The following is a 72089-nucleotide window of genomic DNA, read 5'->3' as shown; positions in this document are numbered from 1 at the left end:
GTAGGAAATGGCAACCCACTCCAGTATTCTTGCCTGGAAAATTCCAGAAGGACAGAAGGAACAGAAGGAGCCTGGTGGGCTACAGTCCATTGGGTTGCAAAGAGTCAGCCACTGAGCACGCACACACTACTACCCCTAACCCCTGTCAAATGGCATGGTTTTGTATTACTCCTGGTAATAGCTTGTGCCTACATTTTAAGGAAATGAACCAAGAGTTTCTTGGGCAATGAGCTTAGGAGCATACACCCATAAAATAAGGACAACAAACACATACATGACTGTTTTTACAGGGCTGACTGAAGGCCTCTAGAGAGCCTAGACTCTTTGAAAGACTATGCTGTCCCCCATCTCTTTGTGATTCAAAACACAATAAAAAACAATAATAAACTGCACTTACTGCTATTATTATTGAGGCAGATTGTTTGCATTGCCTGGGCTTTCTTGGGATTAAATGGCACACTTTGGAAGCCCAAGTCATGGCTTTGGCCACCCAGGTGCTAAACCGAGGCCCCTCCAACACAGCATGTACACGGGTCTGTGGTTTCTGCCGCCAAGAAGCCTCCTCGGATGGAGCAATTGATCCAGTGTTTCAATCATCTCACGTGACTAATTGGATCGACCATTTTAATGGAATTGTCTCATCCATCCAAACAGTCAGTCAATTAAATCTAGCATCAGTTTAACTGATCTCCCCACCTCCCCGGCCCCTTCCTCCATGGAACAGACCCAATATCTGAACACAGGGAATTCACAGGTTGTTTTCACGTCATGTACACACGGCCTTAATGACGGAACTGGACCCGTGCCACTGCTGAGTTCATCGACTACACAACAATCACTTCCTGATATGTGGCCCCTCCCTGCCACCTTCTTTCAAACAAAATAACATCAGCTCAGTATCTATTGGTACAGCGGTCAAAGAGCTCTTGGCTTGAGCCTTCCAGGTTCTGAAATGTCTTCATACAAGTTCTGCCAAGATATACTTTAGAGGGTAGACACCTACCTACTCCGTGAATTATAGCTCCTACAAGCACTTACATGCATATCTGAGTTTGGCAATGTGACGATACCGTCCAGAAAATTCACAGCACTTTCAAGTAGAAATATGCCAGCCTGTTTTTCCCATAAACATATTTGCCCAAGTCCTCATTTTTTATTCCCAAACTGTGGTCACCTAGGTACAGACAGCATCCAAGTCTTTGGTGCTTTAATTGTCCCTTCCTGGGCACATATGAGGTCCCAAATGCCCATTAAAGGGGATTATAGAGCTGTCATAAAGGGTTGGAGTGTGTAAATTGATACAACTTCTACAGTGGGCAGTAGAGCAAAATCTTTCAGAATCGCAAACACATACATGCTTTGTTCACGAAGTTCACTTCTCAGAATTTGTCCTACAGACACACACACTCTCCGATTTATGGCATCACCTAGTCACTGTAGCTTTGTTCAACCAGCAGAAGATTGGAAATTACCTAAATGTCTGGTAAAATATGTTATTGTAAATGTGTACAATATTCAGTCATAGCAAACATGGAAACTTTTTATGCATAGATATGGAACAGTCTCCCAGATATAACATGAATGTTTCAAAAGTCAAAGTGAGGGACTTTCCTGACGTTCCAGTGAGTAAGATTCCATGCTTTCAATGAAAGAGGGCACAGGTTTGATCCCTGATCAGGGGACCACATGTTTCAAGGTGCTGCCCCCCACAAAAAAATTTTTTTTTCTGCACACACTTTCCCTCTTTCCTTGTTTTTAGGGTCAGTCTGTACACACTGTCAGATCATATAACCATGGAGAGTGCCGTCCTGTGCCCTTTTTAACTCCCCTTTAATCTTAGTTCCACAGTAACTTGATGTTGAAAGCTCTGCACTAGCCCTGATGCCACTGCCTCTGACTGTTTCAGTTCTAAGTGCTCATCTTCTAGAACATTCCTCAGTAAGGGATTGTCTTAAAGATGCTCTGCCTTTCCCTCCAGCATAAAACCTTGTGGTCAAAAGCTGATAATAACTGAATTCTTTTCCTGAGTCCCTGGCTGCTTTTACCTCTCATCCAAAAGCTTTATTTTTTTAATTCAAAGCCTTTGCTCAAATATGTGTCTGTGTTGGTCATTCCGGGTTGATACTCTCAAAGACACGGTGAATTTCAATGTGTAGTTTCTAATCTTGTCGTATTTCAGAAATGTTCTCTTGCTTTATAGTTCCTGCTGCTGCTGCTAAGTCGCTTCAGTCGTGTCCGACTCTGTGCGACCCCGTAGATGGCAGCGCACGAGGCTCCCCCATCCCTGGGAGCCTCCAGGCAAGAACACTGGAGTGGGTTGCCATTTCCTTCTCCAATGCATAAAAGTGAAAAGTCAAAGTGAAGTTGCTGAGTCTTGTCTGACTCTTAGCAACCCCATGGACTGCGGCCCACCAGGCTCCTCTGTCCATGGGATTTTCCAGGCAAGGGTGCTGGAGTGGGGAGCACATCACATTGCTTGTTTCTCTGGAGACTCACGTTATCCTGAGGTCAGACGCCATGGCTGCACAGCTTGGGTTTCACACCTCCAAACACAGCCCCTTCTCTCTCTCTCTTTCTCTATCTATTTTTCTCTTTCTCTCTCTCTTCCAGGCTCTTACTGACTACAACCCTCACTTTCCATTTTCCTCCCTCCCTGCTCTCTCTTTACTTGATGGCTTTTTTTTCCTTTTCCCTAAAAAGACCATACACTCCTTAATAACTAAGCCATCATCTTTTCCATCTTTTCTATAGCCCCAAAACTGTCCTCAGCCACACTGCTCTGAGCTCCCTGCAGATAGCCATCAAATATTCTTGTAATCAAATCAAATAACCTCTTTGCCACCAACTAGCTCTTGGTGGACAGTAATCATCTACTTCTTTCAGTGAAGGAAGGGTTGTGATAGAGATCTGAAAGCAGAAAATGCCTTCAAATTTTCAATAGGTGTTTGGGAGTCATATGACCAGCTGCCCCCTCCTTGTGGGTCTTGCCTAATCTGCTGTCAGAATCCTGGTTGAAAAGCATAGGCTTCTCCCGCTGGGTTTGATTGTTTGGTTGAAAAAGTAGTGCATAGCTTCATATATCATTATTAACAAGGAAGAAAGGCCATTAAAATTTTTACTTACACTCGCTGGATTTGTGGTCACTTTTTGCCTCTCTTATACACTTAACTTTGTTTAATAACATTGTTCTCAGAACGGATTCTATTTTTCATAATGTGAGTCATTTTTGTGTACTATATTGAAAATGGTCCCTTATTTTGTCTTTGACTAATATTGTGTTAGTGTACCCCAGATAATTAAAATAATATTCAAAGTCTTGTTTTTCATCTATTAGATTTAAACAGTTTTTTTAATCTTTTCTCATTCATAATCAAATTAGATTATTTTTATCATCCTTTTCCAAAATCACTTATAAGCAAAACAGTTTTCAAATGTTTTTGCTGGCAGGGCCCCATCCAAAATATTTTGAAAAAACATTTATTAAAAAAAACTTTTATTGCACGTTTACATAATCACAAAAATATCACTTCCAGTTCTTTATATTTTATGAACATTTGTAAATAAAATGGTTATGTCGTTCAAAAAGTTTTTTCTTCAATAGGTCAATCTAATAAATACTCAGCAGTCTAAAGACTCTTGAGAGTCCCTTGAACTGTAAGATCAAACCAGCCCATCCTAAAGGATATCAACCCTGAATATTCATTGGAAGGACTCACGCTGAAGCTGAAGCTCCAATGCTTTGGCCACCTGATGCAAAGAGCTGACTCATTGGAAAAGACCCTGATGCTGGGAAAGACTGAGGGCAAAAGGAGAAGGGGGCAGCAGAGGATGAGATGGTTAGATGGCATCACTGACTCAATGGACATGAATCTGAACAAACTCCTAGGAGATAGTGGAGGATGGAGGAGCCTGGAGTGCTGCAGTCCATGGGGGTCACAGAGCGCTGGACATGACTTAGAGACTGAAAAACAGCCACCACAATTTTTTTAGATTGCACATATGTGAATATTTTTCCTTACGTGTCTGATTGACTCCCTTCAGTATGACGATCTCTGGGTCCATCCAGGCTGCTGTAGACCTTGCTGATGGCTTAAACTGGCTTGAATGAAGAACTGGAACACCACCGACACAGGGCTTTGGTGCGAGAATGCTTGTACTACACCTGAACTTCCACAAAGATAAGCCAACTCTGCAACATTCCACCGTATACTGCCTCAGAAAAAGATCAGTAGGTCCAGACTAGTCTTCGGAATGAGCCATCCTTCTGGTCTAGAGGAGGGATAAAGACAACTAGTTCCCAGTGATCTGGATCTTCCCGGTCCAGGATGGATGTGAAATCTTCCTTGTTTCAGAAATGGCAAGAGAATATGTGCCTGAAAAGCTAGTTTTGTTGCTTGAATCCATAGACATTTGGGGCTTCCCTGGTGGCTCAGTGGTAAAGAATCTGCCTGCCAGTGTGGGAGATGCAGGTTCGATCCCTGATTTGAGAGGATCCCACATTCCATGGAGCAACTAAGTCACAACTATCAAGCCCACAATGACTGAGCCTATACCCCAGAGCCCGGGAGCCACAAGAACTGAAGCTCATGTGCCCTGCGGCTGTTCTCCCCACAAGAGAAGCCACCGCAATGAGAAGCCTGTGCATCACAGCTAGAGAGTAGCCCCGCTCGCTGCAACTAGAAAAAAGCCATGTGCAGCAATGAAGACCCAGCACAGCCAGAAATAAATACATAAATAAATGAATTTCAAAATAAACCAATAGACATTCAAGGAAGCCTCATCAACAGTAACACTGGGCCATTTCTTCTAAAAGTGCATTTAGAGAAATGATTCTTCTCAAGAACAAGAACTCTGTTTATATTTTCCCTCTCCTGAGCAAATTTACTCAGGAACATGGAAATCCTAATGCTATCCACGTGCAAACACTCTGAAATCCAACCATCCTGATGCTATCAGACAGAGGCTCATAAAAAGAGTTTATCAAAGTCAGGGGGTCAATTAAGGTGAGTGAAAGAAGCCCGGGCCCCAAAAGACAAATACTGATGATTCCACTTGTATAAGGGACATGGTGGAGTCAGATTCATAGACACAGAAGGTAGGACAGTGAGGGCTAGGGGCTGGTGGAGGGGAGTGAGGAATTATTGTTTAACGGTAGAGATTCAGTTGAAGAAGATGGAAAGTTCTGGAGATGGATGGTGAAGGTTGTATGACAGTGTAGACGCTTTTAATATCACTGATTTATATACTTTAAAATGGTTAAAATGGTCCATTCTATGCTTTATATATATATATAAATATAAATATATATTACCACAAAAACTCGAATTGTGGTGCAAAGACTCTTGAAAGTCCCTTGGACTGCAAGGAGATCAAACCAGTCAATCCTAAAGGAAATCAACCCTAAATATTCATTGGAAGGACTGATACTGAAGCTGAAGTTCCAATGCTTTGGCCACCTGAGGCAAAGAGCTGACTCATTGGAAAAGACCCTGATGCTGGGAAAGATTGAAGGCAGGAGGAGAAGGGGGCAGCAGAGGATGAGATGGTTAGATAGCATCACTGATTCAATAGGCATGAATTTCAGCAAACTCTGGGAGATACCAAAGGACAGAGGAGCTTGGCATGCTATAGTCCGTGGGGTTGCATAGAGCTGGACACAATAGCGATGGAACAACAAGGGACTTTAAAAAAAACAGTGAACCACAAGGAACTCGCAAAGAGTTGGACATGACTGAGCAGCTGAACAACAACAGCACAATGAATTCCATTCTATCTCTGCAAACGCTGAATGCAATCCAATATTCAAGCCTGAAAATGTAGAGGAAGGTGGTTTGGGCTTAATTTTCTTCCATATGGCTGAACTCAGTTCCTCTGATCCAGAACCTTACTCCTCAACCAGACCCCAGGTATCATGGTGAGTGGAGGCGCAGGACTGTGGCCTGTGTGTGTGAGTGGGTATGTGAAGGGACTGGGTGAGTTTACGAAACTGAGCAGAGTGGAGATAAACACAGGGCCAAGGAGACTACACTGCAGGTCAGAGGTCATAGAACAGCATTGGGCAACAGAGATTTCTCCTACAGTAGAGACAACTTTTTGGAGCACAATTAGACAAAATGCGTTTTTATTTTTAAAACTTGAAGATCTCATATCTACCACCTCCACTTAGAAGAATTTATAGTCAGGAAGAAAATGTAAGTATATATCCAACACTTTAGGCACAAGAACGGTTTGTTGTCGTTCAGTCACTAAGTCGTGTCTGACCCTTTGCAATCCTATGGACTGCAGCATGCCAGGCTCCTCTGTCCTCCACTATTTCCCAGAATTTGCTCAAACTCATGTCCATTGAGTCAGTGATGCTCTCTATCTCATCCTCTGCCACCCACTTCTCCTCCTGCCCTCAATTTTTCTCAGCATCAGGGTCTTTTCCAATGAGTCAGCTCTTTGCATTATGTGGCCAAAGCATTGGGGCTTCAGCTTCAACATCAGTCCTTCTAATGAATATTTAGGGTTGATTTCCTTTAGGAAAGGGAAAAGTGAAAGTGAAAGTCACTCAGTTGTGTCTGAGTCTTTGCGACCCCATGGACGATACAGTCCAGGAATTCTCCAGGGCAGAATACTGGAGTGGGTAGCTGTTTCCTTCTCCAGGAGATCTTTCCAACCCAGGGATTGAACGCAGGCCTCCCTCATTGCAGATTCTTTACCAACAGAGCCACCAGGGAAATCTATCCTTTGACTGATTTGACCTCCTGGTCTTTGATAATTTTCAAGAGTGGTTTTGAACCCCAAAGAATCACATAGCAAATGCTCAACAAATACTTGTTGGTGACCCTCCCCTCTTCACCCCTTGTTGAGAACTGAGTAAAAAGCCAGGAATCCTAGGTCTCCACGCTGATGAGCAGAGTACATCTAGTGGGACACCTGCAGGGTGGTTCTCGCAGCCTGGTCCCCTCCCCAGGCACCAGTCAGAAGCCTGCTGTGTCCCGCTGCCCATCAAACACACAGTTTCTCTGCTCATAACAACCATTTGCCAAAAGTGTCATCAAACAACTAACTGCACATTAATTGAGCTTCCGAAAAGAATGTGCCCCGGGGTGCGTTTAACGGAAACCTTACACACTAAGGTAACACGATTCTGTAAAACACAAACCAACACTGTCAGAAGGCTGCTAGCCCACCGATTAACAAACTCACCAAGCAGATATGTGTGATTCCATGGCTGTACACTGAGTCCTTCTCAGATTGCTTTATCCAGATTTTTGCTGTCTTGGTTGTTGTAATGCTTACTGCACTGCCATATAATCCTGAATTTGTACAAAGGGGTGATTAATACTAAAAAAATACCCGCATTACTTGAGACACATTTCTGAGGTTTACAAGAAAAACTATCCACATAGATGGGCTGGAGTCAGGGCTGTCTGAGGAAGGGCATTCTTGCCTCTTTAGATCAACGAAATTGATGGAATGATGGTTAGGGGAGTAAGAGATGAGGACATTCTTGGGTGGTTCTCGTCTGCCTCTGTGAGTGGGACGCTGAGTTTTCTCAATGGCTAAGCACACCCACTTGGGTTTTGTAGCATTCACCCTGGGAGCTCCTCCACGTCCCGTGGCATCCACCATGACCATGAGCACTGCCTGGAACAACTCCTACCGCCCTCACCCTGACCTGCCCCTGCCATCGGCCTCTGCCTGGCCTCTGGGAGCCCCCTCAGCCAGAGTGAAGGTGAGGCAGGGATATAATGGCTCCTGCTGGTGCTGCTGCTAAGTCACTTCAGTCGTGTCCGACTCTGTGTGACCCCATAGACGGCAGCCCACCAGGCTCCCCCATCCCTGGGATTCTCCAGGCAAGAACACTGGAGTGGGTTGCCATTTCCTTCTCCAAAGCATGAAAGTGAAAAGTGAAAGGGAAGTTGCTCAGTCATGTCTGACTCTTCGTGACCCCATGGACTTCAGCCTACCAGGCTCCTCCATCCATGGGATTTTCCAGGCAAGAGTACTGGAGTGGGGTGCCAATGGCTCCTGGGAACCACTCAACCCCTGGCTGAGAAGACTTATGGGTAAATAGCTCTGTTCTCCTTCCTCTTGGGTGGGGCAACTCTGGAGTTTCCTCTGTAATGTCTCCTGGGGATCCCCAGAGGCACTGAGCTTAGGTACTCACTGTGAGAATTGCTCAATAATGAATGCATTTTTTAAATTTTACTTTTAACTGAAGGATAATTGCTTTACAATGTAGTGGTAGTGTCTGCTGTATATCAACGTGAATCAATCATAATATCTATCTATCTACTTATCTATCTATCTATCTATACATCCCCTCCCTCCTGAGCTTCCCCCCGAATCCTCATCCCACCCCTCTAGGTCATCACAAAGCTCCGAGCTGAGCTCCCTGTGCTAGACAGCAGGTTCCCACTAGCTGTTTGTTTTACACATGCAGTGGATATATGCCAACTCTACTCTCTCAATTTGTCCCACCCTCTCCTTCCCCGGCTGTGTCGACAAGCCATTTGAGCACTGGTTTCCTTCCACGTCTCTGTCACCCTCCTCCCTGCTGATGTGTCTTAGGATCACCTCCCAAATAAACTACTTACACAAAATCTTCACCTGAGGATAGCTTCTGAGAAACCCAAACTAGGACTCGATTTAAAGAAGCACATGTCATAGAGAACAACTTGTGGTTGCCAAGGGGAGAGGGGTTATGTTGGAAGTTTGGGATCAGCAGATACGAACTATTATAAATAGAATGGATAAACAATAAGGGCCTACCGTGTTGCACAGTGAACTATATTCAGTATCCTGTGATAAGCCATCATGGAAAAGAACATGAAAAAGAACGTATATATGTGTTTAACTGAATCACTTTGCTGCACAGCAGAAATGGACACAACATTGTAAATCAACTATGTTGCTGTTGTTTAGCTGCTAGGTTGTGTCTGACGCTTTTATGACCCCATGGACTATAGCCGGCCATGCGCCTCTGTCCATGCGATTCTCCAGGCAAGAATACTGGAGTGGATCACCATGCCCTCCCCCAGGGGATCTTCCTGACCCAGGGATCGATCCTGCATCCTCTCCTGCATTGCAGGCGAGTTCTTTACCAGCGCCCCACCTGGGAAGCCTGTAAATCAACCATACTTGACAAATACGTGTTTAAAAGAAGCACATGTCAAAAGTAGAGTCTTAAGTTATTATTTTTTTTCCTCTCCGTGGTTCCCCTTAGAACTGGTGGAACATAGCTGAGCATCTCTCCTGCACTGAGACCCCAGGTCCAGGCATCCCACATGATCTCTCAGGGAGACAAGAAGAACAAAGCTCATCCTTTCCCCGACCCACCTCAGCACCCTGCTCTGCCCCACGCTCCCCCCTGCCAGCTGCTTTCAGTTGTCTGCACCTACAGGGTCCCCAGGCAGATGTGGGGGAGAACGGGTTCTCACCAGGGTGGAGCGGGACGAAGCACAGCTGGGACCGCCGGCAGGGGCCTCTGCCAGGAGCCTCCCCCCCGGGGTGACTGTGTGCCCGCCTGCTGGACTCTGCAGCCCTGCTTCTCTGCAGTGACCCCGGGTTTCCATGAGCCTCCCCTCCCAACCCGCTGTGTATCCTTGATCTCAGTTTGCTTTTCTGGCCCCTGACCCCTCTGTCGGCCCAAACTTCAAGTGTTATCAAGCTCTTTTGTCCTCATCTCCGCTCTGTCCTGACCGCCTGAACCGGCCGTCATCACCACACAAGCACAGAAGGAGGGGGCAGTTCATGTGGTCAATTGAGTGGTTAAGAAGAAAAGAGGTTGCTTTTATTTCTTTTTTAAAAAAGCAAGTAACTTGTTTAACTTGCATTGATCAACCATTTGACCTAATCGACTCATCGGTTCTGACGGTCAACCCGATAGAATTGGGTAAACAAATGGGGAAAAGCCAAGAGTTCAAGGCCTCCCATCCTTCCTTCCTTCTGATCTGAGAGTGAGGAAAATCGCTACCAAAGAAGTGGAGACTCCAAGCTCGTGCTGTCAATAGACCTTCTTTATTTCATGAAACAGTCGTGTTTGAGGACACATAGCTTCATCTTCTCTAGGGTTTTAAAAACATTTTGTAAATCTCTTCTAGAAAAATAAAAGCAAATTTCTCCCAAAGGCATCCATGCTTTGGGTGGTATGTTAGGTCTTAAAATGATCTCACTGAGCAGATAAGTAGGTCATCCTGAAACCACCTGGAAAGTCTTGGTTTTAAAAAAATCATCAAAGGAAAACATAACAACAGTGGAGGGGACAAAGCGGAGGGAAAGTCCAGAATTCCATCAGCCACCCACATACATGCACATAGGTATGCGCTTTCCCTGTAGACTCCCAAATAAGGCTATGCATCAGTCACCTAAAAAAACGGGGACTTATTTCCCCAAACAGAAAAGTAGAAATACTTTAAAATATATTTAATATATTAAGAAAAACACACATCTTGGTGTTTTATCTGTTGGGCTACAGCTAAGGCAGTGTTTTTCATTCTTTCATTTCCCAGCATCATTTAATAAATTCGTAAATGGCAACCTACTTACTTCAGTATACTTTGCTGGGAAATCCCATGGACAGAGGAGCCTGGCGGGCCACCGTTCATGGGGTCAAAAATGAGTCGGACACAACTTAGTGACTAAAACCAACAATAACATCCCATTTACAGTGAAAATAAAAGCATCTAAAAGCTCTGAATACATAAGCAAATTGATTATTTTGACAAAACAGATTCATCAACATAATTGAAGATGTGAGTAATTTTTTAAAAAATTTATATCCACGTTCCAATTTTTCTGGAAAGTAATTTGACAAAATTCAAAAAAACTTTAAAAATACTTATTCTGGGGAATTCTCTGGGGTCCAGTGGTTAGGATTTCCTGATTCCACCTCAGGGGGCAGTGTTGCAGTGTTGACTATAATACAAACCTGGAAGCAACTTACATTCCAACATTAGAATTAGACATAAGAGCAAATTATGATATATTTATGCTATAGAATATCATCAAAATTATCACAGTGAAAAAACGGTAATAATGCTCAACTGCTGCTGCTGCTGCTAAGTCGATTCAGTCTTGTCCGACCCTGTGCAACCCCATAGACTGTAGCCCACCAGGCCTCCCTGTCCCTGGGATTCTCCAGGCAAGAACACTGGAGTGGGTTGCCATTTCCTTCTCCAATGTATGAAAGTGAAAAGTGAAAGTGAAGTCACTCAGTCGTGTCCGACTCTTCGCGACCCCATGGACTGCAGCCTACCAGGCTCCTCCGTCCATGGGATTTTCTAGGCAAAAGTACTGGAGTGGGGTGCCATTGCCTTCTCCAATAATGCTCAAAAGTAATGTTAAATAAAATAGGACGTAAAACTGCATAGTTGGTGTAATTTCAACTAACTTATGAGCAATATACACACACACATGTGATGTCATTCACCGCTGACCCACCGATGATGTTCACAGGGACAGAAGTCTGGAAATTTTGTGTTTCCCCAATTTTACAGAGAATAGAACTTTTCTAATAAAATGAGCCCTACCCATGGGTTGGTTGGTGAGACTCACTCAGTACTTGATTCCATTATGCACTTCTGTGGTTTTAGAACTCAACATGCAGTGAATTTTCAGGAATATCTGAGGATAAGGGAAACCAAATATTCAATCAATGACTCAATGACTTAGCAAATACATATGAATAAAAAGGACTGGAGGAAAAAAAAAGGATTGGAGGGAAATTACCATTAAACAACACATTTTTCTTAGGGGTGATATTATGTACATATATATATAGAGAGAGAGAACATATATATAATCATTACTAGCCAAGGAATTAATGCTTTTGAACTGTGGTGTTGGATGAGACTCTTGAGGGTCCCTTGGACTGCAAGGAGATCCAACCAGTCAATTCTAAAGGTAATCAGTCCTGAATATTCATTGATAGGACTGATGCTGAAGCTGAAGCTTCAGTATTTTGGCCACCTGATGGGAAGAACTGACTTACTAAAAAAAAGACTGATGCTGTGAAAGACTGAAGGCAGGAGGAGAAGGGGATGACAGAGGATGAGATGGTTGGATGGCATCACCAACTTGATGGACATGAGTTTGAGCAAGCTCTGGAAGTTGGTGATGGACAGGGAAGGCTGGCATGCTGCAGTCCATGGGGTCAAAGAGTCAGACACGACTGAGCAACTGAACTGATTATTATGATAATAAATATTATATAAAATCACTACTATTATTTTATGTTCTCCTGCATTGCAGGCAGATTCTTTACTGTCTGAGCCACCAGGGAAGTCCCTTACAGTACATATATGTACTATATATACATACATACATATATATAGGGCTTCCCTAGTGGCTCAGATGGAGAAGGCAATGGCAACCCACTCCAGTACTCTTGCTTGGAAAATCCCATGGACAGAGGAGCCTGGTAGGCTGCAGTCCATGGGGTCGCTGAGGGTCGGACACGACTGAGTGACTTCACTTTCACTTTTCACTTTCATGCATTGGAGAAGGAAATGGCAACCCACTCCAGTGTTCTTGCCTGGAGAATCCCAGGGACAGGGGAGCCTGATGAGCTGCCATCTATGGGGTCACACAGAATTGGACACGACTGAAGCGACTTAGCAGCAGCAGCAGCAGCAATGGCTCAGAAGGTAAAGAATCTGCCTGCAATGCAGGAGACCCAGTTTTGATCCATGGGTCAGGAAGATCTCCTAGAGAAGGGAAGTGCTACCCACTATTCTTGCCTGGAGAATTCCATGGACAGAGGAGTCTGGTGGGCTACAGTCCACGGGATCACAAGGAGTCAGACACAACTGAGGGACTTTCACTTTCCTCCTATCCTGGACATGGACAATTCTTTCCGCAGGGCCCACAGTGTGACCGAGTCCCCTTCACTGGCATACCCCTCCATCATCTCTCTCTTTCCCGGTCTCATGTACCCCTCCCTTTCTCCCACTTCCTGGGGTGACCTCGAATGGGAAACACCTGCACCCACATCCTTGCCTCAGGCTCTGCTCTCAAGGGAGCCCAATGGGGACACTTGGCTCACAGTGGCTTTTCAGTAAATGTTTCTGGATTGGATAGACGAGTGAATAAATTCTCACTGTGCCTGGTTTGGGCTTAACAGTGTCTGGCAAATCCTTTTCTCAGAAAGGGTGAGAAATCATTACCATAAACCAGCCTGTGGTAAAAAGAATCAACACAAAGAAATTTCAGGATAAATTTGCATCTCCTTCTTTTCATAGAACAATTTCATGCTATTTAAGTTATTTGTACAACCCACGGACCGAAGAGCCTGGCGGTTGCAAAGAATCAAACATGATGGAGTAACTGAGCACCCATATAAGTTATTTGTTTTAATAAATAAGGCATGTTTCCCCAAAACCCAGGCCACAGTATTGTAGCCATATTTTTCCAGGTAAGGGAAACAATCATTCCAACCAGGAAGAGAGCCACCATTTTCAAAGGACCAGTGTGGTCAGTGTATTTTTGATCTCCCTTCTTTCTGAACAAATAAAGGTCATGGGGTAGAAATCACATAGGTCACTTTTGACTAGTTACACATCATTAGGAAGATATTTCAGCTCCCCTATTCATGAGTCTCCTAATTTTCTTGGTGGCTGCTTTCAACATCTGTGAACAGCTGGACAAACCCAAGGAGCTGGGATTGGTTCTTATATGGTCAAATATAAACAATCATTGGGACACTGATTAATTTCTCAAGACTCAAAAATAATTAAGGTAACAGTGCTCCCTCACCCACACACTCCCGAATTCTTACAACCATTTAGTGGGGGAGGCGGTGGAGGTCAGCCATGAAATCCTGTTCCCATTACTGCCCTGTAGGTTGTTACATGGTGTACCCTTGAGATTCATTAGGGAAAAAGACCCTTTGGCTGCCTGGACCTACAAGCTGGGAGCCAAACACCCATGCAAACCCCGGGGAGGGGAACACCTCCTTATGTAAACCTACATCAGAGAAGGTGCTATGGTGTGTGTGCTAAGTCCCTTTAGTCTTTGCAACCTCATGGACTGTAGCCTGCTAGGCTCCTCTGTCCATGGGATTCTCCAGGCAAGAATACTAGAGTGGGTTACCAGGCCCTTCTCTAGACACAAGAGAATATTTAAAGGTAAATACCTGGAAAGAATTGAGAGCAGGGACTGAGATATTTCACTCATAGCAACCAAAAAGTAGAAGCTACCCCAGGATCTGGCAACAGATGAATGAACAAAAACTGTGGTCCATACACAGAACTAAATAATATTCTGCCAATAAAGGAAGAGGGTTTTCACTTCCTTCAGCATGGATAAACTTGCAGGATAGATGCTAAGAGAAGTAAGCCAGTCACACATACTGTATGACTCCACTTTAGAAGGTTTCGTAGAGGGGTCAAATCCATAGAGACTGAAGATAGAATGGAGGTTGCTGGGGGCTGGGGGAGTGGAACAGGTGATTCGTGTCTAAGAGGGACAGAGTTTCAGTTTAGGAAGATGAAAAAAGTTCTGGAGATGGACAGTGGTGAAGGTTGTGCAACAAAATGAATGAATTTAATACTCCTGAACATATACTTTAAAATGATCAACGTGGTAAGGTTTATGTATATCTTATAACAATTTAAAAAAAATTAAGTACACACCTCTACACTAGGTCTTAGAAATTCAATGCCTCCAGGGATCAGGCAAGTAGCTCAAACAATGATACTGCAGGCTGTCTTTGTCCATTCAAGCAGCTATAATAAAATACCACAGTTGTTGTTCAGTCACTAAGTCCTGTCTGTCTCTTTGTGACCCCATGGACTGCAGAATGCCAGGCCTCCCTAACCTTCACTGTATCCTGGAGTTTGCTCAAATTCATGTCCATTGAGTCAGTGATGATATCTAATCATCTCATCCTCTGTTGTCCCCTTCTCCTTTTGCCTTCAATCTTTCCCAGCATCAGGGTCTTTTCCAGTGAGTTGGCTCATCGAATCAGATGGCCAAAATACTGGATCTTCAGCTTCAGCATCAGTCTTTCTAATGAATATTCAGGGTTGACTTCTTTTAGTATTGACTGGTTTGATCTCCTTTCAGTCCAAGGTACTCTCAAGTCTTCTCCAGCACCACAATTTGAAAGCATCAATTCTCTGGCGTTCAGCCTTCTCTGGGTAGTTTCAGAACAACAGACATTTATTTCTCACAGTTCTGGAGGCTGGAATTTTGAGATCAGGGGGCTAGCCTGGTCCGGAGAGGGTCCTCTTTCAAGTCATGGACTTCTTGCCGTGTCCTTAGCTGGGGGAAGGACCGAGGAGCTCTGTGCAGTCTCCTTTAAATGACACTAATCTCATCCATGCATCCTTTTCCCACTTTTTGCTTTGTGCCTCTCTTCCATCTGGTAGTTTCTTTGGGGAGTGATATCTTTTACAACACAGCAACTCCTCTAGATACGAATGAGTTCCAGTCTGAGAGCACATCTGTAAGTCCAATTTGTTCATAAGTCCAACAAAATTAGCCTAGCTACCCAACCAGCACAGCAGGCTATATCGTTCTGTACCATAATGAACCCTAAGTTGTTTCAGTCGTGTCTGACTCTGTATGATCCTATGGACTGTGGCCCACCAGGCTCCTCTATCCACGGAATTCTTCAGGGAAGAATACTGGAGTGGGTATTCCTACTCCAGGGGATCTTTCCTACCCAGGGATTGAAACTGCATCTTTTACAACTCCTGCACTGGCTGTGCTGTGCTGTGCTTAGTCGCTTAGCTGTGTCTGACTCTGCGACCCCAAAGACTGTAGCCTGCCAGGCTCCTCTGTCCATGGGGATTCTCCTGGCAAGAATACTGGAGTGGGTTGCCATGACCTCCTCCAGGGGATCTTCCCAACCCAGGGATTGAACCCAGGTCTCCTGCATTGCAGGCAGATGCTTTACCATCTGAGCCACCAGGGAAGCCCATGAATACTGGAGTGTGTAGTCTATCCCTTCTCCAGGGGGATCTTCCAGACCTAGGAATTGAACAGGGGTCTCCCCCATTGCAGGTGGGTTCGTTTTGTTTTGTTTTTGTTTTCAGGTGGATTCTTTACCAACTAAGCTACCAGGGAAATCATAGGTGGGTTCTTTACCACTACAGCCACCTAGGAAACCCTACTGTACTGTAATAGGTTTATAAAACTTTCTACACATATAGTACATTTTTTAAAAAAAGAAGATATTTTGAATCTTACAGTATGGTACTTTGAAAAGTACAGTAGTCCAGTACAACAGCTGGCAAACAGGCGTTGGCATCCATGAACAGGCAGGAAGAGTTACTGACTGGAGGTGGGAGAGGAGGTGGGAGATGGTAGAGCTGAAGGATCATCAACAATAGGAGACTTGGAGGACAAGCTTCAGTGTCACTCATGCCTGACATGGATGGAACACACGTTCGAACCTTTGAAAGTTCACAACTTGAAGGTTCATGTGTAGGGGACCTACTGAACAGGCAATTTCAGTCAGTTCAGTTCAGTTCAGTTGCTTAGTCGTGTCCGACTCTTTGTGACCCCATGGACTGCTGCACGCCAGGCTTCCCGGTCCCTCATCAACTCCAAACCCATGACCATTGAGTCGGTGATGCCATCCAACCATCTCATCCTCTGTTGTCTCCTTCTCCTCCCACCTTCAATCATTCCCAGCATCGGGGTCTTTTCCAATGAGTCAGTTCTTTGAATCAGGTGGCCAAAGTATTGAAATTTCAGTTTCAGCATCAGTCCTTCCAATGAATATTCAGGACTGATTTCTTTTAGGATTGACTGGTTGGATCTCCTTGCAGTCCAAAGGACTCTCAAGAGTCTTCTCCAACATCACAGTTCAAAAGCATCAATTCTTTGGTGCTCAGCTTTCTTCATAGTCTAACTCTCACGTCCATACGTGACTACTGGAAAAACCATAGCTTTGACTAGACAGACCTTTGTTGGCAAAGTAATGTCTCTGCTTTTTAATATGCTGTCTAGATTGGTCATAGCTTTTCTTCCAAAGAGCAAGCATCTTTTAATTTCATGGCTGCAATCACCATCTGCAGTGATTTTGGAGTCCAAAAAAATAAAGTCTCTCACTGTTTCCACTGTTTTCCCATCTATTTGCCATGAAGTGATGGGACTGGATGCCATGATATTAGTTTTCTGAATTTTGAGTTTTAAGCCAACTTTTTCACTCTCCTCTTTCACTTTCATCAAGAGGCTCTTTAGTTCTTCTTCGCTTTCTGCCATAAGGGTGGTATCATCTGTGTATCTGAGGTTATTGATACTTCCCCAGCAATCGTGATTCCAGCTTGTGCTTCATCCAGTCTGGCATTTCACATGAAGTACTCTGCATATAAATTAAATAAGCAAGGTGACAATATACAGCCTTGACATACTCCTTTACCTATTTGGAACCAGTCTGTTGTTCCATGTCCAGTTCTAGCTTTGCTTCTTGACCTGCACACAGATTTCTCAGGAGGCAGGTCAGGTGGTCTGGTTTTCCCATCTCTTTAAGAATTTTCCACAGGTTGTTGTGGCCTTTCCCTTCTCCAGGGGATCTTCCTAACCCAGCAATCGAACCCAGGTCTCCTGAATCGTGGGCAGATTCTTTACTAGCTGAGCCACAAGGGAAGCCCAAGAGTACTGGTGTGGGTAGTTTATCCCTTCTCCAGGGGATCTTCCCAACCCAGGAATTGAACCGGGGTCTCCCCACATTGCAGACGGATTCTTTACCAACTGAGCTATCAGGGAAGCCCAAACAGGCAATTCAGTGAGTAAAATTCTCTGGACTGTGTGAGCCACTCCAGTGAATTAATTGAACCCACAGAGGGGATTTGTAAGATCCTCCCACCTATAGCCATGTGGTCAGGAGGCCGATGACAACCTGGACTTGTGATTGGGATCTGGAGCAGGAGGCAGGACAATCTGATCAGACTGAGACCTCACTCATGGATCTGATGCCATCTCCTTGGTGGTGCTGGAAAACCCACATAACCAGATTCAGTACTAGAATTATTTTACCTCTCAACAGAGTCTTACCTGTATGAGGTCAAGGATCACACCCACTGTCAGAATATCATAGGTCATCATTAAATGTATTCTGAGTAAGTGTATTGTAATAACTAAGACCTTTTAAAAAGCAGTATGCTTTAAAACTCTTTAGTAATTACATGCAACTTAAGTAATTGCAATTGTACTTATAACTTAATACTTTTCTCTTTAAAATTAAATGGTTCTGAATCATGGATGGATCTAATCCTGGCCATGTACCAAGCTTGAGAAAAGCTCATTTTAATTTACCTTGAACCTTTTTTTGACATGAATTATGGGAAGAAAACTTTAAGGCTTCAGCACTAAGTGTGTGTCTACTAATAAAATGTGATTTTGGAGTAATCTGGCATAAGAAGGCTTTGAAGGAGACACAGTGTAAAAAAATTCCCCAAACGAGTTGAAACTGAGTGCCTTCTGAGGTGTGGAAAGAGGCAGGTGACTCAGGGAGATGTCATTTAGGTTGGAAGCCTTGAAGAATTCACTGACATGCATAACTTTCATTTATAAAACCAAACATCTTGAAAAAAGAGAAGAAAAATGTGAACAGAGAATTTAAGGCAAACAAAAGCAGAGCATGATTAGAGGTGAACACAGCTTCCTATGGTGGCCCATAAAACTGTGTCATGGGGTGCAGGCCAGAAAGACTGTCCACCAGAAACTTTAAAAGTCTAAAGAAGTGAGTAAAAGAATTCACTACTCAGAGGCAATCACGACAATATTCTTGCATAACACATATTTCAATGTGTTTTAAATCATTGCGATAACAATGAAGATACAATTTCATATCTTACTCTTTTTCATCTGATACTACAGAAAATCCATTTTTTCCCAGATAACTATGGCTAAAAAAGAGGGAAAGTGGGACTTCCTTGGTGGTGCAGTGGTTAAAGAATGTGCCTATCGATGCAGAAGACACAGGTTCAATTCCTGGCCAGGGAACTAAGATGTCACATGGCATGGGGCAACTAAGCCCTCCTGCCTCAACAATAGAAAAAAAGATCCTGCTGCTGCTGCTGCTAAGTCGCTTCAGTCGTGTCTGACTCTGTGCGACCCCATAGACGGCAGCCCACCAGGCTCCCCCATCCCTGGGATTCTCCAGGCAAGAACACTGGAGTGGGTTGCCATTTCCTCCTCCAATGCATGAAACTGAAAAGTCAAATTGAAGTTGCTCAGTCGTGTCCGACCCTCAGCGACCCCATGGACTGCAGCCCACCAGGCTCCTCCGTCCACCTAGTGCCGCAATTAAGGCCAATAAACAAATATTTTAGGAAAATTAAATTTAAAAAAATTTAAAAGAGGGAAAGCAATTCCATGATGTCTTTATAAAGGTCATAGCCTTTGATTCTGTGTTTGTCTACTAATTCTGCTTATATCTAGACTAAGAAAATAATCCAAAATGGATAAGTATGTCTAGAATTTTCACTGAAGCATTATTTGTAATAGTAAAAAAATTGGAAACAGGTAGATTTTCCAGTAACAGGAAAAAGGCTAAAGAAATTATGATAAATGCATAAGATGGACTACCTTACAGTCATTAAAAATGATGTTTTCTAATAATGTGTATTGTCAAAAGCATGTTTAATGAGTAAACTGCTGCTGCTAAGTCACTTCAGTCGTGTCTGACTCTCTGCGACCCCATAGACGGCAGCCCACCAGGCCCCGCCGTCCCTGGGATTCTCCAGGCAAAAACACTGGAGTGGGTTGCTATTTCCTCCTCCAATGCATGAAACTGAAAAGTGAAAGTGAAGTCGCTCAGTCGTGTCTGACTCTTAGCGACCCCATGGACTGCAGCCTACCAGGCTCCTCCGTCCATGGGATTTTCCAGGCAAGAGTACTGGAGTGGGTTGCTATTGCCTTCTCCAATGAGTAAATAAGTTCTGTTAAATAATTAAAGTAGGATACAAAATTATATACTTTTTATCTAGTCTATATAATATACATGAATAAATTTATATACAACTGAATATTTGACCTATGGGTGTTCAGCATGATTAATTCCAGGTGGTAGGAATCAAATGATTTTTATGTTCCCATTATATTTTTCTATAGTTTTTAAATTTTGCATAATAAGTAGGCACTAATTTCCTTATCCAAAAGGGGAAAGATAATATTTTAAGAAAGTTTCTTGATTGAGTTAATGCAGAAAAGTCATTAGAAAAAAAAAAGACTTGGATAATTCCACACGATACATGAGTGATAACTGTAGATAAATCATACTTGTATGACAGTCCTTAATTAGGTGGAAATAGTAGTACTTAAAAAAACTTTCTTGGCTTCAGTTTTAAAGCTTTTGCTTCATAAATTCCAAGCTAAGTACTAGAGCTGTCAGACCCTCCAAATCAATCACTGCATTTCCAGACCACATTTTTTTTTTTTCTTTACGACACTTTTGAAATGTTATTTCACCATCTTAGGGACTGAAGATGATCGAGACGATAGAGGATTGAATTTTACCAACTCTTCAAGTCAAAATTTATTTTTTCAGGGACATATTTATGTTTCTTGCCTCTGAAATAGGGCAGTCAGTGCACAGAACAGCCTGCCAAAGGGAAAGATGCTAATGTTCCATGAAGAGCTTAAATGGGTTTTCTTATCAGTAGTATAGTTTCCAAGCAAGCCAACCCACAAGGCCATGGGCAAGAGCAGACCCCTGAACAGGGCCTGGTGAGCTGGTCGCAAAGAAGGGAGCAGCTCTCGGCCCCAGGGAGGCACTGTTTCTGTCCACATTTGCTTTAAAAGTTGAGGCTGATTATTCTACTGGAAAAGATACAGACTCAGGGTCAGACAGGAGGGTAAGTCCTGGATGGACCACCTGAAAGGTGAGTAACTATTTCGACACTTGCTTCACCTCTCTTGATAGACTTGAGTTTATCCTTGGTATGGCAATCAGGGGGCTTCCCTGGTGGCTCAGACAGTAAAGAATCTGCCTGCAGTGCAGGAGACCTAGATGTGATCCCTGGATTGGGAAGATCCCCTGGAGAAAGGCATGGCAACCCACTCCAGTATTCTTGCCTGAAGAATTCTCTGGTCAGAGGAGCCTGGCAGGCCACAGTCCATGGGTCACAAAGAGTCAGACAGGATTGAGTGACTAAGTACACATATGGCGATAAAGGTTCTTCCAACAGTGAAAAAAAAAATCTCCAACTTTTGCAATTTTGGCCATTGATTTTTGTTTTCATTAATTTTTTAATTTGTATTTTTTGGCTGAGAGACATGTGGGATCTTAGTTCCCTGACCAGGGATCTAACCTGCACCCCCTGAATGGGAAGTTCAGAATGGCAACCCACTCCAGTATTCTTGCCTAGGAAATCCCACAGAGAGAGGACCTGGTAGGCTACAGTCCATGGGGTCTTGAAGAGTCGGACATGACTTAGCAAATAAACAAAAAACTTTAATGATAAATTGCATTAAACCAAGTCATCAATCAGCAATTTGAAACACTTGATGCCTCATGCAATAGATTGTTTATGTATGTGTATGTGTGTGCTGAGTTGTGGCCAACTCTCTGCAACCCCATGGACTGTAACCCACGAGGCTCCTCTTGTCTATGGAATTTCCCAGGCAAGAAGACCGGAGTGGGTTGCCATTTCCTACTCCAGGGGATCTTCCCGACCCAGGGATCAAATCTGCATCTGTTGCATCTCCTGCACAGGCAGGCAGATTCTTTTCCACTAGCACCACCTGGAAAGCCCCAATAGATTGTTTGATGCTATGCAAATGCCTGGATCCCCAAGAGGCCAAGAAGCCTTGAAGAACAAACATTCAAGGTGAGAATATTCCACAGCTATTGACCAAGTTATTATTGGACATTTGGTTCCATTCATAGATCACTGAGGAAACAGAGTTCAATAGTATCAGAACAAAACCCTTTAAAAAAGAAACAATTATTATTTTAAAACTCAGTGGAATAATAACATTTTTCCCCAGGGTCCCCAGTCTGGCTAAGATCTTCTCTGATTTCCAACAGTTCAACCTGTCCTTCCAGGCTCCCAGATACTTAAAGAGCTCATTTGAACTGGTGGTGCCCATAATGTAACATCTGGGTAAGCAGGTCACCTGGAAAGGCAGGGGTTGGTCAGCAAGCCAGGATCTGCCACAGCCACCACCCCAACCAGGCCCTGATTCTGATGCCCCCCTATCACTATGGCAACGGGTGCGGCCTTCTTCTCTTCCCATCTCCACCCGGGTTTCGTTCTATTGGTTAAAGCAGTCACATCAGCAAGTCAGCATGATACCCTAGTATGTGAGTGTCAGGAGGTGTGGCTCACAGGGGTCACCATCCACCACAGGCCGTTAGAAGAGACCCTCCCTGAGGAATTCAAGCAGATGGGGGCTGAGATCTGAAAGGTGAGTGTCTGGTTAGCAGGGCAAGGAGTTAGGAGAATAGTATCCACAGAGAGAAAGAAAACTACTGCAGCTGGAGCGAGGGGACCAAGGAGGGATGTCCAAGACAAATGAGGGGGTCCGGGTTTATGTGAAATGTAACGGGAGGCTGTTTAAGTGCTTTTAGCCAAAGGAGTGCACCGTCCAATCTGAGTTGTGTTAAAAGATGCTGCCAACTTCTGTGAGCAGAAGAGCTTGCAGGGAGCAGCAGGAAACGCGTGGGCGGCCAGGTGCAGGGCGACTGCAGGAGTGCACGGATGCAATGGCAGCTTGTACCAGGTGTCAGAGGACAGGAAGGAGTGGATGGATATGGGAGACTTCTGGAAGTCGTCTTGACAGGACTCATGATGGATTGGACGCGAGGAATGTGCAGGAAAGAGATGCCAAGAAAGCCTCCAAGTTTTCTGGTTTGAGTGCTACAAGCAGGCGAGACAAGGGAAGATTTAGAAAGGAGAACCTATTGAATGGATTTCAACTGGGGGCATGCTTTTATTGGAGATGCTCAGGGAGACGTCCAAATAGGTGGGAGGTGGGGGGTGGGGCGCAACTGGCTGGAGGAGTTTGCAGCTCAAAAATAGTTGGACTGCAGTGAGCTTGCTTGCTTGAACTTGCCTGTGATACCATCTTCTGTTGGCCCCTCTAGAACCCTCTTGCCCCTCCCCCAAGGGGCACGTCCCCATGGATCCGCCTACAGTTTCCAATTGGCTGGATTCCTGCATATTTGCATTCTTGCAAGGATTGATTCTCTTCCTCTGCCTCCTGACCACCGTCCAGCCAATCACCTGGTGGCATCCTACCGGTCCGAGGGTTTGGCCCTTCCCTTCCCCCACCCCACGTCTGGCTGGACCCCCGCTGTCCTGGCTTCCCACAGTACCTCCTCACGGCCCCTTATCACACTGAGTTGCATCTTTGCCTCCCCCAAGAATTCCTCGAGGCAGGAAATGTGTCTTGTTTAGGTTGTGTCTGGAGCAGCCATAAGCACTCAGTAAATATTTACTGAATGAATGAACTCATCTCTGGCCTCAGCCTCTTCCTGCTCCAAGTCATAGGGAACAGCGCACCCCAAACAGGCATCTCTGAACTTCCCTCCCATCAGACGACTCCCCTTCCTGAGGACTTCCGGAGCCTTCTGTTGTTGACGCTTCCGATGGAGACGTGGTGGCGTCTGGTGCTCCTTCTTCTGCTAAAGATATCGAAACAGAAAGCACGCAAATTTTGAGGTCAAGATTTGTGGAGAATGGTTACAGCTTCATCTTTATAAAGATGAAAAAGAGCCTCTGACACCTGCACAGATATGTAGGGAGGAGGGACGAGCATCAGAGTGTTCTATTCACCTTTCTCAGGACTCTATGCCCTGGGGTCCTTAAGCCCTTTTTAGTTCCCATAAGACAGACGATCCCAGGCTCTCAACTGGAGAAGGCAGGCTTGAGCCCGCAGATGTATGACTACAGCAAGTCTTGGGCAGTACCGTGAGCACTTGATCAACTTTAACCCCCAGTATAATAAACATGAGTGGGAATGAAAAAAAAAAAAAAAAAAAACTAGATGCTAGTGATGGGCACTGTCTGTTCAGATAAGCTTCTTGTAATTGAGAAGGTGACCCTGAAGGAATCTTCCACTTTGAATGGCCCATCAGCACCCCTGAGGAAGTCAACTGTGTATTCAGTTGTGAAGGATAAGGAGAAATAACAATAGATCCCATACAAAGTGCCAGAAATATATTGGTGAAGACTGAATTGAGACCGGAAGATGACATTAGGCATTTCAAGGATTTGAGCTCTCTTTTTAAAATCCCTGATGATAAATCTGTCATCCCACTTTTGGGCAGTTTCAGGGACAGGTCAGTCTTTCCAGATGGCGCTAGTAATAAAGAATCCACCTGCCAATGCAGAAGACATAAGAGACCAGGGTTCCATCCCTGGGTTGGGAAGATCCCCTGGAGGATGGCACAGCAACCGCACCGGTATTCTTACCTGGAGAATCCCGTGGACTGAGGAGCCTGGAGGGCTACAGTCCATGGGGTCACAAAAAGTCGGACACAACTGAGCGCTTGTCAGCAGCAGCAGGAATAGGTTAGTGGTGATAGCTTGAGGGCTGCCACATCAAAGAGGACCCAGTGGAGTGAGGGACACCAGGTGGTGATGACCACTGTTTGAAATGCTGCCAGATGGACTTTCCCTTAGAGAAGACCCAGAGTTCCAAGGGGTGACTGCTTAGTGCTGTTCTCAGTAAAGAACACGGAGCAGAGGAAAAGGTACCTGAAGAAGAATCCAAGCTCTCCAGTGTTAAACTGAAGTGAAGTCTAGGCTCTCACACGCTGGTTTTCAGACTTTAGTAGGAATCAGAACCATCTGGAAAGCTCGTGAAACCCAGAGCTTCTGACTCAGTAGGTCTGATACCAGGTCCGAGGATTTGTGTGTCTATCAAGTTCCCAGGGAATGCTGATGTGGTCCAAGAAACACACACAGAGAACCAAGGCTCTCAGCCTCAGCTCCATATTAGAGAGTCAGTTGGGGAGATTTTCATATTATAAAAATTTTTTCAGGTTTACTGAGATATAACTGACACATACCATTGTGTAAGTTGAAAGGGTATGTCTTGATTGAATATGTTTATAAATTGTAACTTAGGGAATTCCCTGGTGGTTCAGTGATTAGGACTCTGCGCTTTCACTGCAGGGGCATGGGTTTGATCCCTGGTCAGGGAACTAAGATCCCACCTGCCAGGTTATGCAGCGTGGCCAAATCAATCAATAAATTAATTAAATTGCAATTTGATGACCACCACTGTATCAGCTGGGCTTCCTTAGTGGCTCAGAAGGTAAAGAATCCGCCTGCCATGTAGGAGACCTGGGTTAGGTCCCTGGGTAGGGAAGATCCCCTGGAGGAGGAAATGGCAAGCCACTCCAGTATTCTTGCCTGGAAAACCCCATGGACAGAGGAGCCTGACTGGCTACAGTCTACGAGCTCCTCTGTCCTGTCCCATAACTGCCATTTCTTTTTTTGTTTGTGGAAAGAACCTTTAAGATCTGCTTTCTTAGCAACTTTCAGGTACAGAATACAGTATTATAAGCTATAATCACCATGCTATATGTTAAATACTCAAGCTTTTGTAACTGGAATGTTGTACCCTTTGACCAATATCTCCCCATTTCCTCCACTCCCGGCCCCTGGTAACCACCATTCTGCTCTATTTTCCCAAGTTTGCCATTTTTAGATTCCATACATAAGTAAGATGACACAGTATTTGTCTTTCTCTGTCTGACTTATTTCACTAAGCATAATGCCCTCCAAGTCCAAGCTCAGGGAGCTTTTGTACCAGTGTTGGGGCCTTGTCCCCTAGAGATTCTACTGTAATTGTTCTGAGGTGTGTTAGAGCGTCAGTAATTTTTAAGACCTCTCTAGGTCATCCGAGTATTTGCCCAAGCTTGAGAAATACTGCTCTAAACTGTGCCATCAGGTTAATGAGTAGATTTTAGGTCCCTTTTATTACCTTTCTGTAGAAAAAGCAAGAAATTGATGGGCTGGGGTGCGAGGTCAGGTCAGCACTCAAGACCCACAAATATATCAACCAGTGGCATACTCCTGGGTTTGAAGGAGTGAGCTCTATAAAATGCAGGCTTTTCAACACCAAATGTTAACTGGAGACCTGTTTCTTAGCTGAGCAGCAGGCATCCCCCCATTTGGAGGGGTGCTCTTCTCACTACCTTTCCAAAATGGTAAGCTGGACTCAACCCCAAAAAGCAAATCGTTCCCTCTTCAATTCTCTTCCCTCCTTCATGGCAAGAATGCACATCTCAGGTTAAGTGCAAGCCTTCAACAGGAGTGACCTTTGCCAGGAGCAGAGGTTAGCTTATGGCAAACATGGTTCGAGTTATACATAACTAGGAATTATTAGCATCAATTAGTTTTTGTTCTATTAATATTTATGCTTTTAATTACGATCGCTTCTTTATGGCATGAGAGAATGGCTCTTCACTTGAAACTGTTAAGGTGTCTCCTTTTTAAATTGAATAAAATTTCAGTTCCACAAAATGAATTAAATCCAAGACACCTAATATACACCATAGTGCCTACGGTTAACAATACTATAGTGGATTCTTAAGAGTTTGCTAAGAGGGCGGGTCTTGTGTAAAATGTTCTTAGCACAAAAATATAAATAAAAATAGTGGGTGGGGGGGACTTTGGAGGTGATGGCTATGTTTATGGCGTTGGTTTCACGGGTGTGTTCTTACACTAAACTCATCCAGTGGTATACGTTAAACATGCACATTTTTTGTATACCAATCTCGCCTCAATAAAGAGGCTTATAAAACAAACAAAAATAAGAGGTCAGGATTCTTGAGCCTTAATTTATTAACTTAGTGTCGGCTACTTTAAAATGCAACCAGAGGGACTTCCCTGGTGGTTCAGTGGCTAAGACTCCGTCTCCCAATGTAGGGGGCCAGGTTTGATCCCTGGTCAGGAAACCAGATCCCACATGCTAAAACTAAAGATCCCACATGCTGCAACTAAGACCAAATAAGACCACAGCCAAAGACATAAATATTTTTAGAAAATAACAATAAAATGCCACCAGAAAGTAAATCTCAATTGAAAATTTTAAAATATCAAGTAGAAGAATGAATCGAATGTTTAAAGTAGTAAATAATAAACCATATAACCATGGAGATGGTATGCTTTGTTAAAAGAAAACAGGTTGTTTGCTAAAGATATGGACCCTGATGCTGGGAAAGACTGAAGGAAAAAGGAAGAAGGTGCCAGAGGATGAGATGGTTAGATAGCATTTCGGACTCAACAGATGTGAATCTGAGCAAACTCCAGGAGAAAGTGGAGGACAGGGGAGCCTGGTGGGCAACAGTCCATGGGGTCACAAAGATTTGGACACAACTTAGTGACTGAACAACAACCACCACCTCCCTGTCCATCCACAACACATAATAAAACACAGAAGTACCCACGAGTTGGTAAAATATATTTTATTTGTTCATACAAAGAAATAGTACGAATTACCAGAATTTCATTTTCCTAGAAACATCTTTCTCTGTGTAAAATTAATTTGTGTTATACATAGGACAAAATACTTGATTTAATTTTTTTTTTCCTTTTTGTACATATTGGCTATTCTAACATCCAGGTTATAGAGGAAACAGCTAGGATTTGCACAGTATTTCAGATTACTGGGTTGAACGAAACTCAGTCATAAATTAATGTTATAAAAGTGAAAAAAAAAAATCTAACCACACCTTGAAGTTTTATTGACCATCTTTCTTGATCAACTGAAAAGAAAAAGACATCGACTCCCACCTTGGCCTTTTTGACACTGAGTGTTTCTAGTTGAATGGATCTTCCATTTTCCCTTTCTTATGAAAATATCCTGGCAGGACCTGACACTCTGTTTCTCCAATGTCTATAATGTACCTGTCACTCAGAGTGACTTCCTAGGAGGAAGGAGACAATTTCTCCTCCTTCATCTTCCAACTAGATGTTCATCACGCAGTCTGTGTACCTAAACACCTTTCCAGGTCCCACGTACCAAGTTCACAGACTCCTGGACAAACACCTCAAAGACAGCGTGGGCTAGATAGGAATAACAGAAACCTCCAATTTTTTTCTCAGCATTTTTGTTTGTTTTTAAACACACTGAGTGGAGTAAAGAGTACCTCATGAATATCAGAGCTTTTCCTGTAACCTGGAAGAAACCCAAAACGTGTGTTAGGACAAAATTTGCCAAGAGGTGATATGGCGTTTGCCTTCTAGCAGCGAAAAAGTTAAGTTGGTGATCTTGCAGATGGCTGGAACAGGAAGAAAGTTAAGGCCTGATTTTATGTGTTGCCTGACTTCTCCAGGAGGAAGGCATGTGGGCCCTGTAATAAGTATCACGCGACGGAGTGTAACCTTGGGAGCTGTCGGGAGCAGTCAGAAACCGTAAGCCCTCAGACCCCTAGGAAGAGATGCACAGGAAATATGATTTATTTGTCTTCCACGGAAAAACTCACTCTAGTCCTTCAATGCTAATTATCAACATCTGTTTGGATTCAAGGATTTGACCTAGAATGGAACCTTGACTCACTTCAGTGTTCATGACTAAATGACCCTCCTTCAAGCTGAGGATTTCCTGTTTCAGTTTTAAGGCAGAGAATAAACAACTTAATCAAAAATGGTCCAGCTTGAAAAGACAAGCAGGGACCCGGAGGGGAAGGAGAAGCTTGTGTGCATTTCCCCCACGGCTTTGTGGCAAGCCCTTCTCTGAACTACTCTGCAACTGGACATCACGTGCCACAGCAGGGCACCAAAGCGGCCAGAAAGCAGACGGCGCAGGAGCAGGTGGTGGCTGTGGACTGACTCGGACTTGAAGCCATGTTCTACTGTAACGGAAAAGAGGCGGTGTTCCGGTTTTATTTCTAATTAGCTTTCAGACTGGAGAAATGCATGATCAATCAGCACCCTTATGAGGATGTCTTTGACATCCAAGCAGCAAGAAGGGAGAACCACCCCGTGATTATGGGCGTTCCCCTAAGTGCAGGTTCACCTCGGCTTGGTAGAGGCAGTAACAAAGCTATGGAATGATTATAGCATCTCAGGAATGCACGGCTCCCTGCCCCCTCCCCATGTCCATCCTCCTATACCCAACCCACATGATGACAGTGTTGCTGCTAAGCACAGACTAGCTACGTGGGCAAAGACAAACCAGCTTATCCGCAAGACATCCCTTAAAGACCAGTGTTCTGTTTCTCTAGCGAGCGAGTTATCGCATAGAACAGACAAAAGTGTCCTTTGTAACTACTGCAACCCAACCAGGTTGACCACATCTTCCCATATGTTCCTTGATGAAAGTATAATGCAAATGACAGTTCTTTGATGGTAGAACCATTCTGGGTTAGAAAACTGAGGATCAAGTGAAGAGATTATTATTATTACGTCATATGGCTATACGGTTACCCAAGAGCCACTAGCTGGTCAGCATCAAATGACTCCCCCAGCCTTCCCACCCCACCCCTCCCTCCAGAGAGAAGCAGAGGAGAGCATTCCACATCAGCAGCTACTAGGCTGGTACTTCTCCTGCCGGGGCCTGGCTAGAACAAGAGATAGCCCAGGCTCGAGTGTCACAGGCAACACGGGGCCAGCGTTCCCAGTCTCTTTTTATAAGAGCCACTCCTGGTTCTGTCTGGCTGTTGGCTACAGACTATGTTGTCTGAGATGAGCTAGAAATTTCAAGGAGAGGAATTCCAGACCCCAAACGGGGGCTGGTCCTGGCATCTTGGTGGAGTCAGGAGGGAAGGCACCTGACCCCTTGAGGTCTTGACACCCAGCACCCCTGGTTTATGCTGGTCATTCTGCTAGCCGGGGGGATTCTTTGGTGTGTCAAGGCAGAGACTGTCTGCCTGAGAACAGAGCATGATGCACTCGCATGCAAATTAGAAGGGAGCATCTTTATTTCTAAAGCAGCAGCCAAGCACAGGACCTGGGAAAGGTGCTGTGGGGTGGTGGGCGGGGGCGGAGGGGGTTCTGACATTTACATACACTTCAAGCCAGTTGATGAACTGGGGATGGGGCAGAAGAGGAGGCAAGGCGGCAGCCTTCAAAATCAAAAGCTAAAGTCCATGAACTTGACCCCTCACCAGCAGGCTCTAAGAGGACATGGATGTCCCTGCCAAAGTAGCGATTCTCCCCAGTGCTGAGTGGACTTGAGGGGGTGTGGGGGCGGGGCGGTGGACCTAGCACTGTGGTCTGGAGTCTGCGCCCTTGGACGTGTCAGAAAGTGGCCGAGGAAGCTGCCACGTGGCAGTCTGTCACCTCAGAGCTCCCAGAGGTGGCCAGGCAGCCAGGGAAACTGGAGTTTCAGAACAAGGAGATGACAAATGAATCCAGACAGCGATCGAAGGCTGCATACCCGTAACAACAAAAATCTCAAGTTGTGCTTTTCTTTAAATACAATGGGTAGAAAGGAAACTCAAAGGAGGAAAAAAAAATGGAAGCACCATCCATTGCAAGGACAAGAAAATATCAGAAAACACTTTGGAATGTTAACAGATTACGTGACTCTCTAAAAGAGTGTGGCTAGGCAGCTTAGTGAATTAATTGCTTATGAATTAAAAATAAATTATTATAAAATAGATTTCTGTACAGTTTACATACATATAATCTCTCTCAATATTTCCTAAGCCCAAGAGGGTGCCATCAGTCCCAGCCGAAGTCGTGGCCCGTCATCTGGTAGAACTTGCGGTTGAAGGGCCGGTAGAAATCCCGCAGCTGCCGCAGCACCTGCGCGTCGATCTCGGGGTGGGGTCTGCCCTTGGTCTTGCCCAGGCAGTGGGGGCGGCCGCTGCCCTCCGCCTTCTTGAGGCAGGGGAAGCCCTTGGTCTGGTTGAAGTAGAAGTGCTTGTCTGAGATGATGCGCTTGAGGCCCAGGAAGTCCTGCACGCGGCCCAGCTCGCCGGCCGGGTCGCGCACCAGGCGCTCACCGCTCACGAAGAGCATCTGGCGGGCGGGGAAGTGGCGCAGCCAGCGCTCCAGATGCTCCGCGTACAGGCCGATCTGGATGGCGCTCCACGAGCGGTCCACCAGGCCCGCCGAGCGGTTCCGGAAGGCCAGGCTCTCGAAGCTGGGGATGTCGGGCCGCTTGGAGAGCGTCTGCGTGTAGTCCGACACGGCCCGGGTCACCGGGTCCCGCACCACCACCAGGAGCTTGGTGTCCTTGGACATGGCCGAGATGCGCGCGGGCGCCTCGCGCGTCACGAAGTAGCTGGGTGTCTTCTCCATGGTGATCTGGCCGTCCAGGGTCCTCGGCATCAGGTCCCTGCGCGGAGCAAACAGACCAGGGCGGGTCAGAGGTCACAGCTCTTTGGTCACACGTCTCAGTAGCAATACTTTTTTTTTTTTTTCGCTATTCTTGCTTTTTTTTCTTATTTATTTTTTAAGTGGAGGGTAACTGCTTTAAATATGTTAATTTCTGCTGTATAACACCCATGAACCAGCTGTATGTATCCATATATCCCCTCCCTCTTGAGACTCCTTCCCACCCATCCCGCCATCCCACCCCTCTAGGTCATCACAGAGCACTGAGTGGCAATGTCAGCACTTTTAATCGTGGCCCCATCTAATTTCAATGCAAGTCGAATTTCAGAGATATAGGTACGTCCTATCTGAAGGTTGGAGGCCAGATGCTCTCCACCTAGGATGGGAAGGCACTTTAATTTAGGGTAGAAGGAGTAAGATTCGACCTTCTCTGAGATCTTCCCCCCAGTGTCACCTCTCCCTTATTTTGGGGGGTATTCAGCTTTTAGATGGCCCCGAATATCTGACTTCAGAACACAGAGACCTCTGGCCTCTGGATACGTGCCTTTCAAAATAATATCACCTGGAGCGCCTAGAGATTTTGGTGTCCACGTGTCCTCGCTTTCCTGCCTTGCTGTGCTTATCACGTTGGGACAAAAACCCTGTGGACACGGGAAGGAAAATGTCCCCTGGGCCAGTCAGGGTGTACTAGCATCGCCACAGTGACCACTGACCAAACGCCTTCACTGTGAAAGACATCCCTGAAGGCCTCGAGGCACACAGCTGCCAAGAAATCGGGAGGATTCAGATGAAGTATAAACTGATGCGAAGAGAGAATTTGCTGAGACACAATTCTAGAAGCCTCCAAAACTACTTCAGATTCCATTTTTTATAGCTAGCTGGTGGAAATCTATTTTTTATAGATCCCTGGTGTATGATGCAGGGAGCTCAAATTCAGTGCTCTGTGATAACCTAGAGGGGTGGGATGGGGTGGCAGGTGGAAGCGAGGTTCAAGAGGGAAGGGACATGTGAATGCCTATAGCTGATTCATGTTGATACATGGCAGAAACCAACACAATATTATAAAGCAATTATCCTCCAATTAAAAATAAATAATTAAAAAAGAGACAGGGACTTCTCTGGTGGTCCAGTGGCTAAGACTCATTCCTTGCTGCCAATGCAGGGGTCCTAGGCTTGATCCCTGGTCAGGAAATGAAGGGTCCACATGCCACAACCAAGACCCGGTACAGCCAAAATAAATAAGTTAATAAATAAATATTTTTAAAGGGAGAGAGACTTGTATGATATTTATTTATTGCTGCATAATTTAAATGTAACTATATAGGCAGAACTTGAGCAAATTCCAGGAGATAGTGCAGGACAGGAAAGTCTGGCAGGCTGCAGTCCATGGGATCACAAAGAGTCCGACGTGACTGAGCACCTAACACTCAGGCTGTTCTAAACGTCCAGCTTCAAGCCATCCCTAATCTGCTGAGACCAAAAGTGCTTTACGGACATGTTTATAGAAATGATGATATAAACTCACACGAGCCAGAAAGGGCAACAGACTCCTCCTTCACAGCGAATTAGAGGAAGCGGGCGTCTCCCTGATGGGGGGTGGCCCCACAACCCTGCAACCAGCCCCAGCTTAAGCTAAAGCTGGATTAACCCACTTTGACCATGTACCACTTAGATGAAGGTAGCCCTGTCATCAGGCTAATTCGATGGAGGATTAAAGAGGGCCTAGCTCTCAACTTATTCTGCATTTCCCTCAAAAGCAGGTCGAGTCTGATTAAGTCCGAATTTTTTCCCTGTGTTCAGCCACCTACATCTAGACCAAGTCTACAAGAAGGGTTCAATAGTCAAAATCCAAGTGCTATCCCTATGACTGAAGAAAACCCCACCCGCCACGTTCTCCAGGGCCACGCACGTGGGGCAGGTTTGGAGTCTGTCTGCAGAGGGTCTGAGTGACCGAGCACAGGCGCTGAAGTCCAGCCCCTGGTCTGACTTTCAGCACCCCGTGGATTGGGGTGTGTGCCCCTCACCTGTCCATGCCTCCATTTTCTCAATTGGTCTGTGAGAAAAAGTATGATGCCCACCACCCAGGGTTTCTCCTTGGGACCGAGCCTGGGAGCGAATCGGTGCCAAAGAAAGGTTGTCAGTTCCCTACTGTTGACAGCGTCAGGGAAAGGGTGCAAGGAGGCAAGGGTCACACGCAGGGAGTGGTCACTCCCTTGGTTCACCTGTAGAGGAGCCACAGGGATGCCCCTGGGACAAGCAAAGCTTCAGGAAGAGTGGACGTGGCTCTCTGCCCACCTAGGCTCCAGAACCACCTCTGAACCTTTGCTGCATGCATCCCCTCGACGTCCCTAAACAAGGGCCTGGCGATCATGGAACAAAATGGCCAAGTGAGAGAGCCCATATCAGGATGTGCAGAAAAGGAACAGGAAACGGTCACCATCTTATAGTCCAAAGGCACAGCCCACTCAGCCATAATGCATCTTTGGATCAGGGTCAGATTCTTGGGTGACCCCCTGCCACGCTGCAGTATGAGCTCCAAAGGAGCCCGTCTCCCCAGGACAGTCCAGAGGTTGCACACAGATGTCAGCAAGCACTCAGGGTCTTAAGACTTTCCCTGTTTATCAATAACAGCTGGGGAACTGCTGACACGGAGTCTCAGTCCCCGTCCACTGCAGGCTCCACAGCCGCCTTTCCCTGAGTGTGTGTGGTGTGGACACAGAGAGCTGATGGGCGAATGTGCTACGGGGTTCTCCATCATTTCAGCAGGTGCTCCCTGAGTCCTCTCCATGGGTTTCCAGGTGCATTTCTGTGGCAGGGGGAGGGGAGTAGAATAAGCCACACGAAATATGTCTCTTTGGGTTAAGGATTATTTTAGGCTGATTATTTCTAAGAAACAATGGACGTTGAAAGGCTCTGAAAACCAGTTAATGCTAACTTTTAGTAAGAGACATTTATATTTATAAGGGAAATGCTGGGAAAGATTGAAGGCAGGAGGAGAAGAGGGTAACAGAGGATAAGATAGTTGCATGGCATCATAGACTCAGTGGACATGAGTCTGAGCAAACTCCGAGAGATAGTAAAGGACAGAGAAGCCTGGCATGCTGCAGTCCACGGAGTCACAGAGTCGGACACGACTGAATAACAAGAGTGTCTTCCTGTCTGTACCAGGAGGAGAAGACTGGCTATATCTCTAGAATCTCGTATCCATGGAGTTAAGTCTGCCCAACAGCTGTGCCCTTATCTACTGGGCTTTTCCCCGCCACCTCCCAGAACTGGCCTCCCCCTTCTGAAAATCTTTTGTCTCCAGCTGGAGATGGCATTTAAGATGGAGGCTTGGGCTGTTTCCAAGACTTGCTCAGGTTTCCTGGGCATCTCCCTTGTACACAGGAGGGACACATGTTATTAAACTTGTTTGTTTTTCTTCTGTTGACTGTCTTTTATTACAGGGAGCTGGGTTGGGGTGGGAGCATCTCAGCTAAGAACCTTGAAAGGAGGGAAAATTATTTTTCCTCCTCTCTCCTGGTCCCGAGGCCTGGGCTCAGACAGAGTGGGGCATCTCCCAGCATGGCCCAAGAAGTGTGCTGTTGACCCATCTGGGCAGTTAGAGGCAAGACTCTGTTCTTGCCTCTGTCAAACAACTCTTCTGTCACCCTCCACCCTCCCTGCCTCCCAGGACCCCTGGTCCTGGAGCGAAGCCCTTTCCTATTCACTTCCTGGGCCCAGCTTCTTCCCACCCGCATCCTTCACTGGCCAGGCTCTCCTGTCCGGACACTCAGAACCTCTCCGGGCACAGCAGTGGCTCTGAGAAGAAAGGATGGAGACATGGCCGAGGGTGACCCCCCTTACGTGGGCCCTGCAGCTCACCCCAGTGATCCCTCCAGTGGTGGCTCCAGCCGTGGACGGGCCTCCCAAGCCAGCAGGTGGGTTGCAGTTAAATTGAGCAGCTCATTAGGAAAGCCAGTTTCTCAAACTGATAGCCACAGCTAATAATCTAGGCGGTGCTCTGGGGCTGTCAGAGAAATTTTCACATACTGCGCCTCACCTAATCCCTCGCGCACAAACCTTCAAGAGAGCACTGCCAGCCCCAACCTACTGAGGAGGGAGCTGGGGCTGACGGGGAGGGTCACCCGCCGCCAGTAGGCCGAGAGCTGAGACCCGGAGTCAAGCCCTCTGATACCATCAACACGCCTCCTCCACCCAGCCTTCTGCGTTTACCCTATTATGATGAAATATACAAAGAGCTACACACCTGTCTTTTCTTTAAAGAGATACCTGTATTTCTTCTTCTCATTTGGAGATTAGCATCTTAATAATAGGTATTCCAGGGCTAGAATCACATGACTATGATCATAATTGTTCAAAGATGAGTCAGATTTCGAAACAATAGATGTCTTAGGCTCACACACGCTTGCTGCTAATTGCATAGGATGAGGCTGGGGGATCAGGACAGGATGGAACAGTAGTTCTTCCTGCCAGACGCTGCCCCCCATCCCCACCCCATCCTCCCCTCTCCACCACGTGGGGAGGAAGGGACACTCTTCCACACCTGGTACACATTCCCCACACTGTTATGAAGCCAGTGGACCTGGAGGTCTCTCTGGGGCAAGTCTCAGGAAGATGCATGCTCCCACCCACCCATCCTCAGGACAAGAAGAAGAGATGCTAAGCAGAGGTTTCAGGTGCCACCCACGACATTCAGGCCTGGGGATGACCAGTCTAGGAGCATTAGGGCCCTCAAAGACCTGGACCACGGAGCAGGAACCTGGGAAACTGCAGGATTTGCAGCAGGTATTTCAGGCTTTCAACATGTTTCAGGAAACTCAAAAGAAAGCAATGGGCCCCTTGGCAGTGGCGGGATTCAGCCTTGATGCCGAGGGTGCTAGATGCCCGGGCCCTGCCCTAGACCCACAGAATCAGGCCCCTGTGGGTGGGGTCCTGACAGGGGAATCTCTCTGATGATGCCAACCTGCAGCCAGGCTGGAAGTTGTCACCCTGGGGCATCCATGAGCTGGCAGCTGCTCTGTACTTCAGCCCCTTATTCTGCGGATGCCCTGTGCACCTATGGGTGTAGGGCACGGTGCTGGGTGGTGATAGAGGGCCCCCATGATCAAGAAAACAATATTGTTAACAGAACAAAAGCTGTTCAGCTAATCCAAGGCAGGATTTGAACCAAATTCCTGGAGTGAAGTCTAGAGAACTTGGGGTCGTATCCTCCCTGCCAAAGCAGACCAGGACCCAAAGGGAGGGTGATGCCCACCTGCCAATGCATGAGACACAGGTTCGATCCCTGGGTCAGGAAGATCCCCTGGACAAGGAAATGGCAACCCACTCCAGTATTCTTGCCTGGGAAATCCCATGGACAGAGGAGCCTGGCAGGTTACAGTCCATGGGGGTCACAAAGAGTCAGACACGACTGAGCAACTCAACAACAACAAAGACATGCCTGTGTGCAGATGCAGAGAGATGTGCGTGCACACACACACACACACACACACACACACACACACTACACCGAGCTAACTATCAAACACAAATCAGGCTCTGAGTAAAACAAAAGGAGGCACACTGAAAGAACTAGAAGGAACTCGCGTGACGAGACTAAAAGATGCATCTAACTCTTTCGTCATCTAAAGTTAGATAATATCAACACAAACAGAAGAAAGAGAAAAACAACCAGGTGAAGAAGAGTACAAGCCCCGAATTATCTAATTTACGCTTTTGCCAAACTCATGGCTTAAAATGAAACTAAGGTCTCTTCATTTTTGAAAAGCTCATGACACTAAGATGCATTGAGGTCAAAAGGACCACTCGGCCGTTTCCTCTTTCACAGGCTTGTGGCAGGTGAACCAGGAGGATGTCTAGAGTCCGGTTTGAGGATACAGAATCTCAGCCCCGGGTCTGGGCGCTCACCTGCACCTGTGCCTTCGCCAGACTCAGGAGTAGCTGGGAGCCCACCTGTGGACTCAGCCTCCCGAGGGGCGTGGCTGTCACGGGCTTTGGAGAAGCCCAGTGTTTACAATGAACAGCCCATGTCTCGACGGGGCTCTTATGCGTTACCTCGGAAAGCAGACTCTTAAAAACAAACCTTCAAGCCAACAGGCGGAGGAAATTTGAATGAACCAGACAAGTTCTAAAAGCCTTGTAATTCTGATGTTCTTCAGCAGCCAGTGTTGCCCTAATTTTCTTTTTCTGCTTCTTTTCTCTCTTTGGATGGCATGTCGGCTCCCAGAGTCCAGCAATTGAACTTATTGTTGGAACTGGCAAGTTACACAAGAAAAAAGAGGAAGATTATTGAGATGGGTGTAACCCATCGCACTACAGCCAAACAGATGCTGAAACACTGACACAAAACAGATGATGGAAGTGAATGAACTTGAACTTCAGAGAGCAGACAAAGCTGCAAGCCACAATGGGGTGGGGTGGGCCCAGCTCCCTCTGGGACTGAGGAAAACTAGAAAGAGGGGAGGATGGGAGGATGATCTCTTTGTTTGGTTCCAGAAACACCATAGACACTAGTATAGATAAAATAGATAAACAAGTACCTGCTAGATAGCACAAGGAATGCTACTCGATATTCTATAATGATCTATATGAGAAAAGAATCTGAAGAAAGATATAGTTAAATAGATGCTAAGTCGCTTCATTCGTGTCCGACTCTGTGCGACCCCATAGACGGCAGCCCACCAGGCTCCCCCGTCCCTGGGATTCTCCAGGCAAGAACACTGGAGTACGTTGCCATTTCCTTCTCCAATGCATGAAAGTGAAAAGTGAAAGTGAGTCGCTCAGGTTGTCTACTTGAAAGTTACACAGTCTTCTAGCGACCCCATGGACTGCAGCCTACCAGGCTCCTCCGTCCATGGGATTTTCCAGGCAAGAGTACTGGAGTGGGGTGCCATGGCCTTCTCCAATAGTTAAATAGATAGAGACGGGTATATGTATAACTAAATCCCTTTGCTGCACACCTGAAACTAACATAAATTAGTTGTAAATCAACTCTACTCCAATTAAAAAAAAATAAAAGAAATAGTCTCATGTTTCCTGACCTCCAATAAAGATCTTTTTTCTTCCTTTTTAGAACCTACTTTTTAACCTACTTACATAAATCATCATCCTGTCCAGTTCTATGATTTTGGACAAATGCACAGAATTGTCTAACAGCCAGCATCACAGTCATAATCCAGCTCAATTCCCTCACTCCCCACTCTTTCTCTTGCACTGCTCCTTTCCATCAAAATCTAAAATCGAACTCTGTGCACAAGGCAAATCCCCTCACAAATGGCCCTAGGCTGCCCAAATCCTTGTGTTGATACCATTGGGACGGAAATATTGATTGAGAAGAGAAAATGGTCAATAGACTTAGACGTTTTGACATCACAAATCTATTTACCATTACTTTAAAAGAAGAAGCAGCTACAAGTTGTTTCCAGGTCTCTGTCTTCCAGTTCTGGCTCCTAACTAGCTTGTCCCCCATCCCCCACCCCACCCCCACATCCCTGCGTCCTTGGCTTCCTGATCTGTAAATCAGTACCACAGAGAAGGTCAAATTCTGATAAACTGCCCTGAGGACAAACTCAGGGTGGGGAGGACAGGCCAGGGAGCAACGATGCCATATCATCTTTAGACTTCCCAAAGCCCACATCCTGGTGGCTCAGATGGTAAAGAATCCACCTGCATTGCGGGGGATGTGGGTTCGATCCCTGAATTGGGAAGATCCCCTGGAGAAGGAAATGGCTACCCACTCCAGTATTTTTGCCTGGAGAATTCATGGACAGAGGAACCTGGCAGGCTACAGTCCATGGGGTCACTGAAGAGTCAGAAATGACTGACTAACACTTTCACTTTCAAAGCCCACATCCAGCCTCTGAGAGCTCAAAAGCCCATGGTGCAGCCAGGAGAAACCTTTACAAACAGAATAATCAGCCTCTCTAGGAAGGTTACATCTCTCCTCCCACCCTGCAAACAGATAGTAAACAGTCAAACCTCCTCTCACAGTCCCAAATTGGTGTGGGAAGTAAGGATACCCCCCTTAGAAGGGCTAAACAAATAAGGTGCCATTTAAAAAAAATAGCTGTTAAGTCGCAAGTTTCAGCTGCAAAACTCAAAAGCCCTGGGATCCCAGGGATGCGGGGAGTGGGACGCTGAACAGAGCAGAGAAGGGTGAAAACACCTTGAATGATACATCGTGATGGACACGTGGCAACATGTCACACAGTCAAGCCCACAGAACACAGCTCAGCTAGGGTGGACCCTGCTGTGAACAGTGGACTTGGCGTGACACCTGATGTGTCGGTGTGAGCTCGTTGTGACCAGTGGACCGCTCTGACGGGGGGTATCAGTGGTGGGGGAGGCTGTGCTTGAGGGGGAGCAGGAAGTGCATGGGAATGTTCTTGAACCCTCATTTGAATGCCCATGGTTGGTTTCCAGAACTCTGCCCTTTCTGCTTGATTTTGCAATGAACCTAAAACTGCTTAAAAAAAGAAGGAAAAGAAGAAGAAGGTTGAGATCCTGTCTGTCCTCGTCCTGTCTGTGGACTACGGCTTCCTCCTTGGGAAGGCCGGGGTCACGCACCCTCGTGTCCTCAGCCTGGGCCACCAGCACTGGTGGGCCGTGCTCATGTGAGTCTTTTCCGTACCCTCGCCTTCCCCTGCAACTCCGGGCCGAGGGCTCCTCCTGGGATGCTGGGGCCACGGCACCTTTGCATTCTCTATGCTGCCTCCTTCACCCCCAACCACTCAGGAAGAAAGAAAACCCTTTCCTCCTGGGGTTTGTCCCTGATATCTTGACCTGTGAACACAGGTAGGACATCTTAACCTGTAAGCAGCATAAGGGACTAACTCTCCAACTTCCTGCCTTGAAAATATATGACAAAAAATAAACTCAGAAAACAAACAAAAAATAACAAGCCTTCTTTTACGAAAGGATGCCCTTGGGTTCTTGGGATCTGACTGCTCTCCCTTAGCCTTTCCTCCTGGGCTCAGAGGCCCACTGCCCTGCCCGGTCCGCAGGGGAGGGAGTTAGGCTGAGGTTGGCTGAGTGCCTCAACCTCCCATCACTGAGGCCAGGGAAGCACTCAAGTGGCCAACTTGAAAAGGGCAGAAAGGGCTGCTGGGGGCGTGGAGGGGGGGGGATGCTGCCTGGAGGAAAAGTGCAAAGCTGCTGACAGTCCAGGAGGTGACAGATGCTGACAGGTTGGGGGGAGAGGCAGGGGGACATGTCCCCAGGCTTCAGCGGGCACTGGGTGCTCTGGAGTTAAATCATTTTAAAAGAAAAACCGGGGAGAGGGGCTTCCTTGTTTGTCCAGTGATTAGGAATCCGCCTGCCAGTGCAGGGGACGTGGGTTCAATCCCTGGTCTGGAAACTAGGACCCCCTGTGCAACGGAGCAGCTGAGCCTGTGAGCCACAACTGCTGAAGCCCACGCGCCCTGCAGAGCCCATGCTCAAGAGAAGCCACCGCAAGGAGAAGCCCACACACCGCAACTAGACAGCAGCCCCCGCTCGCCACAACTAGAGAAAGTCCACACAGCAATGAAGACCCAGCAGAACCAAAAGTAAGTAAAAAAAAAAAAAAAAAACAAACCTAGGGGGAAGAAAAAGAGCAGTCTCCAGGGTCATTACCATCCTAATCGAAGAGGTTTCTGCTGTGACAAGTGTGGGCAGCTGGGGTCCTGTTTCCCGAAGGCCTGTCTACCAGCCCTGAACCTCCATCCCAGGTGAGTACCCCAAACTGTCCCCAGGGCAGCGTCCTTCTCCCTTGTGAGTTTGTAAGTCACAGTGGACTTCAGGTGGATGGGGGACAAAGACAAAGGTCTAAGCTTGTGGCTTCTCTTCCCTTGCAGAAGATGAGAGCTGCAGAGATGAGAAAGGAACTCTTCCTGCAACCTCGACTGTGGACGAGGAGGCATGGCTGCTCCTGAGACTTGTAACTCGAGCTGTAAGTGGTAACCCTGGGAAGTTTCATCTTTAAAGCAGTTTTCTTCCCTGGGGAGGAGGGAGGAGGGCTGGGAGGAAGGTGGGGATCAGCCCTCGGCCCCTTCTTATCTGGAAACTTCTTCCTTTGTAGGAAGTCTCTGAGCCCAAGGATTGGAAAGCTCCCTTTCAAAGGGCCACACATCTCCATAAATAATTATCTCCATTTGGGCGAGATGTTTGCATATCAAAGAACTCCTTCGGGAGTGTTTAAAATAATTTAAAATGAAATTATAAATAGTCTGTTGTTCTCCTTGTTTCTCTGGTCCCTGGAGCAGTTGGGCTCCCGGAAGTGATGTCATTATTCATTATGAAGTGTACTGGGTCTTTTTACTTACTTTTTTAAAAAAAGGTAATGGGTAGGAAAGAAGAGACATAACAAAGGATGGACTCCCCCAGGCCCCCTCCTCTGCCAGCCCTCGCCCCTTTCGCCCCTCCCACCCCTCAACCCCCACCGCAAGGATTTGGCCTCCATTGTATGAGAATTTCAATACTGCTCAGAAAATGAAAAGCCTTTGAGTGCCATAAGGGGGTGGTGCTCAAAAGAGCATCTCGCAGCTCTGGGTCAACCCAAGATTCCTTTCATTTTGGCAGAATCCTCCACTATAGACCCTGCTTCACAAAGGCCTGAGTTCCTGTTCCTGGAAGGGACTGGGGGGGCTGGGGGGCAGAGGGAGGGTTTCAATTAAAAGCTAATAGCCTTTTGTGTCTGGGCGCTCTGGGGCACTGCTCGTGTTTATTAGACCTCACTGTGTGCGGGCACAAACCATGTGAAATCAGAGTAATCTGTGCCCCCCGTTTCCTGGAAAAAAAAATTGTTTTTGATCAATAGAAAGAGAGGAAAAAAAAGTTTTCTGGGAAGCGCAGTCTTTAGAAAGTAAAATCAGCCTGTCTGTGGGCAGGGGGGTGAGGGCAGAGCTCAGGACCCAGAGGGAGAGGAGACCTCGGCAGCACAGACAGATGTGGGAAGGCTGTCCCTCCCTGGACAGATTCTTCTCTGTGTAGACCCGACCCGCCCTCACTTCTGATCCGTGTGGGCTTCCCCTCTGGAATCCGCTTCTTCTCCCCGGGGTGCTGGGAGCCTGGCTCTGCCTGGGTGACTCCCCAGCAACAAAGGGCCAGCCCTCAGGCGGCTGCACTGGCTGGTATGTTTCACAGGCTCCTGAAATCCTCTCCCAGCTCAGGCTTCACCCCAAGAAAGGCTTCCCCCATCCCACCCCACCCCTGTGCTCTTGGCAACCAGGTACAAATGTTAGTAAACAGACCCTCACTCAAGAACCACTCAGCACCGCCAGTCAACACAGAGTGGATGGAAATCACTTCCCCACACAGGGAAGCACCCCTCTCCTCCACCGCCCGCACCCAGGATAAGGGGAGGGGGCTTCCTGACATAGCGAAGTCTACCCGGTGCTGGACGCTTGAAGCCCGGGGCTCTGGTTCCTGCGCAGCCGCTGACAAGACTTGACACTCAAAGCTTCGAGCTCAGTGTAGAAAAATTAATGGGTGACTTCCTTAACTCAGAACGACAACCCCTAGATCCATCCATGATGCTGCAAATGGCATGATTTCATTCTGACAGCTGAGTGGTATTCCATTATAAACAAACGTGATACAAAGGAACTTATTTATAAAACAGAAACAGACTCACAGACTTAGAGAACGAACTTATGGTGGCCAGGAGGAAGGACAGGGAGAACGGATAGTTGGGGAGTTTGGGATGGACATGTACACACTGCTACATTTAAAATGGATAACCAACCAGGACCTACTGTGTAGCACAGGGAACTCTGCTCAGTGTTACCTGGAAGACTGGATGGGAGGGGAGTTTGGGGGAGAATGGATACATGTATATGTATGGCTGAGTCTCTGCTGTCTGAAACTATCTCAACATTGTTGACTGGCTATACTCCAATTCAAAATAAAAAGTTTAACCATAAAAAAAGTTGATTTTGACACTAATAAAAAAAAAGTTAATGGGAATTTTCCTGGCGGTCCAGTGGTTAAGAGTCCATCTTCCAGTGCAAGGGGTGTAGGTTTGATCCCTGGTCAGGGAGCCAAGATCCCACATGCGTCGTGGCCAAAAACCTCAAACATAAAACAGAAGCAATGCTGTAAAAAAAAAAGTCAATAAAGACTTAAAATGGTCTACATCAAAAAATCTTTTAAAAAGTGAATGGACTGGTTTAAAAGGGTTGTTGGCTTTAAAATTCTATAAGGGGACCCTTACAATCTCCATCTCTCCCACCACACCCTCATGCCACCTCCCTCCCCAGCCAGTTGTAGGTTGGCACAAGTCGGTACAGGAGAATCTATACAAATATTTTATGATGGAATAGGTGCAAAGGGTACTTTAGGCACCTTGAGGATACAGGTCAACCCCACGAATGTAATTCAGACAGAGGTTACTGTCAAGGGCACCCCCAAACTAGGCAACCTAGTGCCTGAGGAAACAGAAAGGGAAGTAGAGCTCAAGGTCAGGCTGTGGGTCCTTAGGCAAGTTGTCTAACATCTCTGAGCTGTCTCTCCTCATTTGTGAAATGGAGATACTTTAAAAAAAAAAAAAACAAAACAAGAATGAGACTCAGTCGTAGTTCATACGTGAACAAGCTCCTAACACAGCGAAACCCTACCTAAGGGTAAGGTGGGATGACCTCCACTCATGTCCCCACTTTATCTCCTTTGACTTACGGCTCTAGGTGCTAGGGAGATTTCTAGGGAAATATTGCTAAGGAAAAAGAAATTCCACGTTGGTTCTCACATTCAAAGTCTCTTGTAAAACAAGTATTTGAAAGTGTCTCCATTTCCTGGAATTCTCACTTGTGCCAGGAAGGATCCCATGGGTGGACCTTCTTTCTTAATCCCCTGGTAGGACCTTGGCAACCAAGGAAAACCAAGCTCCCCCTCTTGCATTGATGTTACTGAACGGACGTGATGATCCAAGCCAAAAAGGAGCAGGAAATGAGGCAGTCTTTCATATGAACGCATCCTGCCTCAGAAGGTTCTTTCTTTCTTTCCTTCCTTCCTTCTCTCTCTCTCTTTCCTCCCTCCCTCCTCTCTCCCACTCTCTCTTTCATCCCTTCTTTCTCTTTCTTTCCTCCTTCTTTCCCTCCCTCTTTTCCTTTCTTCCTTTCTTGCTCTCCTTCCTCACCTCTTTCTTTCCTTGGCAGAGAATGAGGTTTACATGAAGTAAAACAGTCCGTTTAGGGGCAGGAGCCATCTGAGACTGATGAAAAGAAACAACCCAACTGCTGAAACCAGATCCACAGAGGGAAGACTTGACATAATCCGTTACCTTCCTGCCCCCTGACTGCGGGGCCAGCGGGAGTTGGGGATGAGAGAAACCCCAGTCAACTCTTAAGTCCGAGACAATGGCTCCATCCTGCTCCCCGCTCCCCTTCCACTTGACAAACAGAACCCCATTTTATGGTTATCAGCTGAAAACAGTATAAAGTAAATTAGGTCAATAAAAACCCCAGACATAAGTTTGAGTAAAGCTCAACGGATGGGAAATGAGAACAAATAAACTCCCCTTATCACAGGCTCTAAATAGCTAAGAACATTTTAGAGAAGAAAAGAGGTGCTTTCTGCCCATAGAGAACATCCCTGGGAGTGTATTAAGCTGGAGACAGACGCTGCAGACAAAGAAGACCCGCAGTTTCGCAGTTTCTTATCTCACACACCTATCAGCAGCAGCACTTTCTTCCCAGTGGGTCTAGGTGCTTGAAGGTGTCTTGAGACAGGAAGTGGCACAAAAGGCTGATGGAAAGTCTAAAGACACCCATCAAAGTCCACCCTCTCCTATGCTTATGGAGACTCTCAGTTTGGAAAGGATGGAGGCTTCTAAGAGCCAATTTTCAGGAGGAGAAAGGTAAGTGCAACCTCCTCAGAGTCTCATCCACTTATTGTCACAGACACCATTTTTTTATAAAACCTCAATACATCTGTAACAGATTGCTAAGCAGAGCCCAACTTGCCTGTATATTTCATGTCCAAGGAGAGGAGAAATGGAAAGTCTTGGAGGCTTGAAGTTTTGCTTAAGTGTTCTGGATTATTTGAGCATATTCCCTCATGACAGTTCATATTCTGTGAGAACCTTTTGGTAGATGGTGAGTCTTACAACTTCCAGCCTTGCTTCTGTTCTTGACACAAAGCATTCCCTCCCCCTACCCCACAACTCCCGCAAGGGAACAAAACTGCGAGCACCAGGGGGATCAAATAACCAAATGGTTAGTGAGAGGGCTGCTAAGAATTACAAGTGAGATTAGCCTTTTACCCTGCATTAGCCCCAGTGAAAAACTAACCCTGTAACTACTTTTGAGCCTAATGATGATTTCTAAGAACAAGATGTTTGGTTCAATCTTATGGCCTGCCATATTTTGTTTTGTATTTCTTTGGACAGTACCTCGTAAGACGGTACATCTTCAAAAGAAATACAAGAAAAAGGGCAAAAAACCTGGGATAGGAAGCACTGGAAAATAATCTGCTGAATGAACACATGAAGGAATGAAAGGAAATTAACTTGCAGTGCTTAAAGCTAATGACTGGGGGTCACAGGGCAAATATGTAAAGAGAATTGGGGGCAACCTGGGATGATAAATTACCATTTGGGGAAGGTTTGAAAATGGTGACCATATCAGGATCTGAATGCCCAAAGTAATTAATCCTAGAGCAACATTTATGTACCATCACACCCATTACATTAAGTGACACTATTCCATCAGGAGGCCATCCACATAAAGAAGGTCTTGACCTTGCATGCTAAGCTACAGCAAAGAACAAGTCCCTTATTTCACCTGAGGGACAGACGCCAGCCATGAGCTCCTCTCACTTTTGAACTTTGGATGCCCCGGAGTTTTTGGGGGGGCAGTAATAAACCACCAATGGATATGAATCTGAGCAAACTCTGGGAGATGGTGAAGGACAAGGGAGCGTGGCATGCTGCAGGCCATGGGGTCACAAAGAATCATACATGACTTAGCGACTGAATAACAACAATAAGAAAAAGACTAGGAATGTGGGCAGGATCTCTCATGGATGGTTAAAGAATCAGGGAATAGACTAGAATCAGGGAAGGACTAGGAATGTGGGTGGGATGGCGGGTGGGATGGCTCGTGGACGGTTAAGGAATCGGTGACATGGCGTGCAGGGATCATTCACAGGGACATTTCTTGCCCTCAGGGGGCTCACTGTGTATTTGGAGAGAAATTCCACATCCAGGAAGTTCCCCAATAGATACTGCATTGAAATGTGCAAAACAAGCATCCATAAGTCATGTCCTTCGGGACATCTGCAGCTTCCTTGAGCTGGTGCCAAGGCCAAGGGGAACAACAATGTCAAGAAGAAAAGATACCCAAGTGTAGGAGCATAAGGCAGTGGTTGAGACACTGGGCTGGGACTCAAGTTTATTTGTTTGAGGAATGGTGAGAAATAAGACTACAACGATTAGGAAGTGGCTGGAGTGGCCCCCTTTCCACTCTGCCCAGCCCTTCCCCCACTGCTTCCCCAACATCTTTTCCAGAAGCCAAACCTAGAAAACTTCACAGCTTCTCATGATGTTGAACAAGATGTTCAAGTTTCCTGGCCGGGAATCTCCCTACCTTTCCAAAAGGACATGCTTGTCCCATTCCTCCATTCTTACCCTTCACCCCAGCCACGGGCAAGCAGAGTCCCCCTCCTTCTCGTACGTTCCTACAGCACTCATTCCCACGCTAGGCTGGGTTAGCAATTCTTGCTCCCTTCTTATGATCCTACCCTGCCAACAGCCTCCCTGCAAATATACACATGTGCGTGCACCCACACACACACACACACATACATGTTAGCATACCCTTTCTCTAGCTGCTATTATCTACTTCCAGGGGGCTGAAGCCTGGACTTTGCCTTATTTGCACTGTGGCCCAAATCAATGGCTCTTAGATGAATGAAGGTGCATAAATAAACAAACAACCGCTAGAAAGAACTTGGATTTGATCTCGGACAATGAGAAGCCACATCAAACATGGGAGTGAGCGACCTGAAGGTGTATCAGGAGTTGGGGAGACACATCTGGGCTGTTAGCTGATGATAAACTCCGTGAGGCTACTGAAGCTCGATACAAGAAGGTGTAAAGAACACTGGAATAAGCAGAAAAGATTACTGGGCGTCTCCAGTGGAAAACTGAACAACACGTTATCTGGAGATAGCTTTCTTATTGCTTTTGAGATATTTGGCAACTCTGTAAATTACAGGTAACAACAAGGCAAGGCAACACGATTCTTGACCATAGACATGCAAATAAGTGCCTTCTGGTAGAACTTCTGTGGGTTTCCCTCTCCACTACCCACTACATGGGAAAAGTCAAGTTCGCCCGCTTGTAATGTCATCTCAACGTTCCTTTATTCCAAGGAAACTGAGGTTCTTTTGACTTCTTTGGACCAATGGTAACAGCTGCCATGTTCTCTCATTAATAATAAGTAAAATAAAATCCTTAACATGGTCATTAAGGAAATATAATCCTTAACATTGTAAGTGGATGAATCATGATTTTACCTTTTGCCTTTAGAAAATTATCCTTTACCAAAAGCCTGGATTAGCCATGTGCTTTTCATAAGAGTGCTATCCAAACGAAGATGTGGTTCGTATGTGTACGTGTGTGTATACACATATGGATTTCCCTGGTGGCTCAGATGATAAAGAATCCGCCCGCAACGCAGGAGACCAGAGTTCAATCCCTGCATCAGGAAGATCTCCTGGAGAAGGGAATGGCTACCCACTCCAGTATTCTCGCCTGGAGAACTCCATGCAGTGGAGCCTGGCAGGCTACAGTCTACGGGGTTATAAAGAGTCAGACATGAGTGAGTGAATAACACTTTCAGTTTCATACATGTACACACATACAATGGAATCCTACTCAGCCATAAAGAGAATGAAATAATGCCATTTGCAGCAACATGGATGGACCCAGAGATTATCACACTAAGTGAAGTAATTCAGACAGAGGAAGTCAAATGCCACATGACATCAATTATATGTGGAATCTGAAATAGGACACAAATGACCTTATCTATGAAACGGAAATAGACTCACAGACATAGAGAACAAACCTGTGGTTGCTAAGGAGGCGGGGAGGGATGGAGTGGGAGGCTGAGGTTAGCAGATGCGAACTATTACATAGAGAATGGATAAACAAGGTCTGACTATGTGGCATAGGGAACTATATTCAATATCCTGCAATAAGCCATAATGGAAAGGAAAATGAAAAAGAATGTATATATACATATATATACACACACATATATATATACTTTTCTGTACAGCAGAAATTAACACAGCATTGTAAATCAACTATACTTCAATAAAATAAATATAAAAAGAGTGCTATCCACACCAGTGGCTTTTACCCCATAGCATCCTCTTGATACCAACCACCTTCCCATCTTAGTACCAAGAACAGTCATGCTTTCTGTTGCGCAAACAGCTCGTTTGAATGACTTCTGTAACTGAGGCCTGTCTGTCTGTGAAGGCTGCCATGAAGCTGAAGGTCATGTCCACTATGTGGCCCCCACTATGGATTCTCCTTTCTTACTCTCACATTTTATGTGTTTGTGGCCCTTTAAGTATCCTTCAAAAACCACCTGAAGTATGTGTTCAAGAAGGCGGACACAGAATAAATGCAATTCCGTAGATCTGAATGGGAAGGGGGTATGGGGGCGAAAACAACGGGACAGCTGATTGGAAAACACACTGAAGGGAGGAAAAAAGGAAAGCAGGTTAGAGATGAGGAAAGACCTTCAGTTTTTTAAGCAAGATGGATCAAGATGGACGATTATGGGTTCTGAGTTCACCCACAGAAACTGTGGCTTCCAAGCCACTATTCAGGATGGAAGTCAGGACACAATGAAGGTGCTCAGCCCAGAAATGATATAAACACAAGAGGGTTTAGGATTCAATGTCTATGTAAAAAGCAGAAACGGAGATAAGGTGAACATGACCCCAGATTCTAAGCTAGCTTTATGTCCAGACAGATTAGCCCAGGTGGGGCGCGAGGCTCCCTGGCAGGCCAGCCTGGAGGCCGGGGTCGTGAACGACTGCCTCTCCCTGCAATGCTCAGCACTGCCCTCCATTCACTGACAAAGCCAAATAAAGACCTTTAAGATGCTACTTTCCCAAATGAATCCACTTCCAAATCCAAGGCTGGGAACACACAGCACTAAGCCCGTGAGCAAACACTCCTAAAGAGGAGAACAAGAGACTCCTCTCTGCTGCCCCATTAGCACATTTGGGAAGTTAACATACCTCCCTTCCCCGCTGCTACTCCCCCCAAGGACACTGTTTCCCTGGGTTGGCTGAACGCACATCAATTAACTTGTCACATGGAGGCAGGCAGGACCGCCAGGTACCAAAACGAGGCATGGAATCAATTGACTGTGTAAGGATCCCAAGAACTGGAGTCCTGACCATCTTTTTTCTCTTCCCTTTTTTTTTTAATTGAAGTATTGGGCTTCCCAGGTGGTGCTAGTGGTAAAGAACTCGCCTGCCAATGCAGGAGACAGAGAAATGGGGATTCGATCCCTGGGCTGGAAGATCCCCTGGAGAAGGTCATAGCAACCCACTCCAGTATTCTTAGCTGGAGAATCGTTTGGACAGAGGAGCCTGGTGGCCTACAGTCCATGGGGTGGCAACGAATCGGACACGACTGATGTGACTTGGCATGCATAGTTGATATATATCATGTAAGTTATAGTTAAACAATATAGTGATTCTGTATTTTCATACATATACTCCATTTAAAGTTATAATAAACTATTGGCTAGATTTCCTGTGCTGTTTAATATATCCTTGTAGATTATTTATCTTACATATAGTAGTTTGTACCTTTTAATCCCCTCTTTCTATCTTGCCCCTCCCTCCATCCTCTCCCCAGTAGTAACCACTGGTTTGTTCTCTGTGAGTCTGTTTCTGTTTTCTAAATTTCATTTGTTTGTTTTATTTTTTAGATTCCACATAAAAGTGGTATCATACAGTATTTGTCTTTCTCTGATTGACTGATTTCACTCAGCATAATACCCTCCAGGGTCATCCAAGTTGTTGCAAATGGCAGAATTTCATTCTCCTTTACAGCTGAGTAATATTCCATCGTATACGTACATACCACATCTCCTTAAGCTGTCTCCATGAATGTGTAATTCTGAGAGATTTCTTTATGAGATAAATACAGTGTCTATCCAGGAAAGGACCCCTTTTCCTGGGGCCCCTCTTCCTCTGAAGAGAGAGGGTTCTCCTCTCACTCGGGTCAGAAATGGGGCTTATTAATTATCATTACAGAATGTTACCCTTGCTGCCTGCAAAACAGGCATGCGAATCTCAGAGTCATGCCCTCAGAGCAGAGTGCTTCCACTTTTAGGGGTTGCAGAGAATCTGGGGAAAGGGCTGTGTTCTCTGGAATCTCTAAGATCTCACATGCTGCACAGTGAGGCCAAGAAAGAAAAAAATCTCTCAAAATTCCAGCGTTCTGCAGGGGAAAAAACACTTGCCCCAAATCCTAAGACCAACCTCAAAGACCAAAATGGTTCTATACGGCTCACCCAGAAGGCTCTGCTCCCCACTCTGCTGGGGACAAGGAAAGAACCAGGACTGCGCACAAAGTGTTTTCAGGTACCACAGACAGAGGCTGCATCCACTCTGCTCTCCTTCTTCTCTTTAAACAAACCAGGTGCAGAAGGCAAAGCGAGCTGGTTCTAAATGTCCAGAGGCCAGAAGTCATGGCTCAATCCATCTTTAGAAGCGGGGAGATACACAAAGCTGTGCCAGGCTGAACAAGTCTCTCCAACCAAGAAAAACAGGCTGATAAATTAGTTCTGCGAAGCCACAGAGCAGAGCCCCCAAGAATCAACTCAATAGGCTGCCTCCTCTTCTAGCTCATTAACTATTTGAGATTACCATCATGTGGGGAGTCGCTTCTCAGCTGGAAATTAAATTAGCCTGGCTATAAACCAGGAATGTCGAGTGGAAAGTATCTGATGAGCCATCCTGGGGAAAAAAACTCCACCACCCAACACCATCCCCCAAGCAGCTTACTCCCACCCTCCAAGCTGGGCCCCTCGGTGCAGCGTCTCTTCTGAACGATGAGGAAAACAACACAGCCAAAGGGGCAAGACTACTTTCTTGGTTTTGATTTTCAGAGAAAAGCACAGTTCACCAGGGCCGCTCCTAGTGAAATAACCAAAGAGGTGGCTTCATGAGACGAAATGGTCAGGAATGTGGCATTCAGAAAGAGACAGAGTAACAAGTGTTCAGATTAGAAAGAAAGATTAGAAAGAAAGGAGAGGGTGAGGAGGGAGAGGATAAACACATAACACACAACTAGCATCCTTGGGGATGCTCCATGCACAGTCGTCTGCCCAGTGAGGGGGCAGCAGGTCCTGCCTGCACCTTCACGACAGGTGTGTGCTTGCAAAGCCACCTCATAATTACCAGGTTTGGCATTTTGGCTCTGGCAGCTGGGTCCGCGCAGATCCTAAGATTTCAGGAACCAGCCTCTGCAGGGCTGTTCCTGCCGCGGGTCCGTGAGCCGAGAAGTAGAATTTCTAATTACACGGCTTTGGGCTTTACCCTAATGACAGGCTCCATCCAGGCAGGCAAAAAGCACGCAGCTAAGAGGATATAGGTCTTCGAGCTCATCCTGAGAGGCTCCTAACGCTTGCCTTTTTTTTTCTGGATGGCATCTTCTCTGATCACCAGCAAAACAATTCCTGTTTCATACTATTCAGTGGCACCTTGTAAATACCTCTTTCAAGCTGAAATACTTGACAGAGAGGAAAAGAAAGATGCATGATAAACTTCATTAGTTGCCCCCTGATTGTTAAAGGCTCGCTCACCAAAGACCTCAGTCCCCTTGATGCTGTTTTCCTCGCCTTCCTTTCTTTTCTGCTGGCCCTTCCCTCATCCACGACACTTTTTGACACAAACCTCATTGCCTTTTCATGTGTGTTCCTTCTGCCAAGAAGACCTCCTTCCTTACTTGGTCTGCACACGAACTCCTATTCATCCATCAAACCCCCCACCAAAATCCTCCTCTCTGAAGCCTTTCTGGGGACGCTCCTTCCCCACTTAGATTTAATCACTCCTTCTTCTGCAATATTTCTTTGCCTTGAGCATCCTTCTCTTTTTGCCTGCATTACACATGACTGTATTTAGCCACCTCACCCCCTGCCTTTGCTCGCACACTCTATACCCAATATCCACATCATAGGCTAAGCCCTGTCCCCGCCCTCATTTACAGAGACCCCAACGGGCACCACTTCACACTAAGAACAAGGCTAAGAACACAGACAGCTTCCTCTCTGCCCCTAACCTGCCCTCTTTCTTTGATCTCTGATCACAGTGGCTGCTCACAGGGGCCTGCTCTTGTGGGCAAGGACCTTAGATCCTTTCTCTTCCTTCAGGTCTCTTCCCACCATTACCCCTTTAAAAAGGCCTAAAATAGCCCTTTTCTCCCATCATCCTCTCCCCCACAACTCTCCATCCCCTCTCTCTGTTTTATGTCTCTTCATGGCTCCTAATCACCGCAGGGGATCTTCTATTTCTGGTAGTTTGCTTGCGTATCGGTCTCTTGCCCATCTCCCTAGTGAATAAAATGTAAGCGACAGGAGGGCAGGATCAGTGCTGACAAAATAGGCAGTCAATAATATTTGTGAGATCAATAAGTGGCTGCATCCACAGAGCCTGGCACAGAATAGCTGCTCAGTAAATTAATAAAATCAATATGCAACTAAAAGGAAAAAAGCTGACATCTGTGGCCATTCTAATCCAGGGACACCACAAGCTAAGCGAAACCAACTGGATTTGTCCGCAATTCTCCGTCCCCATAGCTGGTTTTCAAACGACACAGGCCACAGGGTTTGTGCTGTTGTTCTTCGGTCGCCAAGTCATGTCTGACTCTCTGCAACCGTGTCGACTGCAGCACTGCTGGCTCCCCTGTCCTTCACTATCTCCCGAAACTTGCTCAAATTCACGTCCATCAACTCAGTGATGCCATCCAACCATCTCAGCCTCTGTTGCCCCTTCTCTTCCTGTCCTCAATCTTCCCCAGCATCAGGGTCTTTTCCAGTGAGTCAGTTCTTTGCATCAGGGGGCCAAAGTATTGGAGCTTCAGCTTCAGCATCAGGTTTGTGGGGATACCCCTAATGCCTACCACCCCCCAGGTGGTCCTCTCGAGAGATTTCACTGAGGAGAAAGAAGCCAAAGGATTTTAGAGTCGAGACAGAACAGCCCCAAATCTAAATTAGAATGTAATCGACAAGCAACCAGCAGCCGGCAAATCCTTCAGGGAGGTCACGTGCTATAGATGAGTGGGGCTGAACCCGAATGGTGCTGTCACCTGAGAATTATCTTTACCTGCTGCCCAGACCACAGCTGCCCACTAGCGCCGGGTCCACAGCTCCAGCATTTGGGACCTGCCTCCCATCTGCCACAACTAGGGGGTGAGCAACCATGGAGGATACACGCCCCTAGGTGCCAAGCCCTGGCACTTCCCATCCCCTAATGAAGAGTCCCCCAAAGACACCATCTGGGGTAGGTCCTCAAAACAAATGCAAGCTTGAGTCTCGAGGAAACTGGGACTCATTCTCCCTCCTGCACAAATGCTCCTTTAACAGAACACACACACAAAAAAGCCACAGGCCTGTTCCCTACTTCTGTTTCCAGCTGGGACTGTAAGAAAACAACCCTAAAAATAACCACGAGTGACAGAACATCCCCCTGGAGGGGACGGATGGAGAGAGACGGGGCCAGTGCACAGGGTCCGACACTGGTCACATGGGCAGCCCCCTTACCCAAAGCCCCTGGCCAGACTCTCCTGGATCCACCCCTTGACCTCTGGCTCTGGTTCTTCTAAACTGAAATAGTCTCTGGATCAGGGAAACGCAATTCTAAGCCAGGCTTGATCAATAACTCCCATCACTTTTATAAGCCAACATGGGCCACTCCCAAGCTTAACTGAGTTCCTTCATGGTAAGTGGTGGGAATAGGACTATATCACTCTGGGGACTCTGGAAACCAGGAGCCCAGAGTGCTCCTCTCGGATCTGCCCAGGTTCTGAGGCAATGGCCAGGGTTAGCCCTACCCGGCAGGGCCAGGGAGCAGGGGTAACGTGGCATCCTCCCCTGGCTTTCTCTGCTTGCTCAGAACCTCACCCCAGAGGGATAACAGGGCTTCCCCCGCTGCAGAACCGGGGACCAGAGGAGGGGGCGGGCGGTCCTGCCTGTGGGCTGCCATCTGTTCCTTCCCCACATCTGCAGCCCAGTTGGGACTTGGGAAGAAGGGCTGTCTTTCCCCCAAAGCCCTTTGGGACAGTCATCCAAGTCCCCAGAGACGAATGCTGGGTTCTGTCCCTCCTCCTGAGCACCACGGAGACACAGACTCATCCTGGAATTCCAAGAGCCTCGCACAAACCATCCAGTGGGGTTGCGTGTTGTCCACCCCAGAAAACCATCCATATACATTTCTTGCTTTCTCTGCCTTGGAAAGACCAAATCATTTCATTTTCCTTAAAAATACATTCATATGATTCATGCATAATTTGTAAAAAGTCTGAATTTCTTCAGTATGGGAGGCTCTGCTCACCCCAAAATCTCCCCGTGAGTTGAAGGCCTAGCTTCAAGATAACATTTTGCCTCTGAGCCGGCTTCCTGCACCCTCTCCCCATCCCCAAAGTGTCCATATCACTCAACCAGGCCTTGCTCTGGGCCTCTGGGCCTTTTCCACAGAGCGGCTCTACCCTGAATGCTTTCTGGGATAATCAGCCAGCAAACTCCTATGCATACATCAAAGCTCAACTCAACGGTGACCTCTCCTTTGGGCCCCCTTCTCTCTGCTCCTCTGGCATTTCTCATTTTGTCCTATATTATCTATCACTATGGCCCATTGCATAAGACTGTGAGCTCCCTGAAGTGACTGACAACAGTTTAACATCTAATTTTTCCAAGTACTTTCACACCACTTGGCCCATCGTTGTTCCAAACCGTCTGGCGGATGCAATCAAATCACGAGGGAAGTCCCATTAGGATGGCCACCCAGACACTCCGATCATGACTTGGCAGGAAGGCTGTGTCGTTACTGCCTGATGCTCACAGTCCCATGGAAAGAGAAGGTGGGTATTAAGTGTCCCGGTAAAAGATACGTAACTTTATAGGAAAGGAAGTGTGATAAGAGTGAAAAGCTAGTCAAGAATACACCATTGAGGACCCCGCTATGGTGTGAAACTGTTCACCTCCAGACCGTGGGAAATGCCCTAGCCAGACTCCTCCCCCACCTCCAGGCGGGGTGGGGGGCATGCACACAGGCACTCGGATTTCACCCAAGACGAGGAGGGGTCCTTGCTAAGTGCATCAGGAGATAACAAGGTCGTTGGAGCAAGCAGAGTGCATGAAGGGAAATGCAGATCCACCCTCCTGTAACTCAAGGTTTGCACCAACAGGGAAACTAATCCCCATCTCACTCCATAAAAGGTCCCACTCATCTCCCTTGCCAGCGACACCCAATCTGAAAGTTTCCTTCGTTTCCAGCGCTGGGACACCAAAGAAGACTTCTAAGTGTCCCCCCCTTGGCCCTGACACAAAGAAGGGAAAATGCATGTTAAGAAAAAAAGGCTATTGGCTTTGTTTGTGGCTCAAGGCTGCCAGTGTTTCCACCTGGCCCTGCAGTTACTTCTCAGGCTTCTGTGCGGGGAGAGCAGTCAGCCTGGGGTGATGATAACACAGATGGAGACCATGGGGGCGACCCTGGACCAGGCAGGGTGCAAAACAGCCTCGCCCCTTTGCCCAGAATCATCAGACATCCTGCTCTGTATAAACAGCACAGAGACGAGCCCTTACCTTTGAAAACAGACATCATAAGCTTCTTGGAAGGCTGAGCCGGCAATTAGCCCGCCGACGGCACAGCGATGGAAGCCGGCGAAAGAAGCTGGTGGCCAGATCCGACTGTGAGACAATAAGGAACAGTGTGGACTGTGTTCAAGGGAGAGACAGATGCATGCCCCACCCCAGTTCACAGACCCAGCTGTTCTCCAGCTCCAGCCAGCTGCTGCCGTGAGGATGGCAAGCCCAAAACTGTCAGATCCCTCATCAAAAACAGAAAACTGGGGATGGGAGGATAGACTGGGAGTTTGGAGGAAGGTTCAGGATGGGGAGCATGTGTATACCTGAAATTTAAAAATGTTAAAAATTATTAAAAAAAAAAAAAGATATGTACACACTGCTATATTTATTTTTCTAAAGGGAAGGGGTTTTGGGGCGTTGTTTTGGCTGTGCTGGGTCTTCATTGCTGTGCGTGGGCTTTCTCTAGTTGTGGCGAGCGGGGGCTACTCTATAGTTGGGGTGCATGGGCTTCTCACTGCAGTGCCTTCTCTTGTTGCAGAGAATCAGTTCCAAGCACATGGGCTTAACCACCCTGCAGCATGTGGGATCTTCCTGGACCAGGGATTGAACCCATGTTCCCTGCATTAGCAGGTGGATTCTTAACCACTGGACCACCAGGGAAGTCCCACATTGCTATATTTAAAATAGATAACCAAAAGACCTGGTGTATATCACAGGGAACTCTGTTCAATACTGTGTAATAACCTAAATGGGAAAAGAATTTGGAAAAGAATAGATACATGTATAACTGAATCACTGTGTATACCTGAAACTAACACAGCATTGTTAATCAACTATGCTCCAATATAAAGTAAAAATTAAAAGAACAGAAAATCTGCATTTGTATGTGCAATCTCCAAATCTGTCAATATCGGCAATAAATTTGCATGTTTTTAAAACACTATAAATATTGCTGACAAAGGTCTGTATAGTCAAAGTTACGCTTTTTCCGGTAGTCATGTATGGATGTGAGAGTTGGACTATAAAGAAGGCTGAGTGCTGAAGAATTGATGCTTTTGAACTGCAGTTTAGAGAAGACTCTTGAGAGTTCCTTGGACAGCAAGGAGATCAAACCAGTCAATCCTAAAGGAAATCAGTCCTGAATACTCATTGGAAGGACTGATGCTGAAGCTGAAACTCCAATACTTTGGCCACCTGATGTGAAGAACTGACTCAATGGAAAAGACCTGATGCTGTGAAAGATTGACGACAAGAGGAGAAGGGGATGACAGAGGATGAGATGGTTGGATGGCATCACCGACTCAACAGGCATGAGTTTGAGTAAGTTCCAGGAGTTCGTGATGGACAGGGAAGCCCGGCGTACTGCAGTCCACGGGGTCACAAAGAGCTGGACATGACTGAGCAACTGAACTGAACTGATAAATATTCATTCAAGCATTTCATTTAAGTCCATCAACAGGTGAACCAATCAGTAGTGGTAAGAGGTAGGACAGTGGTCATCCCTGGTACAGGAGCAGTGTCCAGAAGGGAGTATGGGTATGGCCCTGGGGACTCCGGAACCACTATTACACAGGGATGTGGCTTGTGAAAATTCATCAGGGTGCACACTTAACAATCGGTACACTTTTTCGTAGGCATATGAATAAAAGTTACCAAAGAAATACATATATATGTATATATGCGTGTGCTAAGTTGCTTCAGTCATGTCCAATTCTTTGAGATCCCAGAGACTATAGCCCCCCAGCCTCCTCTGTCCATGGAGATCCTCCAGACAAGAATACTTGAGTGGGTGGTCATGCCCTCCTCCAGGGGATCTTCCCGACCCAGGGATCGATCCCACGTCTTCTGTGGCTCCTGCATTGGCAGGTGGATTCTTTACTACTAAAGCCACCTGGCGAGCCTAAGTATATATATGTATATATACACATATATATAGGTCAGATATACAGATAAAATTTATTTTCTTTAAATATTATTTTCTTCAAATAATACGGAAAAGAGTACACTTCCTGGAAACAATGGAGGGCCGTTTTGGATAAAGTATACAGGAATCAAGGCCACGCAGAGAGGTAGCTGAAACAGCAGAATTCCTTCAGGTGCTTCAATTTCTATACAGTTTCTCCCAGTGTTGGGGTCGGGGTGAGATGTGTTGACAGGTGCTCGCAGGCAGAGGATGTCATTCAGAAGGATCGATGCACATGGTGGTTCTGGCATGGGTCAGGGGTGGTGACAGCAGGGCTAATGACCTGAAGAGTAAGGTCCGAGTTCTTGGTGGAGGGTAGGAACTCCGTGGGCCAGGGCTGCTCAGGGGGAAGACCTTCTCCTGCCAGCTACTGGGGATGATACACAACAGGGAGTGTACAGAGCGGGGGCAAGGGCGGTTAGGTGTCAGATGATGAGGTAGCAGAAGATCGCAGAGGGTTTCAGTGTCATGAGAACTAAGAACCTGAGTGTCCTGCTCGTGGTGGGCAGCTTCCGGGAACAGGTGAGAGAAAGAGATGGGCTGGCGAATGGGGATATGGGGGGGGGCTGAGGTCAGAAAAGGAGCATCAGAGATACAGATCTTATCTCGGAAGGGCATGGGGGATGATACCAGAGGCTGGGGTCAGTGTAGGGGTGACATGCATGAAAACCACCAGCACCCATGTAAATGTCTTTGCAACAAAGACAAGGCTGAGACTGAGCATAAATTGGGGCAGAAAAAGAGGAAAAAAATATAATCTTGGGGACACTTTAATATAGAAAAGCCTGTGTTTGGGGTGGGGTGGGTAGAAAGAAACAACAAAGGACAGGGCTTAATCTGCTCCAGAAGGAATGTCCTGTTGCATTTCAGCCCGGGAGAGAAGCTCCTAGTTGTGGAGTTTGAAGGGCCCTCAGGAAGGCCTTGAGTTCAAGGAGCTAAGCCACCTACAGACACAGGTGGATGGCAGTGGTCATCTCTGTGAGTGCCCCTTTCCTCCTCTGCAGACTAGGGGAACTCACACAAGAAACAGGCTGCTAAGATGAAACAGGCTCCAGCCGCTGGCTGGCACACAGCATGCCTGGCTTGCTAAAGAGGAGCTGTTTTCTATCCCTACTGCGTCACCTAGTAACTGACATCCCCTCTCCTTCCTTCTTCTCAGCTTTCTCTGGAACATCCCCAGAAAAATGAAATACAAAATCACATTTCTTAATTTTCACTATTTTATTGCACACTCCTTTGTCTCCTTCCAATGGTTTTTAGATGTATTAATGGTTTTTGTCCTGAACTTGCTCTGACACCTCTTTGAATCTGTAGATTTTAGTTCACTGATGAACACAGGCCCCTCAAGGACAAGCTCATGTCTCTTGATCTTTGCTGGGACCTCAAGTGCTGCCTAGGAGAACCCCTGATAAAAGGAAGTGCTCAAACAGGGCATTTTAAGGGCACTGATACAGTTCTGCTGTTGTTCAGTCACTAAGTCCTGTCCGACTCTTTGCGACCCCATGGATTGCACCACACCAGGGCTTCCCTGTCCTTCACTATCTCCCGGAGTTTGCTCAAACTCATGTCCATTGATGCTGTTGTGTATGACACACTAAAGATGGATAATTGTCATTATATACTTGTCAAAACCCATAAAATGTGTAACATCAGACGTGAATCCTGATGCAAACCAAGGATTTTGGACGATGGTGGTTCATCAGTGGGAAAAAAAGTGCAACTCTGGGGCTACAGGTTGATGGTGGGTGGAGTGTGTGGTACTTGTGAGAGGCAGGGTGTATACAGTGTTTTCACTCAATTTCACTGTGAATATAAAACTGCTCTAAAAAATAAAGACTATGTATATGTTTTTAAAAGGAAATACTCAATCAGGACTTCCCTGGTGGTCCAACAGTTAAGTCCACACTTGCACAGCAGGGGGCATGGGTTCAATCCCTAGTCAGGGAACTAAGATCTCACATGCCACACAGTATGGCAAATAAACAAATAAATAAATGCAAGCTCTCTCTCTATATATATAAAGTAAGCGCAGTGGCTCAGTGGTAAAGAATCCGTCTGCTAATGTAGGAAATGAGGCTGGAGCCGCAGGTTCAATCTGGAATATCACCTGGAATAGGAAATAGCAACCCACTCCAGGATTCTTGCCTAAGAAATGCCTTGGGCAGAGGAGCCTAGTTGGCTACAGTCTATGGGGTCGAAAAGAGTCAGACACAAGTTAGCAACTAAACAACAACAACGAAGTAAGTGTTTGCTGGGTAAGCTTTTTTTTAAGGTACACATAATTTATAAGAATGTATTATTCATTGACTAGCAGTGTAGTGCATGCTCATTCATGTCCGACTCTTTTCGACCCTGTGGACTGTAAGCCCACCTGGCTCCTCTGTCCATGTAATTTTCCAGGCAAGAATACTGGAGTGGATTGCCATTTCCTTTTCCAGGGAAATGAGCTTCTCTAGTGGCTCAGGGAGTAAAGCGTCTGCCTGCAGTGCAGGTAGACCTGGGTTCAATCCCTGGGTCAGGAAGACCCTCTGGAGAAGGAAATGGCAGCCCACTCCAGTACCTTTGCCCGGAAAATCCCATGGACCAAGAGCCGGGTAGGCTATAGTCCATGGGGTTGCAAAGAGTCAGACACGACTGAGTGACTTCACTTTTTACTTTCCCTTTCCAGGGGATCTTTCCAACCCAGGGATCAAACCCGCATCTCTTGTGTCTCCTGCATTAGCAGGCAGATTCTTTACCACAAGTTCCACCTGGGAAGCCCTCATTGACGATAGAAAAAGACTTAAAATGGTCACCTTTCCCTTCTTCCAATAAGCATTTCAAGTCCATGACAATGTGAGGAGAGTTCCTTCCCTTGCTCTCCTACCCCAGATCACACACACATACTTGGGCATCTATAAATGCTCTTTGCTGGGACAGGATGTTTATTTATTTGTGGATCTGTGTTAACTGCAGCACCAGCACACGCTAAGTGCCTGGAGAATGAAACAGTCAGAGGAAGGACCAGCATTCGAGTGGAATGGCTGGGCATGCTGAGCCAGGGTGCGTTTCCAGTCAGAAGGGGAGGGTTTCCAGCCAGAAGGAGGAGGACTAGTAGAGAGAGACTTTTAGCTGGGGATGAGGGAGATGCACCTGGAGTGATCTGGAGGTTACCTTTCTCTGTCAGCTGGGTGTGTGGTCTCCCTCAGGGAGATTACTTTAATGCACACGTGGGCGAAGTCCTGTGTTCCTTCAGCATCTCCTGAGGCAGTAAGCAATGTCCTAAATGAGTCCCTGCACTTTTAGGACAGGTCATCTCCTGCACCGCTGAATAAACTTTCAGGACAAAGCTGTGTGTGCTCAGTGTCTGTGTCTGACTCTTTGCGACCTCATGGGGTGTAGCCCACTAGCTCCTCTGTCCATGAAATCTTCCAGGCAAGAATACTGGAGTAGGTTGTCATTTCCTTTTCCAAGGGAACTTCCTGACCCGTATCTCTTACATCTCCTGCATTGGCAGACGGATTTTTTACCAATTGCATGCCACGTGAGAAAGCCAAGGCTGCCCTCATCCAAACCCACAGCAGAATTCTCAGCGCCACCGTGTAAAGCTCATCCCGAGAGAAGCTCAGATTCTGCCTGAAAAAGGTCAGCTTATTAGTGCGGGCCCCCTGGCCCCCGCTCTCCAGATGCCCGCCAGTGTGGCTGGAGCAGCAGAAAGGCGGCTTCCAGGCTGCCGGTGAAGACATTCCTTCCCCTTAGAGGCAGGGGCAGCTGCAGGCTGAGGGCAAGGGGCAAAGAGACCAAGGGCGCCCGGGACAGCGTGTCCCTGAGGACCCCAAGAGCGCCGTGGGGATGGGCTGGGGAGGACGGGCCCTGACCTCAGGCCAGCAGAGACCCACGATTGGTAAGGGGGCTGAGAATTACTGGGTTTTCCTTGCCCTCCTCTCCTGTCCTTTGGAGTCTTCTCCATCTCTTCATCCTGTCACTTAAAGGGTCACATTATAGGAATGAACCTATTTTTGGTTTTCTATTTGCTAAACTGCATTTTAAATATCCCTTATAGAAGTCAATGAACTGAGAATTACATATTTCATCCCCAGTCCACCCCATCCCACCCCCAAAAGAGAAAGGTGAGGAGTGGTGGTGAGGAGAAGAAAGCAAAGAACCATGCAGGTTGAAAATGGTCCCACTCTCTTCCCCACCCACAATAAGGCCCGAAAAAGACAAAGCTTCCACACCCAGATCTACAGAATTCATTCATCAGACGCACGTCCGACACCGCGGACAATGGAAAGGCAGACTCAGACTCCGGCGTCCTCACTGCTCCACCCAACAGAGGCAAACGTTCAAAGAGACACAGATCAGCAGAAAAGCCCAGTTGGTAAAGCGGCTCACAGCATCCGCGAAGCTCGCGGGAAGGATGCGCAGCAGCTAGAAGCCGGGCCCCGCCGCGGGCGGGCCCGCCCCACTCTGGGCGGGGCCACCCCTAAGACGGGCTACCATTGGCCTCCCGGCTCCTACTCGGGCCAATCAGCGTGGAGCCAGGCCCGCCGGCACCACCCACTGCGAGCGCGGGATGCTTGACCCAGCTGCGCCCAACAGGTGAAGCCCGAGCGCGGCGTGTCGGCTGGTCACGTGGCCGCGGCAGGCGACCCGCTGGGCCGAGGGGCAGCCGGGCCGCGGGCCCCGCCCCCGACACGAGGCGGCGCCGCCATCTGCTTCCTCCGACCAGGTGCGGGGGTCCCACGCGACCCAGGGGCCGTGCACTCTAGTACCCGAGGCCAGCCGGCCAAGGAGCCGCGTTTCGCGCCCTTGACTGCACCTCGCCCACCCCCTCTAGATCCGGGGGGCTCCGCGCAAACACCCCTATGGCTGCCAGAGAGCACACACGTGGCCTGTCGGGCCTGCTGGGACTTGTTGGCCACTTCTGTCACCGGACCCTCCCTCCCGCCCCCATTCATTAAGTCGAGTGTGCGTGAAAAATCTTATCTTCCCAATGTATATGTACCTTTTTTCCTTCCACTCTCCATTTGTTGCCCCAAGCTTCATGTTGCCTAGAACTATCTTTCCAAGTTTTGTGAGTTTCTAAGCGACTATAATCTTGTTAAGTATTGTGTGGCAAAGATCTGGGGGGGGGGGCGGACAACAGGAATTCTGGATCATGTGCCCCTAAGTTGCTTGATGAACGCATATGGCATCATTCATATCTACTCAAAGGGTAGTTTAAAAGAAGTGACCCCTTGGCAATAAATAGTCTAGCTTGGGCTGAAATGCAGTGTACAAAAATTAGAGCCTTAACACATTTGCCATAGTTAGGACAAAAATATTTTTGTGCCAAGAGTTTATCTGTTCTGTAAGAACTTAAAGTCACAGCAAATTCTTGTCCACACACACACACACACACTTTTAAAATGCAACAGAAGATATAAATGCCTTGCTGGCAGTACTCTATGCCAGTTCTCTCTCTCCAGACCTGGACTCATAATTTTTAAAAGCAGCTCTCTTTGGGAGGCAATAAAGTGCCCTTCAGCTTTGCGATTTAAATATGCTTCATACTTGACACAGTGAAGCACAATTTTTTAATACCCCAGTAAACTTAGGCTACTTTTAGTATTTTTCAAGTCACAAAACAGGTATTTAAGGGAAGAATTTCAGATATAAAGGAAACCAGTATCACTCTTATCGCCATACTGAGAAAATTAATGGGGGATTTTATTAGCATTAGATGTATTTTCACAGTCTTTTGGCTGGAATGAAAATTATTTATTAACATATCAGTAAGCTGGTAATTGCTCCTCACATCCTAAACTTTTCCCCAAATCTAAAATCCGAAAGAAAAAGCAACATATGCTAATATTAGTTTTATTTGATGTTAGTTTTATTTTGGTATAGTTTGAGGAGAATAGCTGAGTTCTAACAAGGTCATCTTTTAAATATATATATATATATAAATATATTGTAAAGTTTTAAGTTCTATTCCCAAAGAGTTTTCAAAGATATCAGTATCTTATTTCTTTTTGGTCATGGTAATGTTTTCATTTGAGGTAGGCAGCATATTGTATTCATTACCCTTGAAAATATGCCACATACTTGGGGAATTCATTTTGCTGGGATGCCTGACTATCCCAACAGCTTAGCACTGAAATTCCCCTTACTCTCTGGAATCACTGACTGTTAAGAGAGAGAAGTGAGTAGCACCCTATTTGGGAACTAAGTCTATTCACAGCAAAAGAAGTGCTCATTATGCTGTGCCTTGAGACTGGACATTCTGTGTTTCTGTCAATCAACTTAATTTCCATGTTCATAGAATTGAGAGCAGAAAGTATTTAAAAACTACTGATATAGAAAGCCATGGGCAGGCAGCCCTGGTCATGTATTTCAGTCGTGAAGCTTCAAATAAATGCTTTTTTTTTTTTTTTTAATTCTTGGCGTGCTTTTAATTCTAAATAATTTTGGTGATTCAAAGAGTCATCTCATATAATCAGAAAACCTTATGTCCTACAACATTTTCAACAAAACAGTATATCAGCATATATATCTGGAGTGAGGTTTTTGTGACATATTGATTTTTCAAACTATCAAAAGTTTTTCTTCAGACAAAACATAACAACAGCAAAGCAGGAAAAAAAAAACCCAGAAGCTTCTGATGGGTTACTTTAAAAAATATCTAGCAATAAATATAACTTTAGTTGGGAAAAATATCTTTTATAATATAAAATATATTTATATTATAAAAGATAAATATTTATAAATAGTAGTCTACATTAAGTTGAAAAATTTCAATAATCTGGCTCCATTAAAAAAGCAAAATCTAGTTTAGTAGCTTAGTCAAATTGCAGTATTCTATTTTGATACATATTTTTAATAACGTGGGTTGCAACCTGATTTTTTAGAGACAAGTTCAATAATAGCGTATCATTTGGAAAATAATAAGTGTAATTTAATTCATGAACTTCAGCATTTTATTTACCTAAAACAAATAGGTTGCTATTTAATATTGACTATTTTATTAACTCAGAGCATCTGGGAAAACACTTATGATTAGGTTAATTTATGTTATATTTTCCCCTCAACTTGTAAAAGATTAATCAACCATTTTATGGTCTAATTTAGGTGCCTAATTGAAAACAGAATCCAACACATGCTACACTGTCTTGCTAATAAATCTTGACAGCTTTGTAACAAGATGGTTTGTATTTCAAATTGTTGCATATAAATGTAGATTTTTGATCTTCACTCAGCAGCTTGAAGTGAGCTGCATATTTGATTTAAATTGGAATGAAAAAACACAGTTACTTCAAAAAGATTATCCCCAATCAGGTCTTATCTTAAAGTTCGCTTAGGGAAGACAGAAACAGTCTTTGCCACCAAGTTTCTGAAAACAGACTAGATAAAGAGGGGAGAAATTAGTTTTCTCAGCATTTGTTAAATTTAAAATGTAGGGAAAGTTGCTATTTTCAGGTATAAGCTTTCCAGACAGAGATTTCTGAAGTTACTGGGTTTTAGATTCTAATACTAAAGCACTCTACTCAAAATGGTAATGGTCTTCTGGCTAAGAAGTCCACATTTTCAGTCTTGATTTGAAGCACTGCACATTTTTAAATGAATAAATTCATTCCAGGAGTTTCTGGAACATCTCCTTTAACCCTGTGTTCTCCCACGTCTCCCAGCCTTAAAAGAGGACAAATGGAGGAGAATAAACTTTCTCTCAGTGGGGACACTTGCCATGTTTACTCCGTCTTTATGTTTGGGGATATTTGTGTCATGTTAGTGACTCCATTGATTCTCACTGTCTGGTGCAGGCAGAGAAAGGAAACTGCCCGGGTGATGTAATTACCCTCACTTGGTTATAAACCAACTTTGGATGTCCTTACTATCCTGTTCTGGAGCTGGTCTTCTTTTACGCTGAATGACAAAGTGAGCAACCCTCGTTGAGGTCACTGGAGGTACAACAGAAAACTCAAACCCTTTAAAAAAAACAACTCGGCAACTCAGTTATGAATTCATCATATATGACCAATATCACGTTTTGTCACTTAAGCAAGGGAGAATGGCACAGTGACCTCTGGAGCAGGACTCCCTGGGTTGGTGTTATCAGCTTTGCCACTTTCTAGCTGTGAGACCTCAGGCCAGTGTCTTAACCTCTCTGTGCCTGTGTTTCCTCATCTGCAAAAGTACAGGCTTCCCAAGATCATGATGAGGATTAAATTTGCTAATCCTGTAAAACCTGAAACAGTTCCTGGCACATAGGGAAAACATTCAGTAAGTGTTAGCTGCCAACCTTACTAAACTACACACACTGCACTTTTTTTTTTTAATGTGGCCACAGCATTAAAATGTCAGTTTAGTTTTTATAGCCAAACATGGAAAGAAGAGTCAAGGTGGAAAGTCTAAGGAATATTTCCATATATTAAAAAAAAAAATAGTTACACCATATTTGGCTAACTTAAATCCCAAACTGAGGTCATTCAAATTTGTGACAATCTACGAAACCTAAACCAAATCAAAAAGAGAAACTTATTAAAGAATATATACTTAATTTTGGGCTTCCCTGGTGGCTCAGATGATAAAGAATCTGCCTGCAATACAGGAGACCTGGGTTCCATCTCTGGATCAGGAAGATTCCCTGGAGAAGGAAATAGCTACCGACTCCAGTATTCTTGCCTGGGAAAACCCATGGACAGAGGAGCCTGGAGGGTTACAGTCCATGGGGTTGCAAAGAGCCAGACAGGACTGACTGACTGTTCACAGTTTAAATCAATGTTGAAAGCCTAAATGTACTGGGTGGGTGTTTCTCCATCTTGGCAAGTGTGAGGTTCTCTTGAACCACCTGTCTCTGTTTTTCAAACACTATCACCCCCTGCAACAGAAGGTAAGGGCCAGTTTCAAGAGAAGTCCTGATAAGCCCCTCCCGTGGGATCCTCATAAGTACCTGCTAAATTTGGGAGGCCAGATTCAAGAGTAAGCTGAGTGATGAACTGGAAAAGTAAACCCAGAAGAGTTTGCATCCCCGACTAAAACAGACTCTTAGGTTGAAGGGCAGCAGTGAAGAAAGCGGTGACTGAGCACGCAGGCAGCAAAGAGGAGGCAAACTTCCCGACTTCTGGCGGAAGGCAGGTCAGCACCGCATCGCCACCATTGTGGGCTCCATCCCACCAGGATGCCACCCAATGGTGTCTTGTTTTGCCACGTCAAAGGAACTACTATCAACTTGGGAGCCTTCAAGCAAATCTGCCCAGGCCTTGGGTTACCGGTTAGGCCCGCACCCGGGCTGTGTATCAGTCCCTGAAACATAAGTTTCCCTCAGCCGCTCCCTCAGACACAGGCAGAATCTCCTTCTCCAACCCATGACCAATACTGACCCTTGGATTCAACCATCCATTCTTGCCTTTGGACTGTCTTCCCTGTTTCCTATTTTCCAGCTTTGAGGATTTGTTTTAACTACTTGCTTCTGAACTGCAACGCGGGCTAATTATTATTTATACTCTTCTCCAATCCAGTGTCTGATGGCACAGACGGAGCCGAGCAGAGCTCCTCTAGCGAGCAGCAGACTGGGGCCCGCGGACAGAACTCCGCGGGGCGGGGGAAGAAGGGAGCTTGCTTCCTGGACACAGGATTTTAGGAAAAGCCTTCTGGGTTAGGCTTCTTCTCCCGGTGTGGTCTGTTTTTCAAGTTAAAACGGCCGCCTTCAAAATAATTAAGTCCACACATTTGCCCAGACATTCAGAATATTCCAAGTTAATTTAAAAGTTGTAAGTAAGCAGATGGCATTGAAAAGATTCCTTAATCCACTAACCCTGCGGCCACGCACCGCGCGGACCGAGGCAGCCCCGGAACCCAGCTTTGGGGGAGAGCTGCGACGTTTACAGTTCGCTCCTCCCGCCGCGCTCCGCGGGGTTATCGCCGCGGGCGCTGGGCCTCCGGGCCGGACAGTCCGGCCCATCAGTGTAGCCAGGTGACTGCCGGGGGATAAGGCACTTCCCGCCCTCCCCCTCTACCCGCTCCAGCCCCGAGGCCCGGCCAAGCCCCCGCGCCCCCCAAGCCCAGCCGCCCCGGGGGCCACGATGAGAGCGGCTGCAGGCGCGCGGCCAGCCTTTCCAGGGCGACTTCGTTCTTTATTCAGCATTTTGAGTCAATCAAAAGGAACGTGGCAGGTGGAGGGCGGCCGCCCAGGAGCCTGCGCGAGTCTTCCTGTGGGGATTTCCACTGCCTGCCCAGGTGCTGCTGGAACCGCCCGACATTAAGGATTCAGTTCTTTTCCTGTCAGTTCCTCCCAGTCCGGCCCCCCGGCGCGTCTGATCTCCGAAAACGCCGGACTGCCTCCGGCCTACGAAGGGTTCTACCTGGAGGGCGCTAGTAACCAGCCTGCCTGTCCCAGCCCCCGGAATCGTTATCCCCCGAGGAGGAGGCGCGGTGGTGGCTGGAATAATGACAACAATACAGTCGATGACAATAGCCGGCAATTAGCGCGGCCCCCATCTGCCAGCCAGGCACCGCACGCGCCGGCGCAGTCGCTCCTTCGCGCGCCGCCCGGAGCGCAGGTGAGGGCGCCGAGGACCCCCGCTAGCTGCCGGGGTCGGGACGAGCATCCAGGCGCCGGGCTCCAGAGCCACCATTCGCAACAACCAGTGTCCAGGGCCTGAGGACGGTGGGAAGGGTGACTGTCACGCCTGGCTAAACCTCGAGACTTGGGCAACTCCTGACAATAATAAACGTTAGGACAAAAGGGAGGGGGAGGGCGAGGCCGGGGAGAGAGCGTTTTTAATCCGCTCGGCCAGCCCCCTTTTATCTTTCGAGCTCTCCCGGTCCCCAAAGAGGGGATGGGGGCAGGGATGGGGTTTGGTTTGACTCTCTTCTTTTGTTTTCCGAAATCCCCAGCCTCTTGTAGGCTGATTGGACCTGGAGGGGTGCTGGCGAGTCGAGGGAGTTATGTTTGTGGGGGTCGGAGGCAGTGACCGGGGAGAAGGGCCGGACCCCTGGTTGGCGACGAGACTTCCCGAGACCGGAGTCTGGATCCCTTGCTCACCCCCGCCTCACCGGAAACTCAACCAACCCAACATCTCACCCCCAAAGGCTGCGGGAGGCCTTGGTAAGAGGTCGCGATTATGACCCCCGTGGGGTGGGTGGCAATGTCCCTTTGGAGCCGCACCCATAACCCGACCCGAGAACCGAGTTTACGGAAGCCCACGCAACCCGCATTTCTCAAATCCATGCACCCATAATATTCCTTGCACCCCGGCGCTTCAAGGGCCCGCGGAGACACGCGTCCCTGCCCCGGGTCTCTCAGCGTCCGGGCCTGGGAGGCGGAAACCGGTGGGCCGTGCTCCGGGCGCCTGGAAGCCTTCAAAGCTGCGCGCCTCCCGCCGGCTGCAGTGCGCGCCTTTGCCCGACAGGGACCAGCACCGCTCCACGCGCCGCGCGCCTGCCGGCTCGCCCTCCGGAGCCCAGGCTGCCGGGCCGCGAGCGGCCTGAGCCCCTTCGGAAAGTGAACGGACTCCCTGCGGCCTCCGCAGCACGGTGTAGCTCCCACCCTATCCCCATCCGGACAGCAGAAGCTGCTCTAGAAGTTGGTCTGGGGCGGAGACCGTCCCGGATCCGAGAGGAAAAATAAAACACGAGATTCGTTTGAGAGGCGGCCACAGTTAGAGGGTTGCGCGCTTTTCTGAGCACCTTCCCAGTCGCTGGCCTCCTTCCTTGAGGAAAGATCGCAGGGCTAATCCCTAGGCACCGTGGGCCGCTGAGCCTGGAGAAGTGTCTCCAGACTGGGGCGAGAGCGGAGCCCAGCGCACCCCGTAAGGCGCTGCGGGCCAGCACCGCGCGGTCGTCGCTCGGTTCCCCTTCCCGCCCGGGTGGTCCGAAGTTGTACCCCTGTCAGCTCTCCGGTGTACATGCCACGCCTGCGTCCTCTCCCCGTCAGGATCGCGGCTGGAGCCCCTGGCCCTGCCCGGGACACTCACCGGTACCAGGCGAGGCCCTTGTCGTAGCTGCGGTCGAAGAAGTGGGGCTCCGCGCCCACGGCGCGCACGTCGGGGTGCACGCGCAGGAACTCCAGCAGCGCCCGCGTGCCGCCCTTCTTCACGCCGATGATGATGGCCTGCGGCAGCTGCTTGCTCCCGGACCCGCTGAAGAAGCTAGAGATGGGGCTGGGGGAGTCCGGCGTCTCGGGGCTCTGCTCCTCCTGGCTCGCGGCGCCTTCGGCCATCTCTTCGCCCGCAGCCGACTGGGTGGCTGGCGAAGCCGGGAACGGCAGCCTCGGGGGAGACCCGTCGGGACCCGGGGCCGGCGGGGCGTGGGCGGCGCGGGACCCGGAGCCCAGAAGCAGCAGCCCGGGCGCGGCGGCGCAGGAGCCGGCGCACGAGTAGACGAGCAAGTAGAGCCAGACGCAGAGCATGGCGAACAGCAGCGCGAGCCTCCTCCTCACCGGCGGCAGGGGCGGCGGCGGCTGCGGCAGGAGCCGGCCGGGGACATCGAGGCAGGACCGGCCGCCGCTCAGGCGCTGCCCCATGCGCTGCCCGCGCGCGCGGCGAGAGGCATGGCTCAGCACATGGCGCAGGGCCCGCCGGAGCAGGGAGCGCGGCGAGAGTTCCCTGGACGCCGGGCGGTTCGGCTTATTGGCCCCGCGCGTCCGCGGTCGCCGCTGTTGCTCTGCCCCAGGTGGCGGCGGCAGCTGCACTGCCGGCGGCTTTTGACATGTTGCCGGGAGGAGCCACAACTGGAACGAAGGTCGGGTGGTGGCAACTGCTGGCCTGAGACTGCGACGCCGCGCTCGGGGCCGGCAGAGCTCCGCACTCCGGCGTTTCGACCCCTCTGGACTGTGTGCGCCGCACAGCCGCTCGCCGGGGCTGCCTCCTCACAGTCGCGTGAACCGAGCTCTGAGCGCAGCCCCGGCGCTTCCCCCGCGGAGGCTGCGAAGGAGGACTGCGCAGGAAGAGCGCCGGAGACCGAGGCAGAGTGGGCGGGCCCGGCCACCGGGAGTGATGGGTCACTCCACCTACCAGAAACCCGGAGCGCCATGCAAATCCCGCCGCTTCGCTGAGGGTTCGGCAGCCAACCAGCTCCCGGAACATGGGGGTGTGGAAAGGCTCTGGGGGCGGTGGAGAGCAATCGGGGGCTGCTGTTGGCTGAGAGACAAGGGGCGGGCCTGGAGGGGCGGAACCAGGGGCTGGTGACAGGCGCAGCTGGGAGTAAGGATGCTGGAGAGACCGCGCGTGCAGGGAAAGCACAGACCTTCCGATCGCTGCACCCCGGCGCCCGCACGCACTTCCGCACTCGTTCCCCAGGAGCCGGGCTCGGCTGCATTTGCTCCTGTGTGCGGACACGCGTCCCCATACAGATGGTTCGCGGGCGGGATGGTGGTGTGTGCGCGCGTTAGAAGTAGGGAAGGGGTGGAAGCGCAAGAGTCTGGCCGGAGATGCCCGCCCACCCTACTCCGGGACTCGGAGGGGGGCCCTTCCGGAACTGGCACGGGTTTAGGAAGTTTAAGTGGAAATCGCTGTCGAACTTTTTTCTTTTTTTAAGTCTCCTTCTTACTGTTTGCTGGGAGTTTATCTCTCTCGGGCAGCAGGTTAACGCTATCGGTGGATGGTTAGATAGTTCCTGAGAAACTATCCTTAGGAAAAAGTCTTCCCTTGCTTCCCAAAGTGCTGGAGAAAGGTCGGGAGAAACTAACAGGGAGTTAAAGGCTGTGGGAATTTTTCCCGGCGCCGAAAAGTGTGTGTGAAAGTTTTGTCCGGATATTGGTTGTTGGGTATGTTGGAAAACGTTCTCTTCCCTTCCCATGAATAAATATCAAAGCCAACATTCGCCTGCATCAGGAGTCGGTTTGATTTGCTGACCTGTTACACGAAGTATTAGGTGTTTTTTCTATGTCAAAAGTCAACTCGGAGCAAATCGATCCCAAAGTTGCACTTAAAGTCAACTCGAAGTCTCTTGTCTAGAGTTTCCTCCGTAGAGTGACCAGTCCCGGCCTGGCGGCGGCCTCGCTGCTGCATTGATGCGCCGCGTTCCGGTTGGAAGCTTCGGTTCACCCCGGCGGCACTCAGGAAGTTCTGGATGAGAAGACTCGGCCCCAGAGGGGTCAGCGGGCTTCCCACGCTTGGCCCCGCGTGGTTCCGGGACAGAACCTTCCTTCCGATCCCG

General features: G+C 47.2%; 1 protein-coding gene across 1 annotated transcript; it reads right to left on the bottom strand.

Annotated features, from left to right (window-relative positions):
- Positions 1 to 27352: 27352 nt before the first annotated feature.
- LOC102264905 (heparan sulfate glucosamine 3-O-sulfotransferase 3B1) lies at positions 27353 to 70607 on the bottom strand. Its single transcript, XM_070389533.1, has 2 exons — positions 69908 to 70607; positions 27353 to 31188 (listed from the first exon to the last, which is right to left on the bottom strand). Exons 1-2 carry the CDS (start codon positions 70453 to 70455, stop codon positions 30570 to 30572), a joined length of 1167 nt encoding a protein of 388 aa, XP_070245634.1. The 5' UTR covers positions 70456 to 70607; the 3' UTR covers positions 27353 to 30569.
- Positions 70608 to 72089: the final 1482 nt, after the last annotated feature.

This window comes from Bos mutus, chromosome 19 (assembly GCF_027580195.1).
Source record: "Bos mutus isolate GX-2022 chromosome 19, NWIPB_WYAK_1.1, whole genome shotgun sequence".
Taxonomy (NCBI): domain Eukaryota; kingdom Metazoa; phylum Chordata; class Mammalia; order Artiodactyla; family Bovidae; genus Bos; species Bos mutus.
Note: the sequence above shows the minus strand (reverse complement) of the source record. Positions and strands in the feature narration are given on the sequence as shown.

Excerpts from the sequence above, each read along its gene's own strand:
- LOC102264905 (XM_070389533.1), bottom strand. The coding sequence starts at position 70,455 with ATGGGGCAGCGCCTGAGCGGCGGCCGGTCCTGCCTCGATGTCCCCGGC. Across the intron at positions 31,189-69,907 it reads AAGGGCCTCGCCTGGTACCG|GGACCTGATGCCGAGGACCC; the intron begins GTGAGTGTCCCG and ends TGCTCCGCGCAG.